This window comes from Haliotis cracherodii, unplaced genomic scaffold, assembly GCF_022045235.1.
Source record: "Haliotis cracherodii isolate W230 unplaced genomic scaffold, xgHalCrac1.p SCAF_7, whole genome shotgun sequence".
In the NCBI taxonomy this organism is placed as follows: Eukaryota; Metazoa; Mollusca; class Gastropoda; order Lepetellida; family Haliotidae; genus Haliotis; species Haliotis cracherodii.
Genome location: NW_027266330.1, coordinates 10095157 through 10150000, shown reverse-complemented (window position 1 = coordinate 10150000; position 54844 = coordinate 10095157). Strand labels below are relative to the sequence as shown.

General features: G+C 39.8%; 4 protein-coding genes across 4 annotated transcripts; 2 read left to right on the top strand and 2 right to left on the bottom strand.

The window, feature by feature from the left end:
• Positions 1-2550: 2550 nt before the first annotated feature.
• Positions 2551-5666, bottom strand: LOC139447631 (zinc finger protein 37-like). The gene has a single exon (XM_071229043.1). The coding sequence runs from the start codon at positions 5569-5571 to the stop codon at positions 2947-2949; it is 2625 nt and encodes an 874-aa protein (XP_071085144.1). The 5' UTR covers positions 5572-5666; the 3' UTR covers positions 2551-2946.
• Positions 5667-6193: 527 nt separating this feature from the next.
• Positions 6194-19177, top strand: LOC139447480 (integral membrane protein GPR180-like). The gene is made up of 9 exons (XM_071228876.1): positions 6194-6459; positions 9108-9245; positions 11172-11381; positions 12912-13092; positions 13882-13931; positions 15374-15528; positions 15936-16127; positions 17431-17508; positions 18131-19177. Exons 1-9 carry the CDS (start codon positions 6312-6314, stop codon positions 18284-18286), a joined length of 1308 nt encoding a protein of 435 aa, XP_071084977.1. The 5' UTR covers positions 6194-6311; the 3' UTR covers positions 18287-19177.
• An 8159-nt stretch (positions 19178-27336) lies between these two features.
• Positions 27337-33587, bottom strand: LOC139448656 (RNA-binding motif protein, X-linked 2-like). Its single transcript, XM_071230215.1, has 5 exons — positions 33502-33587; positions 31582-31740; positions 30788-30917; positions 29994-30168; positions 27337-28151 (listed from the first exon to the last, which is right to left on the bottom strand). The coding sequence occupies exons 1-5, from the start codon at positions 33513-33515 to the stop codon at positions 27337-27339; spliced, it is 1293 nt and encodes a 430-aa protein (XP_071086316.1). The 5' UTR covers positions 33516-33587.
• Positions 33588-33814: 227 nt separating this feature from the next.
• Positions 33815-52850, top strand: LOC139447671 (uncharacterized). The gene is made up of 13 exons (XM_071229099.1): positions 33815-33853; positions 37267-37428; positions 38009-38117; positions 38854-38944; positions 40437-40718; positions 44704-44901; positions 45305-45502; positions 46255-46356; positions 47154-47261; positions 48466-48586; positions 49383-49492; positions 51118-51216; positions 51867-52850. Exons 2-13 carry the CDS (start codon positions 37311-37313, stop codon positions 52074-52076), a joined length of 1746 nt encoding a protein of 581 aa, XP_071085200.1. The 5' UTR covers positions 33815-33853; positions 37267-37310; the 3' UTR covers positions 52077-52850.
• Positions 52851-54844: the final 1994 nt, after the last annotated feature.

Sequence of the window (54844 nt, the reverse complement as noted above, 5' to 3'; positions counted from 1 at the left end):
GTGTGTGTGTGTGTGTGTGTGTGTGTGTGTGTGCGTGCGTGTGTGTGCGCTCTGACTGCGAGCCGATCAGTCCTTGTTTAGCCCCTTAATGCCGAGCGCAACAGGGTAACAACAAGTACCATCTTGTAACGTCTTTTTGTATGACGTGGCCACGAGATCGAGCCACCCACCTTCCGCTCTCCGGGCAGATGCTCTATCCACTTGACCACGGAGGTGGTATAACATGTCAGCATCATAGCCATGCATGAAATGGTAATAGTATGAACGTAAATATATAATATATATAATATATAAACGTGAGTTTGGTTTTCAGCCTTTTTCACACAGAGTATTAGCTAAATGTGGTAGAAATCCCAAAGTGGCACACGTCGACGTTCTGAATGATCAGGGGTCTGGTGCAAACATGAATTATTATCAGTGCGAATTCGAACTGTTGACAAACTTGTGTTACAGTTGTCTCCTAGTTGGTTACACCATTTGACATTTATATCCAAGCTGGGCATACTTCGTGTGAGTTATATCCTAAAGTACTCACGGAAATGAAAAAAACAACTGTTTTTTCGACCTCAGATCTTAAATAAATGCAGTTAATATACAAATTATGTAAATATTCAAACAACTAAATTAGTACTAATTGGGTCGTGGCACAAATACAGCGTATCAAATGTTTTTATGCCTTTTTACACGTTAAAGTGTGTAAAAATGTGAATAAAACAGACTATTGTGAAACGGCATAACCAGGTGTAAGTAGATCAAGGTGACCTATGACACCTTGACGACAGGTGAGAACAGGTGCATAATGCCTATAGTCTGTTTCTGCCATGTCAATTTGGACTTAGTTTTATTTTTGAATGTTGAAAGTGCCGACAAATTACCTCCTGTAAAGTACATTTTGTATTGTTCACTGAGATCAAACTAGCAAATCCAGACTAGTACTTTTCGAGTTGTTTTGTCATTTCGTATTTACAGCTACGTAACACTTTGTGTCGATTTTTAAATTTAGAAAAACATTTTTTTTTCATTTCCGTGAGTACTTTAGTTGGTTACACTGTATGACAGTTATATTCTAGTTGGTTACACTGTATGACAGTCACATCCTAGTTGGTTACACTGAATGACAGTTATATCCTAGTTGGTTACACTGTATGACAGTCACATCTTAGTTGGTTACACTGTATGACAGTTATATCCTAGTTGGTTACACTGTATGAGTTATATCCTAGTTGGTTACACTGTATGAGAGTTATATCCTAGTTGGTTACACTGTATGAGAGTTATATCCTAGTTGGTTACACTGTATGAGAGTTATATCCTAGTTGGTTACACTGTATGACAGTTATATCCTAGTTGGTTACACTGTATAACAGTTATATCCACGTCAGTTACACTGTATGATGGTTACATTGTGTGTTATATCCAAATTGGTTACACCGTGTGAGTTATATCTAAGTTGGTTACATTGTGTGAAGTATATCCAAGTTGGTTACATCGTGTGAGTTATATCTAAGTTTGTTACATTGTGTGAGTTATATCCAAGTTGGTTACATTGTGTGAGTTATATCCAAGTTGGTTACATTGTGTGAGTTATATCCAAGTTGGTTACACTGTATGAGTTATATCCTAGTTGGTTAAACTGTATGACTGTTATATCCTAGTTGGTTACACTGTATAACAGTTATATCCTAGTTGGTTACACTGTATGACAGTTATATCCATGTTGGTTACACTGTATGACAGTCATATCCTAGTTGGTTACACTGTATAACTGTTATAACCTTGTTGGTTACACTGTATGACAGTCACATCCTAGTTGGTTACACTGTATGACTGTTATATACACCGCAGTTACACTGTATGATGGTTACATTGTGTGTTATATCCAAGTTGGCTTCATTGTGTGTTATATCTAAGTTTGTTACATTGTGTGAGTTATATCCAAGTTGGTTACATTGTGTGAGTTATATCCAAGTTGATTATACATGTGAGTTATACCAGTTGGTTACACAATGTAACAGTTATATGCCAGTTGGTAACACAATGTAACAGTTATATACCAGTTGGTAACACAATGTAACAGTTATATGCCAGTTGGTTACACAATGTAACAGTTATATGCCAGTTGGTAACACAATGTAACAGTTATATACCAGTTGGTAACACAATGTAACAGTTATATGCCAGTTGGTTACACAATGTAACAGTTATATGCCAGTTGGTTACACCATGTAACAGTTATACCAAATGGTCTGTACCCTTGCCAATACTGATGTACGGGTTCAACAGTTAAAACAGTAAGCAGGCACGGGGTAACAACTCAATTCGTACAGGATTATTGCAATGCACTGTGTTTATCATAAACATGATAAATCATAAGTTTAACCAATACAGGTATTAATATTTCAAAATGTTTCAATGTGTTGGAGCAGACTTGTTAACTGTTCAGTAAGGAGAAACTATCAGAAATGAACACAAAATGTTTGGTGATTTGTTAATGTTTAATGTTAAATAAAGTTGCATAAGTCTTCATACTTCAGGATAACACCTCATAGTATTGCACAGTCAAACGCAGTCAAACGCAGTCAAACTGACTCATTAATAAACATGGTATCTGAGCAACTCCAAAGTTTCCTGAATTATCCCATGCAGGTGAACAAAGTTTTAAATATTTAAATATGGTGACTAAGCAGTGTTTCCAATCAATACAGAATGGTAAACTAGTCAGAATAGAACTAAGAAATAGTCATGCACATATGGTTTTAAATATTATTAGACTTGACACCCTGAGACTAAATTTAATCTTAGTGACCTCTTTAGAATAAATACTACTTCTACTCTAGCATAAACAGAAATGTAGAAACATTTTACATAAATGAACTAACACTGTTCGTATGCAAGTCTTGACAATGTTGCGATCTGTTGCCATGACAACAGCCGCATTGGTTCCATTCACTCCTTCATAATAACAGTAATTTCGTCCATATTGCTGTCCACTGCCACTTGATTAGAAGCATGCTCTGCAGCATCCAATCCCATCTCCTCACTGGCTCTGTTTGTGATGGTAATAACACTCGGAGTTTCCGCATCCATAACTTCGCTTGTTTCCATAGCAACAGCATTAGACCCATCAACAGTTGTCAAGGTAACAGAGCCCGAGTTTTCTTGCAAGGACTGCTCAGCTGCCAACAGTAGACTGGCAATGTCGTGTACGACAGCGTTGGACGACTCCATGTCCATGTTCTCCCCGCCCTGGATCACATAATGTATTGTGTTGTCTTCATTTGAAATCTCCACCAGCACTGAGGCGGCTGTTGAAATGTCTTCCTCTTGAGACACGGCGTCCATTTCAGTGTGACCATGCTCAGATGGAACAACTGTCAGAACAGCATCCTGTAAATCGTTGTTGATATCGGAACTCTTGTCAATATCAATCATGTCAACTGCTTGATTGACAGGAACAACTGTCATGTGCTTGTCAGCCGAATGAACTTCTACAAGCTGCAGATCCCCCGTTTCCGGAACAATATCATGTGCCTTTGCCAAATGTCGAGCAAGAAATACCTTCTCAAAGAAACCATGTTTGCAATATTCACACTGGTAAGGAAAAATATTAGAATGAGATGTCTGCACATGCTCAACAAGCTGAGCTTTGTAACAAAAACAATCCTGACAATACGGGCAACTGAATAACTCCTCGTTCTGCTTGTTATATTTGCAAGACTTCTCTCGTGGATTTACAACCTTGAAATCGACATCGTTATGTACGTGGGCCATGTGTTCTTCTATCTGCTTCGAACGCATGAATTTCACTTTGCATATTGAACATGTAAATGGACACAAATTGAAATGTATCTTTAACACATGTGCATGCATTGTACCTTTCTGATTAAATCCTTTCCCGCAATAGGAACAGTGGAATTTCTCAGTCCTAGGGGCATGGACGACTCTAACATGTCTTTGAAAATTGCATTCGAAGTTGAATTGTCTCCCGCATACTTGACAAACTATCTTCTTTCCATCAGTATCATGTATTCGTGAGTGTCGGTTCAACTGTGCTTGCCGGTAGAACGTTTTCCCACATTCTTTACAAGTCACGTTACGTTTTTGTTCATGCACTTCTTCAATGTGCTGTTTGAGTGTGATCGCTTGCTTGAACACAGATGAACACAGATGACATAAATGAGTTTCATCATTCAGATGTATCATTCTGATGTGGTTCCGCAGAAACTGGAGATTCTTAAATACTTTACCACAAATTGTGCACCGCGACATTGTCTGAGAATGCTCCCTGTCCTCGTGAATCTGGAACTGAGATCGACTGGCAAATGTCATGTTGCAGGCAGAACAAGTAACTTGTTTCAGTGGCACCAGTTCTTGTAAATATTCCTCAATATCTTTTTCATTCATATGGAATTTTTTAACGTGAGTATCGACACCAGTGAAATCACAAAATCTTTTCTCACAGTACTTGCACACTGCTGTTTTTTGCACATTCCTTTTTCTGCGTTCCTTAGAATAAACATTTCCCATTGCAGCAAGGATTTTCTTTCTCTCAACACTTTTCTCTTTAGCTAAGCAGGAATCTTTGAATTTCTTCAGCATTTTCAAGGACCCTCGAAGATTTGACTTTTTCTTTTGTCTGTAGATACTGGGTCTCGAAGCTTGCCATTTCAGTTTACTATTTTCAACATCCGAGGCCGGTTCTGTTCCCTCATCAACAGTCTGGGACTCCCCATTACTCTTTTCTTTGGCATGCACCAGAGAATCACCCTCAAAATTTTCCATGACAACAGTTGGTTCGGAGTCATCTCCCTTGAAGGCAACGTAGTCTTCAGAATCGTCCTCTTCTTCCAGATCATCAGCATCTTCATCTTCAACATTTATCTTTCCACGGACAGCTTCCATAACAGCAGAAGAAAGTTTCACACCTCTTAAACTGTATCTTTTCTTTCCTTCCTGAGTTTCAAGAGTGTGCTGAGGACTTTGTAGGATACTGGAACTCCCTCTTTCTTCATTTGATTCTGAAATCTTTTTCTTAGGTTTCCTTCCTCTTTTCTTTGGCCTTGGTTTTTCTTCTTCTGTTCCTGGAAGGTCTGCAGCGGTAAGCTCCTTGCTGTTATGGCCTGAACTCAAAGGATGAAAATTATGTATGTTTTCAGTTGGAGAACGCGTCATGTCATCCGTGACCTGTTCAAATGAGACATTTTCACGTTTGAGTACATTCTCATTGTCAGGTTTATCATTATCAAATTCATGACAGTCTTCTATCAACTGTGTGCATTTTTTGTTCCCCTCCTCTCTTTTCTCCTGTCCTTCAAAAAAGCATTCCACCTTTTTTGCTTCACTAATGGCGAATCTGATGGAACGCTTGGCATAGATAACGCTCACGCCACTCATGACAAAAGTGACTGTGTTGTCTACTGTTCTCATGTTTGTTTTGATGTAAAGATTGTCCGTTCCATCGGTAGAAAGTCCCTCCCATGCCTCCATCACTCCTGGAGACTTTAAACATCCTCTCAGGAGCTCGCATGGAAGGGACATAGTTATAGAGTCTACAGCTAGCGCGTCTTCCATTGTTCATTTGTGAAAAGGAAACTTCTATACACGTCTTTTGAGTTACAAATAGCTAAAACTATTTAATACCATATCACTCTGTTGACTTTCCCTGCAAATCTATCAACCGGAAGAGGTTAATTTTACGTCTCTCTGGAAGAAGAGTTCTCACGGTCGTTTTTTTAAGAGGCTCTGTTAGGGATAGACTTTGTGCAATGTATATTGTGATCGGAAGCTCTTGATTCTAAATGTTTGCTTTGTTGCTAATTTTTGTGTCACATCTTGGATTTTTTAACATATGATGAATCTAATTACCTTAACGATAAATCACATGTTGATACAGACTGTTTTTTTTCTCTTTTGTTAATAAATCAAATATTTTCCTATTTAAACAACCTTTGACAAGCCTCAAAACAAATTGGACAGAGTTGTTTCCCTTCGTGTTGCCGCATATGGGCTTTGTTACGACCGGTTTTCAATATTTGTGACATATGGTTTTGAACAAATAAGAAGCTTTGTAACTACCCTGAGTATAAAAATTACAGAAACTTAACTTATTTATTAAAATTGTTAAGGCTGACGTTTACAATCCTCAATTAAGAAAATCGATGCACGTGTCATTTACGACATCTCACACGTAAGATGCAAGATGTCAACATCAAACTTGAACTCAAGAAGTAAACGTCACAGATGAAACGTTTTAGCCTGACTTTGGTGGAATTAACTAAGATAACAGGAACACGGAGCCGTAATCAAATTATATGATGAACTTTGATTATGTTTCATGCGTCTTGATTCTAACATGTGTGAAGATTCACGTGTTAACTGCCAAAACTGTCAACGGAGTTTTCAGCACCCTCGTAGCCAAATCAGAAATTGGACAATACATTACGACATTCTGTTTCCATGGTAATATCCTCCTTGAGATATCCAACTAATCAAGATTCGGGATTCAAGCAAACATATTGAAAAGGCTTCCAGATTTGTTGAATGAATTTAAATATCAGGATTCATGTTTTAACTGAAAAAAAGAGTAAACGTTAATTAGCGTTCATTTCGAGGGAAATTCGGCCCTTAAACTTATATATATGTATTTATTGGAGCTCAATCCTTTTAATTATATACTTTTTTGGGTGTGTGTGTGGGGGTGTGGGGTGTGGGTGGTACGTGCAGAAGTCTTCCCCCCAAAATATTGTTTGCTGTACATCTAACTTTCATTTTGTGAAACTAGGAGCCAATGGACTCATTTTGGTGATTGATTCGATTCCTACATAAGAAGGAATTAATTAGAACAGTTGACATGATCATGTCAAAGACATATGTCAATGATCCTGCCATGGATACTTGTAATATGTGATCATGCACATCTTTTCAGTTAAAGTTCATTCTATATTCCATCTGGGCTGGGATGGGTAACTCACGTTGGATGGGTTCTGAGTATGACCCGGGTACCGACAGGACTGCCCTGACCCGTGGTTAGTCACATGACATGTTGATTAATGACAGAAAATTTCTAGAACTCCATGTTTGCACTTCAAATGACAGAAAAGTTTTAGAACTCCATGTTTGCACTACAAGTCACTATATAATGTTCACATTTCTTTCTGACAATTCACACATTTCTTCTGATTTTCATGTGTTTGAATACAGATAAAACTTTGAACAGTATTTGCATGACCAGATCGTTTTATAGTGTATCAAAATACTTTTTGTTGGGGCTCAATCAATTAATTCAAAATTGGACATTTTGTATCTATCCCTTGAGATCTACAGTGTGTATCTGGGTAGGGTCATGTAATAGGGGTTTGGGTACCAGGGTAGTAAAGTTTGACTTGTCCCCCCTAATTCTATCATCCTCACCATGCCCCAACCTTCCTAAATATTCGCTGCATTATTGGATTGTTGCTGTCTCACTGTTCAACCTTGGACACAATTAGCTGTTCAAGGTGTCAAAGTCAACAGGCAGAAAAAGATGGTGGTTTTATGAAATCACAACTTGCTCTTACAAAATCACTTCAGTCAAACAATCTTTTGTTTTCACATAGAGTTTATATTAACCTTTTCATGTCTTGTTTCTAAATTTGAAGACAAAAATAGAAAGTGATGCAATCTCACTATTTGGTTTGTTCTTGGGAATTTGACACAACCTCAACTTCCGTATTCGACGTAATAAGCGCCCAGGGCGCTCTCAAAATTAGAAATAGGGGGCTCTTATTAGAATATAATTTTGGTGAAAGAGTTGAAAGATCATAAATTTCGTGGTTTATGCCGACAGCTTGAAATGATACAAAAGAAAAGTCTGTGCCTACCGTATTCGACGTAATAAGCGCCCCGCTCTAATAAGCGCCCACGGCGACATTTGCTAATATTTTGGCTGGCGAACAATCCCAATTAGCATCTCTTCCGATTGATCAATGTACACAAGACTTATTCATTCGCGTATAATATGCACACGTGTGTAATATGCACCCTTAGTTATGGGCTAATAAATTCTGGATTATATATATTATATCTGTCGTACATAAATACTTCAGACTGTAAAAACCACGAAATTTATCTTTCAACTCTGTTTTTCTCAACAAAATAATATTCTAATAAGAGCCCCCTATTTCTAATTTTGAGAGCGCCCTGGGCGCTTATTATGTCGAATACGGTATTATACGTGACAGATATATTTTTCCAGAATTTAATTGCCCGTAACTAATTGTGCATATAACACACGAGTGTGTATTATACATGAATAAATAAGTCTTGTGTACATTGATCAATTGAAAGGGGTGCTAATTTGGATGTTCTCTAGCCAATATATTTGCTAGAGCTGGGCGCTTATTACGGGGGGGCACGGGTGACCCAGTCGTCTAAGGGGCCGCGATTCGCTGTGCAGAGTTGCGTCCCTTGGCCACGCCAGAAACCTATGATTGTGGGTTCGAATCCCGGTTCGCCCCGATTATGTTTCTAGGTTTGTCAGCACCATACCCGTGCTCGTGGGTTTCACCGAAGTGGTAAACGTCTGAGACCTGCATCACTTAGGGCTTTCCTCCCACATTAACCTGACATGCCGCGATATAACTGGAATACTGTTAAAAGCGGCGTTAAGCTCAACTCACTCACTCACTCACATCGAGTACGGTATATATTAAAATTGTGAGAATAAAAAAGTGAAAGCAAGTTAATCTTTTTACCAGTTTACATAAAAAGTCTATACTTTGTTTCAGTCACAACAATTTGACTCGTGAAGATCCAGGGTAGAAAAGGTCTTCAGCAACCCATGCTTGCCGTAAGAGAAGACCAGCTTGTCGTAAGAGGCGACTAATGAAATCAGGTGGTCAGGCTCGCTGACTTGGTTGATGCATGTTATCATATCCCAGTTTTGTGGATCGATGCTCATGATGTCACTCACTGGATTGTCTGGTCCAGATTCGATTATTTACAGACCACCGTCATATAGCTGGAATATTGCTGAGTGCAGTGTTAAACAACAAACAAACAACAATTTAATGGTTTTGCTGAGTTGTATCAATATTTTCTGTCCTACATTGATTGGTTGTGTTTTTCAGGGAATGCGCTGGTCACATTCCAGACGAACACAACCGGCAATGCACCTCCCACACTGTACATGTACATCAGCGATGACTGGTACGATGCTGTGGAAGATCTTGACTGTGAACGGAGACTCGGCAAAGCTAGGATCTGGCGTGAGTTTAGTATAGATGCTGTTAAGCTTTCAAGTGCTTTGTACTGTTGAGTGAGTGAATTGGGTTTAACGCCACTGTGACCAATATTTCAGTTATTTCACGGCAAGTGATGCAGGTCTGACATGTTTACCTCTTTGGTGAACCCCACAAGCACAGGTATGGTGCTGACAAACGTAGAAACACAACCGGGATGAACCAGTATTCGAACCCACAATCATAGGTTTGTGATGTGCCCGAGGAACGAGGCTCTGCACAGGGAATCATGGCGCCATTGATGACTGGGCCCCACATGCCCTCGTTCATGGCGACTTTGCAGATTTTTTATCATTAGGGCATGCTTAATCACAATTGGTGGACCAAAATCAAATTTGAAAAAAGCAGATAGGCTAAAAACAGGTTCTTAGGACAGCAGTCGTTTTATTGTACCCAAACATGATGTCAGTCATAAAAAAGGCATTTGAAGACATTTCTCATTGTTTTAATGATTCACAGTGTCTGGATGAAAGGTCTTTTCACTCATTCAACAATGTATGCAATAATCTCAAAAATGTCTTTGGTCGCCAGATGAGTCATTTTACCAACACAATCTTGACCGACAGATCTGACTGAAACTGATCACAGTTAACATAACGAGTTCCTGTAGATGTAGACTTGGTACACTTTCTGGCAGCACACAGGTTTAACATTTCACCATTATTATCATGATTATCATACAGCATCAACAATCATCGTAAAATATAACAGATGCACAGCTGCTAAGCATCACTAAATGGATGCTTCAGCCTATCTACTTAACAGACAACGAAAACGTTTGTCACTCACTACTGTACCATTAACTTCAGGGCACGCCCTAGAATAGGTTTGTTATGGAAACTGACTACGAAGTGTATGACTTCCACATTTTCACATGGACATTTAAATACTCTCTACAAATGTTCTCATTTGTTTTCTCTTGGAAATTTACTTCATGTATCAAGGAAAATTGATATTCACAAGAAAACCGCATTCATACTTGCCGGAACAGGCGACTATCCTTTCCGTAGGAGGCGTCTGCCCGGAGTGTGGAAGGTCGGGGGTTCAGTCCCCAACCATGTTATGACAATATATGTTAAAAGATGGTATTTGTTATTACCCTGCCTACCGCTTGGCATTAAGGGGATAAAACAAGGACTCAGAATCAGTATACTGTCTCTGAGTGGGGTATACATGTTAAACTGTAACATGGTATCTCAGTGTGCTAGCACATTAAACCGGCAAGAGTCTAGTGTAGTGCAAACTACCACAGGCACACACATGCAAGCACATCCTCCCCAGGCAAGAGAGTTAACTTACATTAAAGGTCCAGTTTCCACCCTTGCCGAACTAGGCTCAAATGTCTTGGCTCGATTGTAGCGTCACCTGTGGCCATTACGAGTTATGTCTAATCATCTTCCACCTCTCGTATCACTTGCATTGGCTTCAAACAAAATGGCAGCACCCATTCAAGACGATCTGATCGATAATCAAAATCTATATCGCTATAAAACAGGTCTTACATCGCAAAGTGCATCAAATCACATGAGCACCTTGATTAAAAACATAAAAGATTTAGAAAACATCTTTTGACAACGAGTTGGCGGTGCACATGCTTTGCAAATCCAGCAATCGACCGAAATCTTCATGACAGTTTACGAATCGGATTTAGATTTCATTGAATGATTTTAATTTGACTATGCATAGACGCATTAGTCCAGCCAAAGTGTAACTCCATAATACCAGCCTAGTTCGGCATGAGTGGAAACTGGACTTTTGTATTCAGTTAACTCCCTTGCCTCGGGAAGATGATACATGCATGTCGCAACATAAGTGCAGTAATCTTGAACACAATGTTATACCCCATTTCACCTCTCTACACCTCCACACACGTTCCATCATGTTTCATTTCAGATGAGTTGAATACGACATCAGGCAACTTCACCGTCGCCCACTCCATCCGTCCACGCATCTGGCACATCATCTACGCCGACAGCTACACGTGCCACCCCGGGCGTCCAACCCCACTTGTGGAACAGCCCAACTTCATACAGTTTGAGATTCAGCTGCTGAATCCGGACTCCCTCGGCAACCCCACAGAACACTTTGGTGATGAAGAGACAGGTGAGTGAGGGAGCACCAAAATATCCCCCAAAACATGTTTCTGAAACCTATCAGCTCAAATATTTGTTGTATTTGATGTAGTTCCGCAGAAGTACTGGTGTGTCAGAACTACCAGTATCAATCACTTTAATTAATCTAAGAATGATAGATAATAGACAATGGGGTAGCCTAGTAATTAAAGTGTTCGCTTTTCACGCCAAAGGCCAGGGTTCCACTCCTCACATGGGTACAATGTGTAAAGCCTATATTTTGTGCCCCCTCTGTGATATTGCTGGAATATTGCTAAATGTGGCATAAACCACTCACTCACTCACTCACTCACTCACTCACTCACGGCACTCTCACTCACTCACTCACTCACTCACTCACTCACTCACTCACTCACTCACTCACTCACTCACTCACTCACTCACTCACTCACTCAAATTATAACAAGCCCACTGTTATTTCTGCTGGTCACTGGCTAGAGGACCAGCAGTTACGTCACCCTGTCTTCAGGTACCTGATGTGTCAAAGTAAGGGCTCAAGATAATGTTTTGAGCCATGAATGTATTCACTCCTGTGTTATCATTCCCTTTGGGTATTGATAGGTTTCTTTGGGTATTCACTATGTTTAATTCACTATGGGGTATTTTTATACCAAAGAGTGAATCATATAAAATAATTCCACTTGAAACAAGCTGTTGACTTCTAATTGCATCTGTCCATGTGATGCCCAAAGAGTGTCATATATTGCATAAGCTCACCGCAGCGATACATGTCTGAGTTACAATAAAGACACAAGGCACTTTTTTGCATTATTCACTGAAGTACACAATCTCATTAAAATCAGATCTTAGTTCTCGCTACAGCTAAACAAAGATCTGAGGTCATCCCATTTGGGTCACATCAGATCGGGATTTCATCCAACCAATCAGATCGGAAAAGCAACAGTTGGAATATGTTATCTTTTTATGTAATCTTGAAAAAGTTAACACGGTGTCCTCTGAACAACAGTTACAGACTTTCCATAGCCTGTGGGAAGAACTGCCATCAATGACACATTCCAGAAATTGTTTTGGCAAAGTTTTCAAATGTTGAATCAATAAATTTCAAACTGTAGCCGGGAACGGAAGTTGCCAGTTTAAAACAAGCGCCTCAAAGCTCGAGAAAGCTGCTTTCTGATTGGCTAATGTCGATTTCCAGAAAAGTTGTTCTGACGTTACCCCACAAACGGGATGTCCTCAGATCTTTGTTTAGCGGTAGTGATTTTAAGGAGATTGCCAAAGTAGAGTTCATGTATGCGAGATGCCTGCATTCGATAATGAAAAACCATCTGTATATAAGTAGTGGTATGCAATCTGAACGACTACATTGAGTAATTAAGCACATCATTAAGCTATTAATTTTTTTAATTTATGCATATTTATTCGCATGCAGCTCAAACTTAATTGGGTTGCATTGATTTGTGTTTGTTTACCTAGTTTACGCACACATGCAGCTTATCCGGAGCTCTGAGTGTTGCAGTTTATTGAGCTTCTATCTGTTCAGGTTTGCTGCGGTTTTACCAGCTGTTGACCCTAGCGTACTTTGTGCTGGCCTGTATTTTTGCACCCCGGCTGTGGTCCACGTTGAGTAAAGGTGGGCCGATGCAGCTAGTCATACAACTACTCACAGTGTCTATATGTCTTCAGACGGTCGGGTCATTTCTCATGACTCTGCATCTCTCCAAGTAAGTCATCAGCTGTGCTGCATTTAGTTTTCAAGCATATATGTAGTGGTTAAATCAGTAGCCATTTCTGCTTACATTTAATTCTGCCAAATTTTCTGAAGTGGACTGATGTTTTCATGAATTCTCTTTCACAATACTTTACACTTAGAACTTTTAGCCATCCAGGGATTTATCTAGACCCTGCTCAGAGGCCGATATTCGACCCCAGGTCTGCAGCAAATTGGAATTAAAATTTTCCCAATTATGTTGATATATATTATCAATTGCTAAGTTTATGGCTTTGTTGAGATAACCTGTATCTCACTGACAATCTGGAATTGCAAACTACATGCTCTTTGCAGGCAAATTGGGAAAAATGTTAATTTGTTCAAAATTGGGATTTATTTAAAAATTAGATTCAGAGGTATTTGTACATAGTATTCAATGCAATAATGTAAAACTAAGCATTAAACATGTGAAAGACCCTTTCATCTTTGTCATTTTGTTTATTGGTCCTGTTATCAGGGAAATAGAAGTCACCTTTGCATTGAACCTTCAAAAAGATTCATCTTCCAAAACTGAACATAATGGGCAGTTCCGAATGGACATAATAAAGACAGCACAATAATGTTGGGGTGGATATTTTATATGCCTTGTTGTTTCTGTATGCTTTGCTGTCAGTACCCAAGAGGGAGTTTTATTGAGGGAATATCTTGTTCTGTGTTGGTTTTCTTTTGTCAAGATCAAGATCAAGTAGTTTCCTTTAGAAGTAGTTTTGGTAATCCGTTGGTAATTTCTGTGTGTTGTCAGGTATCACCATGATGGGACTGGCTCGCCATTCAAGGAGCTTCTGTCTGAATGTGAGTTTACGAGGATCTGTGTTCCATTTCATTTTGTTCCTTCATTCAATATCAGGGTGATCCAGCTATCAATATATATCCCAACTGATAGCTATACACCAATGAAAATACCATAGTTATACCTGGGGCTGTGTATTGACCAAAATGTTGTTGGGAGTTGTTTATCATTAAAAAAAAACAATACAATACGACGACGGCAATGTCAAACAAGTCCATTTTATGTACATTGGTATTTCCCAGATATTCTCACAATTTTCAGGTCAATTATCTGTATCTTTTCACCCAATACCGATTGTTATATCTCTCCCACTTTTGAGTGCGATCACTTGGCCATTACATTTACCTGCGTTGCCCAGCTACATCTGTGGGGAACAACTCACTAGACACTCATCCTCATCCCATTTATGCCATCAAGTTGCGAGCATTTGTTTGAATCTCTAGAAATGACGTCGTGATAGAACAATGTTTTATCGTGAAATAAACCATGCTTCGATCTTCATTGTTCTTTGCAATTTATCACGTAGATATGTAGGTATCTTATAAATTGCAATATATATATATTGCGGTATACGTATGTGTATTGTGATACATATTGTGATATATTGGCGGAATAGTTTGACTGTCATTATACACGCAGATCCTATTTTCTGCGTCTAAAGTAAATATTACTCAACACGGTCAGTCAGTCACGGATGCAGGGGAGATAATAACATGAGAGAAAAATCACTCCTACATTTCTACTGTTTTGTTAATCAGTTTTGAAGGGAAACATCATTTGTGAATGAATCACAGTGTAGATTAAATGATTCAAATAATAATGGAATATTTTCTTTGCCCAATATACCAGAACACAGGAAATGTATATCTAATACACTTTGTAATCGAGGTTGAAACTAGACATGTTACCGAAAATACATCAATTTTTATCGGAAATGAAGAGCTACTTTACTGCCAATTTACCCAGTGAAATGGTCGAGAATCTTACAGGATACTATTGGACAAACAGGAGGCATGAGTGGCCCAGTTGTCTTAAGGCGCAGCCACTTGCTGTGCAGAGTTGCATCCCTTGGGCAAGCCAGAAACCTATAATCATGCGAATACTCTACGTCTATTACATCATTGCCATAACTCCTGTATTTTGGCTGCAATCACAACTGCACTTTCAGAGTTTCAACTGGGGTCCTCTTCACTGTCAGCTATTCAAAGTAGTTGTCCCCACTATAGCACTTTGTCCCCACTATAGCACTTTGTCCCCACTATAGCACTTTGCAGGTTTGTCAGCATCATACCAGGCTCGTGTTTCTGTAAACCAGATTGATGGGGATGCAATGATTCATTAACTGCAGCTTCAACCAGTGAATAACAATATGGAGGAAATAATGATATATGGTAAACAGGAAGACAGGATATGCCTGAAACGTTGAAGACACGTTTGTTTTCAGTTTTCGATGTGCTGTCTCAGTTCGCCATGCTGTACATGTTGTTGAGTTTGTCCCTGGGGTGGACGCTGGCCAGCACCCATTGCCGCTACTCCCATCTCAAGGCCATCAGCCGGAAACCTGCTGCCAAGGTCGTCGCTGTTCTGGCCGTCCTGCAGGTTGGTCGAGTCCCAGTCTCGCTAAAGTCAGATTTTATACTCCCTATATGATACCTCTTGGGGTGAAGTTCTCACAGACAAACTCAGCTAATAATATCTGTCATTATGATGACACTGAAACGTTACACTAAGATGCTACGAGATAGTTCAGGCAAATAGACTCAGCGCAGACTGTAACCATCAAGTTAAGATGAAAGATGTGGGGCTCCCTTCATTCAAATACTCAAGGAACAAACTCAAGTTCAAGAACCCCAACTGCCCTTATTTTCAAAAGTTTGATGTAATTTATGAATTCATCAGAATAGATTACAGCTGTGTCATCCACAACGACATGTCCTGTGTTGTGAGTGGGCCAGCACTGGATCACAAATGGAAGCATGTGTATGACAGTGCCCATGTTGTTTCAGGGCAGCTTGTTTCTGTGGGAGCAGTACAACGACAGCTACACGCGGACGTACCACGCCCACCGGAGCCGGGCCGGGACTGCCCTGGTGGTGCTGCGGATCCTGCTGGCCGGCTTGTTTGGCTGGAATCTCTACACAACGATTAAAGCTGAAAGAAGCACATTAAAGCGGGAATTTTATAGTACTTTTACAAAAGTAAGTCTTGTTCCAATTGCATACATGAGTAAACAGTAAATCCAACAGTAAAACAGCCATCTCAGACCATATCCCCAACTGTCCTTATCACAACATCAAGTGGGACAACGTCCAAATCCTCTCCAACAACCTCCATGATTTCACTAAAATAAAACTAACAGAAGCAGTCCACATTCGCCACCACAAGCCATCAATCAACACAGTTCAAGGCTATTTCATCCCACCCGCCTACTATGAACTCATCAAGCAATAATCACTTATCCTGTTCAATTGGCTTCATGTCCCTATTGGCTTCCACCTATGTGTTCTCTGTCCATCGTGTTGTGACAGTTTTATCCCCTTGTTGTCAACACCTACCTATGTTATCCCACTCATGTATGCAATTGTTGTTACTGCTAATCCTCTACTGTTAATCCCCCACCTACGATATATATTCTGTACTATGTCCCTCATTCAGTCTTGCTTGACAACGGTATAAGAATCTATTCTGAAACGGCGCTTTTTACAGTATTAAAGAAGTTGTTATCCATAAAATTGTGTCTACCTTGTCATCCGTCAACTTCTAAGTAATGCCTATCAATCAATTTATCTTCTTCCAATTGTTTACAAGAAACACAGTTTCAGTGCATGTGTAATTTTTCAGACTACTGCTTGTCATCATTTTTGGTATATCTCCACCAACTTTTAAACAATATTACTGTTTCAATATCAGCTTTATGGGCAGTGGGGTAGCCTTATGGTTAAAGTGTTCGCTGTCACGCCAAAGGCCTGGGTTTGATTCCCCAAGTAGGTACAATGAGGGAAGTCTATTGCAGGTGGCCTCTGATATTGCTTGAATATTGCTATATATTCGAAACCATACCCAATCACTTGCTTATTATCCAGTTATCATGTTGTGATGCGTATCGTATCATTCATGTATCACTTAGTGTATCACCCCTGTAGATAACATCGTTGATCTCTGTCATTACATAATGGAGAACAGAGAGCTACCACTGTTCTTTGGCTGCCATATTTATCCTGTAAAATCCAGTTGTCTTAGGTGCTACAATTTACTATACGGAGTTGTGTCCCTTAGGTATATCAGAAACGTATGATCATGGGTTCAAATCCCGGTTACCCTGATAATGTTTTTATGTATGTCAGCACTACAGCCGTGTTCGTTGTAAACGACGTAAGACCGGCTTAACTTGGGGCTTTCCTCCCACATTAAACTGACATGCTGTGATATAACTGGAATACTGTTAAGTAACATTAATTTCAACTCATTCGTTCACTCAGTAAACCCAACTGTTTACTTCAGGCCTGCATGTTGTGGTTCCTGTGCTATCCGGCCACTGTGACTATAACGTGGATATTTCCTGAATACCTCCGCTCAAAGGTAAGCTTGAAGTGCTTTCATTACCTCTTGACATTGTTTATACCGATGAATACTTTCCTTGCTACCCTGTTACACCAGGAATACAGCAATCATGTTGTTATTTTGAAAACAGAGTTTTTAAATATATTTTATACTCCTCACCTTAAAGTTATACCAAGGAATTCTGTCTCTCCTTCGTCAGAATTTGTACAGGACTCGCAAATATTACATATGTTACATTTAGGCTAAAAAAATAATAGTTTTGGTACTCAGGCACCGACCGCATCATCATAAAGTTCGCTGTACGTTTTCGTTTTTATTTCAATTTAAAAAAATAAATAAAATCCTATTCCAAGTTCGACGGTAGTCAAATACTGTATTCCAGGATTTTGCTCATCAAGGAATACATTTATGAAGGGAGGCATTTTCTCAGGTTAATGGTACACAATTGTTTATTGATTACACAACTGTTTATTGGTAACATACTAGTTTGAACATCCAAATTTTTTTAAAAAAAGACCCCGCAGGCCTGCACGTTATTTTCAAAAACTATTGCCTGAGAACCAACTCTTTTATTTTTTTAAGCCTTAACCACTTTCTAAAAGGCAGTGTGTATAGAAACGACTCCTCCCTTGTGTTGCAGCTGGTGCTGATGGGGGTGTTGCTGAGCCAGTCCCTGGCTGGGGCACTCCTGTACAAACTCTTCCTCTCCAGGAGCCTCTACTGGGAGGTGTCTGCACTCTCCAGCGCCCTGCCGCTCCGATTCGATAAAACCTTCAGCTTGAAGATGTATTCTTGACACCATGCGGTGTATGTGGTATTGTCAGTGTCAAACAACGCATATGAAACTTGGACATGTGATCTTTTCATTTTCTTAATGATGAAGTTATTGTTTAACATTCAGCGACAATTTGAAACCTCAGAATACCATGTGATAACTTTTCATGTTCTTGATAATCATGCTGGTTTTATGTTTTATGTTTTCATAAAAAAGGTCAAACCCAAATCCGTCTCCTTGAAACAATTGATAAAATGAATAATGCGACCATATGGAGTGAATGATATTTGTGATATTTTCACATTGATATTAGCAATTCTCAAAGTGGATTGTTAGAATACACATTCTTAAGAACAATGTAATATGGCAATATGTCAGCCCCTTCTGTATTCTGCGACTACGAGGTCGCTGAGTACTTTGCAGAAATGCGCACTCTGTGCAGAAATGTATCTGTCTTGCAGAAAATCACAATTTTTCTGCAAAACTTGTGCAGAATGTTGCATTTATCTGCTGCAGAATTAATCCAATACACTGCAGAATTTGAAAATGTGAGTGGAAAGCTGCTTTTAAATGTGTAAACGAATATTTATTTCTTTTTGAAGGGAAGTTGAATTTTGTGTTATTGCTTACCGAAAGTGCATGTCACTATGTTTACACTAGTGATCTCGAGATTCACTTCATTAAGCTGTACTAGCTGTGGATAAGTTTATCACAAAAATGCCTGCAAGAAATCAAACAGGTGCAAAACAAATTCACAAAAACTAAGCTAAAGATTTGCCAGAATTTTGTGCAGAATTTACAAAAAATTGTCTGCAGAATTTTGATATTATTTTGGCTGTGGAATACAGCGGGGACTAATATGTATTATTATATACTGCAAAGCTTTCCGTCATGTTTTGGGGCCTAGAAGAAAGAAATCCTTTCAAGGATGGATAATTTACGGTATTTACTCAAGTTACTCAAAATTACCCGGAAATGGTATTGCCGAAACCTGAGACAGTTCGATGTTTCTGTCTGTTAGAACCTCCTGATGTTATTGTAGCTTATACAGTTTGATAGGTTGACCTGCTTTTGTCTCTATATTATATGATAAAACAATTATAGACTTTATTTCATGTCAATACCTGCTTTTTTGGACCCCTCCAAAATATATCGACCTCAGATTTTGTGAGGTAATGACATTTGTCCTCGGACCATGAGACCATTTTTATTGGTCCATAAATAGGTATTGACCTCATATTAAGTCTATTTTTCTACACTGTAACATTATCAGAACTATAAGTTGACTTCAAGAAGTTTTTCTGGGGAGTTGACCTCTCATGTATTTTGATACAAGACATAACAATGGGTGATATATAGATATGTCTTCTAGGAAGTCAGACTTATCATTTACCTGTCTCTCAAAATGAATCTTGTAAGTCCATAAAACCTTCAGAAGCGATGCGACAGTGCGCTAGTGGTTAAAGCGTGTGCTTGTCACACAGGTCGGGTTTCAGATCTCCACATGTGTGCAATGTGTGAAGCCCGTTCCTTGCATCCCTGTCATGATATACACCCACTCACGACAATCCACAGTTCCAAGTTTCCTTGTTGTTTTCAAAATGCTAGAGCTTCACATGTCAATATTCATTGAGTCAAAACGTTTTCAATACAACAATTTCTGACTGTCCCAAACTCAACTCTTGTTAAATTTCTTTTAACCCTTCTACGGAGGCTGCCAACCCCCTTCTGGTATGCGGGGTCTACATAGAGGGTATTCTGGACACAAATATAATCTTTTTGGTACGCCGATTCAACATTTAAAAAACATTTTGGTGTACATACATTTTCTGACATGCTTTTGAGATTTGTGTGAAGTAGTTTTCAGGATTCAGGGGTGAAAATGTAGATGGTACTTGAGATTTAAGGGAGTGGGGTTACATCCTCCCTAAGTTTAGCTTGTGACAGCCCAAATGTACTGTGTAAGATCGATCGGTATGGAGGAACAGACTGTGCTATTGGACTCGGTAGCCTTGTGTATTGTCTACTGTCTACAGATGGTGCTACAGTATGTTATTGGACGACCCCTACAAATAGGAACAGTCATGGTATTATGATAAGCAGTAAGGAAAAGCTGGTCAGTCTTGTTATCGGGCAAATTTCGTATTCGAAAGACGACCAAGAAAGCTATGAGGAATAAATAAATAGTTTTTACTTGGTTATTGATATCATTGCGAGATCAGCATGGACAATCAATATGGGGTTGAATTTGAATCGATGCCAAATTAAGTGTATCAGGTATCGTATCGTGCAAAGTTTGCTGATGATGCACCAGAGTACCGGTGAATTGCGACATTTCTAATAATCACTTTAGTATGTTAATAGAATATTACACAACTTTTAAGTTAAAGTCAAGAACAAGTTGTCAGGATAGCAGTTTACTATCAAGATGCAAGTGGCTGATACCATATATCGGTGTATGGTCTCTGGCCAAGGTGTTCAGTTTAGTGCTACTGTGAATATACTTTCAGTAAGATCACAGAGTGTCTGCTTGATGTAGGAAACATCCTGAAATCACTTTGGTAAACCCACAAAATGACTTTGTTGCTGACAAACCAAAAAACATAATCGCAACAAACAACAGAGTTGAATTTCCTGGTCCTGGGACTGGTGACATCATTCAGCTCATGGGGGTCAGTTGTCTAAATTTCCTCAACTGTTGTACAGGGTCTGTTGACCCGGGGTTTGAATCCCATATTTGCCCCATCTTGGTCTTTGGTTTGTCAAGTAAACGTCTGTGACTTGCAACACTTCTGACATTTCCTCCCCCAATGAGTGAGTATGATTTTACACCACTTTTAGCAATATTCCAGTAATATCACGGCAGGGAACACCAGAAATAGGCTTCACACATTGTACCCATGTGAGGAATTGAATCAAGGCCCTCGGCGTGACAAGCAAACACTTCAACCACTAGACTACCCCACCACCCCTCCCGCATGAAACTGACATACAGTGTTATGACATTATACAGTGAAAAACCACTCACCCACTCACTCATTTTCAAGAGGGAGGGATCGAATCGAGAATTAAAAAATCTTATATAGATGAGATTGATCACTGACTGAACCCTAAAAACTTACTTATCGATGTTGCAGGCGAACCCAAAATGGCAAACTTACGGAGACTTATATCACTATGAATCCATGACCCAAGGGCAAGCTTCTTGATTGTAAATTGTCTGAGGATAATAATGCAGTGCTGATATCATTTTATCCTTGAGAGATGTGTTACAGTGTTATTCAACTTTAGAACTGTGCCTTAAATGATTAATAGACCTACCATTGTGAAGTGGACAGAGCATCTCATTGGTTGCGTCATACCGTAAGACGTTGAAAGATGGTTCTGATTGTTGGGATTTAGGGGATAATACAAGGACTGGTTGGCTCAGGGTATAGTGTATCTGAATCGGGTATCCATGTTAAACTGTAGCCTAAAATTTTATTTATATACAACTGTACCATGGGCCATGTGGCCTGAATTACGAAATAAACTTGACTTGTAGCATGGTATCTTAAGTGTGCTGGCTCAATAAAATCAGCATCAGTCCAAAGTGAAAAACATCAGTGATGAAGATGGTTTGTAATCTCATCATCGGTTGAGTACAGGGTATCCTTCCACACAGGTTATTTAGGGCCAAATAAGGGAACTGTCTTGATTCGCTCACCTCAAATTGCTGCTGCCCAATGATTCAAAATAGATTATATATCAGTTCTGAAATTATGCGTTTTACATCAAAACGTAGGTAAAATTCAGACAGCCTAGTGCCAAAAGCTATTTTGTTATTTTCAAGAAACCAAGTTAATTTTTCTTGTAATTAATAAGATCTGTGGACATATGAACATGATACAGTTAATTCCTTCTGCCCAACTAGTAAACATAAAGTTGATGTGAAACATATTTTGTTTACTTGGTTGCAGCCTACAATAGATTATCGGATTTGTTTGATGTTGATATGGATGGAATGTGCAATTTGAACAGTGAAGCATTTTGAGGTGTAAGCTCCGCTGCCTGCAATAGGAGTGAGTGAGTGAGTTTGGTGTTACGTCACTTTTAGCAATATTCCAGCAATATCACGACGGGGGACACCAGAAATGGGCTTCACACATTGTACCCATGTCGGGATTCAAACCCGGGTCTTCGGTGTGACGAGCAAACGCTTTAACCACTAGGCTACCCGACCGCCCCGTCCGCAATAGGATCTGAAGCCATTATTCATACACCACTGATGGCCACATCACTGCATCAAGGGGAATAATCTGCCTCAGCAGGAGTGGGAACATCTTAAAACAACATTCACTCGACCCAAGAGCATGTATACAGCTTACTCATGAAAATGTGGGAAAATAATGTTTCCCAACCACCCTCAATTATCCAGCATATTATTATATCCCATTTCTCCATTCTAATGGAGATGCTGGATAATCGAAGACGCACCCAAGATGAGCTGACAGATGAAATGGAATAACTGTTATTAGTAAAAGATTTCTCACAAAATGTGTTAAAAAATTCAAAAATATGTTGTCAGGAACAACAATATAGTTTCCCACAAGTGGTGCGATGCTTTCTTCCATGTGTGTTAGCAGATATATGTCCTTATCTCCCACATTATTTATCATATTATTGTCATATCAGTTAATATTGGTTGTTAATTATTTACTTTGCATGTTTTCAAACTTTGCAGCATGTGTTTATGATATTTGTGTTTGATATTTAAGATTTTTATACAAACAGGTAATCTAGGTTGTGTTTGCTGGAAATATTGAAGCTGTCCAAAATATAGTGCATGGAGGTTCTAATGTAAGCCTAGACCAGATATGGTGTTTGTGTTATATTTGTGTTTGTTTGTTGTATGGACAAGTCTTCAATATTTTTGCCGAACTGACAAAAATGTGTATTATTAATGTCTACCTGTATCTCAAAGCCTGACAAGTTGATTATTTATTTGTAAGTGATGTAGTTACCTTCTTGCTTGACTGTGTTTAGCTGAAGACAAAGCATCCTCATGAAGATTCTATTCACCTGTAATCACCTGTGTTATCATTAAATCATTTATTGTCAAAATATTCTGAGGCTGTTGGTAGACAATGAGTCCCATGTTGAGATTCAAAACAAGGACCAAATAAAATTAATTACATTTTATTTTTATGATGAAATTGTCATTTCAGTTAAATGAAACTCCATTGGGATAAAACAAGGCTCACTAACAAATAATCAGTCATGTTCTTGTATGGGCTATGTCATGTTTTGATGGTTGCCATGGCAAGGTCGTAACAGTACCCCTTCACAGACATGACTGATTCTTGCATGACTAGACTGCCTGAAATATTAGTGCTCTTTAAATAATTGGTTGGTAGATGTTTCAAAACTCAGTCACAGTGCCTTGGGGTTTCAATAAAAATGTATTTGATAAATATTTCATGCTGTTTGCTTAATATTTTTGTTTCCCATCTGCCAAACCAGTAACACCTGCATGGTGATGGATGGTCAGTTACAGCCAAAGGTGTGGAGTTGTGTCCCCTTCGCTTCCAGGATCTGCTGTTTGTTGGACTTAAACTGTGATCCTTTGTGGTTCACCTACAATCTCATCCTTGATTTTCCAGTGTATCATACCTTCATTCTATTTTGATAAATAACCTGGACCTGTTTGCTGTCATTGATTTGTTTGGGTAGTGTCACCGTCATCTCCATCTCTCATGTCTGGAACATCTCTCAGATTGTTAAAAATCAATCACCAATATTAAGAATGTGCTCCTGTGTATTAAGATGGGAGAAAAGTCCTCCACTGTCTGAACTTGGAGGTTTGGAAGGCTATTCATTGCGTGTTATTCGGATCATACTCAAAAGGAATCTATGGGTCAGGGTGTTAAAAGCTTTTACACATTATTCAGCAACTTAAGTACTTGCCCGAAGCCCGAGTCTAGTAACTTTATGTTTGGTCTAGTAAATTCAGCTATAATAGTTTATATAACTCATAAATCTTCTGAAAATCATGCCTTGAGCCCCAACATATTTAGCACGGAACATGCCTACGAGGTGGTCCTGCAATTGTACTTCTAAGCCAAGGAACATGTTTCAGTTAATAGCTGGTTGTATATTCTTTGGGATGTGTCTAGTGTTGTACCTTATTGTGTTGCTGTTGATTGTAAGATATTGGTACACTGAACTTTAATGACATAGGAGCTGTAGGTGACATCAAATCCTGGCTGTATTCCTATGCTGATGGCCTCCTATGTATACATACTGATCCACTTTAACAGGCCACCTCCAGGTCCCCAGGGGACATCAAGTTGAGAACATGTCCCATGGATGTGTCCTCTTGTGCAGGTCCTTGTGAACCTGTCCCCATGTAACCATCCTAGTATCTTGGTCCCCATGTCAAGGTCCTAGTGTCATGCACATGTCCATTAATGTCCCCATGTCAACATCCTAGTATCTTGCACATGTCCATTAATGTCCCCATGTCAACATCCTAGTATCATGCACATGTCCATTAATGTCCCCATGTCAACATCCTAGTATCTTGGTCCCCATGTCAACATCCTAGTATCATGCACATGTCCATTAATGTCCCCATGTCAACATCCTAGTATCTTGCACATGTCCATTAATGTCCCCATGTCAACATCCTAGTATCATGCACATGTCCATTAATGTCCCCATGTCAACATCCTAGTATCATGCACATGTCCATTAATGTCCCCATGTCAGCATCCTAGTATCTTGCACATGTCCATTAATGTCCCCATGTCAAGGTCCTAGTATCATGCACATGTCCATTAATGTCCCCATGTCAACATCCTAGTATCTTGGTCCCCATGTCAACATCCTAGTATCTTGGTCCCCATGTCAACATCCTAGTGTCTTGCACATGTCCATTAATGTCCCCATGTCAACATCCTAGTATCTTGCACATGTCCATTAATGTCCCCATGTCAACATCCTAGTATCATGCACATGTCCATTAATGTCCCCATGTCAACATCCTAGTATCTTGGTCCCTATGTCTAGGTCCTCATGAAATTGTCCTCATGTACTTGTCCTCACATCCACGTCCTCATGACCACTTCCCAGTGTGAATGTCCTCACTATGTGTCCATGTACATGTCTTCACACCCCCATGTACACATTGTCTGACATGACTGACTGCTGTACTGCAGGACTGTTTCCTATGGTTGTTGCCTGTCTATATTTAAATAGAAATAAATATCTATTTTACATGAGCAGAGGTCAGTTGTCATTTGTCTTTGACTTGAACAATCACCTACAGTAGCATCTTGGGATAAGGAGGGTTAAATAGTGCCCCCTGAAAATAACATAGTGATAGAAGAGTTATCTCCCTTGAACACAGCCTGTTGATCCACAGATAAAAGTATTAAAACAATTTCCCATATTCAACTTCCAAGAGTGCAGTTCATTTGCAGCTGGAATGAACCATTTCATACCCACAATGACTAAAACTTATGTATTGCACATGTAAGGTTGTTGTTGGTTTGTTGTTAAATGCCGCACTCAGCAATATTCCAGCTATATAATGGCAGTCTGTAAATAAACGAGTCTGGACCAGACAATCCATTGATTGACATCATGAGCATCGATCCACACAATTGGGATACAATGACTTGCATCAACCAAGTCAGTGAGCCTGAACACCTGATCCTGTTAGTCGCCTATTTCGACAAGCATAGTCGCTTCTTACAACAAACTTGGGTTGTTGAAGACCTATTCTCACCCGGATCACTCAGTTCTAAAAGCATTGTTCACAGCAGTGTTGTCATCTTGTTATCACACAGTACCTGGTTATTTACAGAATGTGCAGACCACCATCATATAGCTGGACTACTGCTGAGATAGATCTGTCAATGTCAACATGGATATGGAAAGAGTGAGTGAGTGAGGTTTTATGTCACTTTTAGCATAATTCCAGCAATATCACGACAGAGGATTCCAGAAATGGGCTTTAAAAATTGTACCCATGTAGGGAATCAAACCCAGGTCTTCAGAGTGACGAGTGAACGCTTTAACCATTAGGCCACCCCACCGTCCCTTGATGTTGAAACAGGCAAGAAGCATAGTGACAATCAGTACAGGATTCCAGATGCCTCATTTGAAGTATTTTATTAATAAATTGATGATTGCTGGATTATGTACAATGAAGTATCTGAGACAAGCAGTCACTCAAACAACAGAAAATTCCAATCTCATTAAAATCAGATCTTAGTTCTCGCAACCCATTACGGGTCACGTCAGAACGACCTTTAATTCGACCAATCAGAGCGTCGCTAACCAGATCATTAAAGTGACAGTCGGAATGTGATTTCTAATAATGCATCCTCGAAAACTTTAACATGGTGTATTCCGGACGATAGTTACGGGCTTAACGAGTGAATCCACACAATCTCGACGATTTATTAGCCATTCCAGAATGTTCTTTTGTTCAGGTTTCAAATTTTTAATCGAGAATTTGTCAAAATATGTTTCGAAGCGTAGTCGTGAATTTGAAATTAGTGCCGTAAAGCACAAGAAAACTGCCTTCTGATTGGCTAATGTCGACTTCTTGACAGTCATTCCATTGGTCGCTTAAAGTTCGTGCATGGTCAGTCTGACGTGACCCCCAATGGGATGTCCTCAGATCTTTGTTTAGCGATAGCGAGAACTAGGATCTGATTTTAATGAGATTGGAAAATGTCTGAATACTTTATATTTGATCATGATGTAGTTTTGAGGAACCAAATTTCACTGACAAGAGATATTTCTGGTGCTGTTGGCTGAAATTATAATTCTGTTATCACCTGGATGCACACATGACACAACTTACATTGAGCACAGTTTGACATGAACACAGATCTCGCTGACACACACAGCAGGACATCTCAAGTCTCTCTGCTTCTTTCTGATTTTATCCTCGTCTACATGCTCATGTAGCACTCGACATAGTCCACATGAATAGCATGTACCAGCTACTGCAACCGGCCAAGAGAGTGTGAGCGAGGGATAGAAATGTGTTTTTCCCTTGAGGTAAATACAGATTATCACCTCCGTCGATCATCATATCCAGCTCTGTCGTCATGACTCCTGTCATCACGTCGGTATCTGTCACGGTCTCTAAATTCACCTCGGAATCGATCCTCAGAGTTATCTCCCCTTCTTTGCCTGAAATCCTCCCTCTCTCTGTCTCTCCATACATTATCTCTTCTGTCTTCCCTCCCTCTGTCAAATCTCTCATTTCTCCTATCTTGTGATCTGACCATTCCATTTCTGTACCCAGAATCCCTATTAAAGTCCCCATCTCTCTCAAAGGCCCCGCCCATATCTCGTCTGTCTCTCTCATAGCCCCCAGCCATATCTCGTCTGTCTCTCTCATAGCCTCCAACCCCTTCTCGCCGGTCTCTCTCAAAGGCTCCGCCTCCTTCTCGCCTGTCTCTCTCAAAGGCTCCGCCTCCTTCTCGTCTGTCTCTCTCAAAGCCCCCACCCCCATCTCTCCGGTCTCTCTCAAAGCCCCCACCCCCATCTCTCCCAAAGCCCCCACCCCCCTCTCTCCTGTCTCTCTCAAAGCCCTCACCCCCATCTCTCCTGTCTCTATCAAAGCCCCCACCCCCATCTCTCCTGTCTCTCTCAAAGCCCCCACCCCCATCTCTTCTGTCCCTCTCAAATCTATCTCCAGGTGAAACCCCTTGTCTTTCCTGTTGGTCAAACCAAGGATCAATCTTTTCTTTCTTTGTCCTGATTGGCTGACTCTTGTCATGTGACCTCTCATCCTCACTACTTGAAGCTGATGCTGATTCCACCTTTTTCTTTTTCTTTTCTTTCTTTTTCTTCTTCTTTGATTTCTTATCTGGATCTTTTACTGGAAAAAAATAGCAGATTATAGCAGATTTTGTGGATGATCGAAAATGAATTTTATTCAAATACGTATTTTTTGTGATATGATGCAATACAATACAAAATGGATGACACCAGATGTGTCATGACTTACCGATGTATAGACAGATGTGCAACTGAGGATGCGACATATATAGGTTTTAATTCATTATTGGTTTCAGTTTTTTAATCACCCAACCTGATACCTTCTAAATGCTAGCACTACCTATCAAAGAAAGGGAAAGAATCTATCAGGTGGGATTCCTCCTTAAACCAACTACACAATATATTGGTGTCAAGACTTTCTTGACATGTGATGTTTTATAAGTACTTTGCAAAAAGATTTATCATCCAAAACTAGCTTCAACAGGGGATATATCACTGCAATGAAATAGCATCCTGTTAAGCCAGCCATGTGGTCCTGCAGTGTCTTTTGTAAAATAACGGCACCTAATGTGAAATAAACTAAAAAAAACAACAACAAAAACCCATCCCTGTGCTTAGCAGACTACTATGATGTCACAATGCAATGACATCATTGTTCTCTCTGCCACTGAAACTCTAGCTGCATTTACACACAAACCACTGGCTACTGCTGTTTACAAACTCAGAAAGTTGACACACTAAGATGGAACATCACCTCAGAGTTTTAAACTTTTATCGACTCGTGCCAGAGCTCCAGATAACTTTTTGAGCAATTGAGTTTTTACTCGAAGGTTTCTATCTTAATTGGGTTATTACATTTTTCATTGGATAACCAATATTTTTTCACTCATCTATTCATCACTCTATTGGGTTTTTAAACAATTGAGTTTTTAGTTTGATGCATGCTTTTCTGTGTGCAAGTTTATTGAAAGTAATTGGGTTTGGAATAGTTTGGGGGGTATTTTACGCAAATATGCAGCTTATCTGTAGCTCTGTATGTTGATATATTTGATATCGAATTCACTCCAGGGATTTATCTAGACCTGCTAAGAGGACAACATAACAGGACCAGTAAATAGGTCAAGGTTGTTGGTTGGTTGGTTTGTTGTTTAACGCTGCACTCAGCAATATTCCAGCTTTATGATGGCGGTCTGTAAATAATCGAGTCTGGACCAGACAATCCAGTGATTGACGTCGTGAGCATCGATCCACGCAATTGGGATCAATGACATTCATCAACCAAGTCAGCGAGTCTGACCACCCGATCCCGTTAGTCGCCTTTTATGACAAGCATGGGTTGCTGAAGACCTATTATACCCCTGATTCTTCACGGGTCAAATAGGACAAGGGGTTGCTGCTTAGTTTTAGTCTTGAATAGGTTTTACTTTGATTTTCAAAAGTGGGGGTTCAGGGGACCCTCAATAATCAATTATTCAAGGATCCTTGAAGGCAATATAAGGGTGTCTTGTACTGTACATTTTGATCATTACTTTAGAGCCTGGAATGAATCAATGATTATGTGGACAATGGACATGATTGATGGACAAAATAACAGACACTCATAACTGCTGTTGATGGGCTGTAGGTACAATTAATATAATTGTGCATCCCTTGCACACTAAACAACTGGTTCAAACTCAGAATATAATGTTAAACATGTTAAAATACCTCAGAATTTAAGAAAATAAGAACTTTAAACTAAAACATAAATAAAAAAAAATTTTCCCCATTTGCCTGGGGCACAACGTATTGAGTCTTGGACAAATCTCTGCATCCAGGTGAGCTTCTCTGTAAATGCCATACAGTCCAAAAAATTATTATCATCATAATTTATAAAAGTCATCAATCAAGGATATTTCATATCATCACAGATAATTTCTTGTCAAGAATAACTACAGGCTACCTTTCTTGGCTTTCTTTACGGTAACAACAAACGATTCCTCATCTTCGGATGACGACTTGATCTTGGGGGCACATCCCTCTTCCCTCAGCTTCTTTGTGACATCATCCTCATCTCCATGCTCCTTGGGAATCTTGTAGCTCTCCACGTGGTCCACACGGATAATACGGCCCAGCAACTGCAACAGAACGAGAGTAAGTAAGCAGGATTACAAATATTTGTTTTTTAATATCATTTATACTTATCCTGACTCATACTAATTGCTTATCTCTACTCATTTCCGAAATGTAGTGGAAACTTCCTGAACTGTGTTCCCAGAGAACAGAAAAATAGCTCACCTCAACGCACCCGTGAGCCGTGCAGGCACACCGGAACCACGTGACAAAACCCATAGACTCCTCACTCTCTCATTTCTCTTACCTAACAGGGGCGGTCGGGTAGCCTTGTGGTTAAAGCGTTCGCTCGTCACGCCGAAGACCCGGGTTCGATTCCCGACATGGGTACGATGTGTGAAGCCCATTTCTGGTGTCCCCCGTCGTGATATTGCTGGAATATTGCTAAAAGCGGCGTAAAACCATACTCACTCACTCACTCACTCTTACCTAACAGTCAAAACACAGGCTGGGTGGGCACAATAGCGCATAGATCAATGCTCATGATGTCAATCACAGGATTGTCTGGTCCACAGATGATTAATCACAGATGGATATCACATAGCTGGAATAGTGCTGAGTGCACATTAAACAACAAACTAAACATTCTTCATTTTGTTCTAAGCAGTGACATTTGACCTTTACCTTAATACTGTTGAGGTTGTCCACAGCTAGCACCGTGCTGCGCTGATCCTCGTAGCAGAGGAAGCCGTAGCCCTTGGACTTCCCGGTCCCTTTGTCTCGCACCAGGTTTATGTTGACAATTTCCCCATACCTGGAATATAAACATATGCTGACTACACATACCTCAGTACTTAATGCTGATATCAGTGTGGTCTTGTCTTATCATTTTCATTGCCTGCTCAAACATTGCTCACCATTTGATCAGAGCTCCAAGGGAGGTAACCTGCATAATATTCAAACTATATAACCACAACCGAGTTCATTTGGGTTTGCTGGCATGAGTGAGTGAGTGAGTGAGTAGGGTTAAACTCCGCTTTTAACAGTATTACAGTTATATCGCGGCATGTCAGCTTAATGTGGGAGGAAAGGCCAGAGTGATGCAGGTCTCAGACATTTACCACTTCGGTGAAACCCACGAGCACGAGTATGTCGCTGACAACCTAGAAACATAATCGGGGCAAACCCGGATTCGAACCCACAATCATAGGTTTCTGGCATGCCCAAGTAATGCAACTCTGCACAGCGAATAGCGGCGCATTAGACGACTGGGCCATTCATGCCCCCGTACGAAGTTGACAGCGATTGTGATCAACCATCTATTCAGCCTGGTTAAACATTGCTTACTATTTGATGCTGAAGATGATTGAGATTTGTTTAGTTTCAATGTTGAAGCCGTCAGTTCCAAATGACATGTCCTGGCCAAATATACACATTACCATCTTTCATAATGATCTTGCAATGATCTATTGACTCACTGGGAGAAGACACAGAGTATGTCTCCCTCTGTCAGGTCATAGGGGAGTCCGCCTATAAAGAGCCATGCGCTGTCCTTATACTGGTCGTGCCACGACTTCTTGCCAATACTACCGAGTTGTAGCTCAGTCTGGTTCAACTTCTGGATGTTGCGAACATTTCTGCAAACAATCAAATACTGTAAATCGTGAAATTAATGCGTCTCCAAAGCATGCGACCACTGGACCCTAGCTAAAAATGTGACTCAATATGAATGCGACATCCCCTCCCCCCAAGCATCAGTGGATTGATATCTTAAGATGTCCTCAGTCAGGTTTAGAATCCTCACCTTAATCCAACCTTACATTAATCCTATCACACACCAACTGAGTAAAGTACGTCCGCAAAAACAATACATGCGCGCTGGCTTGTGTCGGCCTTTGACGCAGTCGCAAAGAACAAAGGGTGGCGTCTGTCTGGACTTGCAGGTATGATGAGTGATGACATATGTGAGTATTGTCTTGACCCAAGCAGTGACAATTCACAGGACGCAATTAGTGTTTGAATGACATCGTTTATATACTTTATATACAAGTGCTGCTCAATAAACAGTGGTGTGGAATACATCAGCGTATGTCTAAGTTGGTATCCAAAATGTCTTATTGTTGATATAAATGTGATGTTTTAAAATGCGAGCAAAGACTGCTCGCATTTTTCACATTTAATTCATGCTCGCGTTAATTTCAAGATTTACAGTAGATGTCACAAGTCATAATACAATCATTACATTCTCATCACGGCCAGCCTCCCTACCAATCTCCCTGCCTCACACTATGTTATTGTCCCTATGTGCCTACAGATGAAGAAAATCACTAAATGCCTTCTTATTTTATAATGACTACATTGTCCTTGCCAACGAATAACAAACATCAAGATGTAAGGTACACAGATACTGAGTAGTTTGTTTAAATGTAACAAAAATAAAATGCCTCCCGCCTCAGTTTTGAAAGAAATGTAAATAAAAATCAGATTTTTTATTCAAGATTACTGCACTTATGTTGCGACATGCATGTATCATCTTCCCAAGGCAAGGGAGTTAACTTACAAAAGTCCCGTTTCCACCCTTGCCGAACTAGACTGGAATTATGGATGTATATTTTGCTGGACTAATGCGTCTATGCATAGTTCAATCAAAATCGTATAACGAAATCGACATATGGTTTGTAAACTGACATGCAGGTATCGTTGATAGCAGGATTTGCAAAGCATGTGCACCACCAACTCAGCATCAACAGATATTTTCCTAACCTTCTCATATGTTTAAACAAGATGCTCACCTGATTTGATGCACTTCGTAAAGCAAGACCTGCTTTACGACACTTATAGATTTTTATTATCGATCAGATCTTCTTGACTGGGAGCTGCCGTTTTGTTTGAAGCAAATGCATGTGATATGAGAGGTGGAATCTGATTAGGCATTCTTTTTAGGAGGGACATGACTCGTAATAGCTAACAGTGGCCAAACTTTGGCCTCGTCTATGATTTTTATGGCGACTTTTTTTATTATTTGGCGTCGTCTATGATTTTTTTGGCTACTTTTTATATTTTTATTGTTACATGGTCCTGTGCTGAAACCCACGAGCGCGGCTATCATGCTTACAAACCTAGATACAAGCTCGTGACGAACCGAGATTCGAACCCACGATCAAAGGTTTCTGGCGCCCTGAAGTTTTGCAAGCATCAGATGGTCACCACTTCGGTGAAACACATCAACACTGGTGTGCTGCTTACAACCCAAGAAGCGTGACCCTGTGCTCCATCAAACGAAAGACAAAGTGGTGATCGAAAACCGCACCGCAATCCCTCCTTGAATGATGTACGTATCACAAAACAAAGAGAACCGGGTGTTCTTATGTCATAGGATGTGTCTAAACCAAACTCACGTTAATGGATTCATTTCTTAACCAAGAAAGTAACTAAAACACTCTGCAACGTTGACCAGACAAAACGTCAAATTCGGGATGAAGTCTTTTGCCGCAAAAGGAATATTTCCGGAATTAATGCAGCAAAAAATAGAATATGATCACCATTTATGTATACAATATAAATTCATATTGTGAATACTGAGAATTGCCCCAGTTTCCAAATTCAATGTTTTTCTTCGACTACATATGTCAACGTGCTGGGGAAACTAAAAGTCGTAATATTATTTCGCGGTCAATTCACTAACAGTTTGTAGCAAGTTACCTCCCCTGGAAAATTGAACCCAAGAGACACTTGGTTCCAAAATAAAAGGTAAGGATTTCACTGAAACGGTGCCAATGATCATTGTTATGACATGACACACAGCCAATGGCATATAGAGGTTCAGACAGATAACGAACAGTGACTGACATCTTTTGTATGTTGTTCCGTGTGCTGGATAGTTTCAAATCTGACATTTGGGCGCCGTCACATGATCATGATGCCGATAACATAATATGATGATAATAAACACTTTACCTACAGTGAGGATGGTTGGAAATATAACTATAATATTTTGTCTCCTAAGGAAAAACCCAATAACTGAATAAAGTGGTTTGTAAGATACGGCTATCTGGATTGTTTCGGTAATGTGAGAAATAATTTGTTTTGATTTCACTCCCAAATCTAGCCTAAGTAACCGAGTCTTTATGCTGAAGCATTCATTATAAACGATTTTGATAAAAACTTGTCGCTACTGTAAACAACAGAGGTACGGTTACCATAGCAGCTATAGAGGTGAATTCGTAACAAAACTAATTCGTATCCATGACTAATTCTTAGACACTCACAACTTGTAGGAAATAATCATGGTTAATTCGTAGACAAAACAAATAATATTTGGGAAATTTGATTTATTACTGATTGAATTATGTGGCAGAAGTATCTTCAAATCTTAGATTTTAAATATTTAATACATAGTGATCTGATGTGATGGTCAAACGATATGTTTCTAATGTTTTACTTGCATTTCACGGTATTACAACAAAATGGTAATCCCAAACTCCACTTAGCTTTTACCGAATGATCCTCTTGTCCTTCTCAGGTTGGATATATTTACTGGATTATTAAGTTATAATTGTGTTTACAAAGGATCCGGCAAAAGAAATACTAATACTTACTTGAAGTGGGATGCGTAGGTGAATCGTGATTTTTTGCTTCTCATACGAGTATCAATCACAATTGGACACTGAGTAATAAGTTTCAATTATTACCTTAAACATGTTAAAATGTATTCTTTAATATATGTTACACCAAAAACTTATTACAAGTGAAAAGGAGTTGTGAAAACATACATATTTTCATCCTTTACGCAATGCTTGACACTGCCAACAGCCAATCGTCAGTTTGCAAGGTATTTGGCCATACTGTCTGTGAAAAAGATGGCTTATGCGCAACAGATAAGAGCACATGCAGGTATGGTAATACGATATCGTAAGCAAGATATCGTGTTACCTATCGGATGGCACAGTAAGTGTATCATCCCAGCCCTAATACATGGTACTTACTTATTTGTACTTACCAAATATTTATTTAACATAAACACGAATGAAGTTTGCAACTAATGAAAATGTGTCTTTCATTTAAGAAGTGACGAAACTAATCTTGTACAAAAAAACTGTTGTTGAGATAAATCAAAAACACATCAGTTCTCTGATGAGTATGTATATCATTATTCAATTAATAAGGATGATTTGAAGAAGATGTAATAGCAATGTTGATTTGAATAAAATTGTGAAAGATGAAAGAAATGGGTTTTACAGCAGACTGTATCAGTCTGTGCCTGAAATATTTTTGTCTACTAACCTGAATTTGTATTTCAGCAATTACTTAATGCCTGTGTGTCTGTGTGACACAGATGGTGACTTCTCCATCGTGTTGGTTTAAGTTGGGTACTCATCTAAACTGTAGGGGACCTGTGGATGCATGTAACACAAACAGGGCCAGTCGGGTAGCCCAGTGGTTAAAGTGTTCGCTCATCACGCCGAAGACCGTGGTTCGATTCCCAACATGGGTACAATGTGTGAAGCCCATTTCTGGTGTCCTCCGACGTGATTTTGCTGGAATATTGCTAAAAGCGGCGTAAAACCACACTTACTCACTCACTGTAACACAAACAACAATTTACACAAAAATAAACATTTTCCTTTACATCTTAAGTTCACATTATTCACAGTACAACTGGATGTGTGACATCATCGTGATAATCGTTCAATGGTTTCTGATTGGCAAGAAATTGTCTCTTCTCCATCTCAAGGGCATGGTCTAGGATTTGATACTTTTTCTTGAATGGCATCATACCACCTGATTGTGATCACAGGATTGTCTTGCTCAGCCTTTGTACTGACTTGGATGGCAGGACAACTCTCTGGAAAGCTGCACTTGCCACTGTCGTCATGACAGCACTTGACGTGTCTTTTACAATAAGAAAAAAGATTTAATAAGACTGTTTTCACCAAAGTTGTGTATAGAATATTAGAATATGACAATATATATAGCCATGGCATTGGTATGTGATGCCATTCTTTCTTTTGTTGTGAGTCTTGTAACATCTCTCACAGCTCTGTGTGATCCGTTATCCTCAAGTAACATGTTTTCAAGCCTCACCTCTTCGAGCCCCTAAACATTAAGTAACCATGACCTTAATGACATAATCAAGGTAGACACTTCAAAGTTCACTGAAGACATCAAAATGTTTTCCACTTGTCGCTGAAGTTATGTTACAAATTAAGCTACACGAGATAAGATATTCAATAAGTTATATCTCAATACTTACTTTTCGACTGATGTCAATTTTAATCAAACTTGATCTTTTGCATCACAACAATCGTGTGCACGAATGATGTATCAGTTGCTGATTGTAAACTTCTGTGTATAATGTCATGAGACTTATCATGTTGTGCATCTATTCTTAACTTGACTGTCATGGAGGGGCTCGAAATCAGGTGACGGTGCCAGATTGACTCGTCTCACTTTAATTGACGAGATGTCATTTGACTTTCCAATTTGAACAGAAATAATTTTTCTCAATTGTAAGACTTAATTTTAGTGTATTGAGATTGTTATGAGCCATGTAATCAAAAATACTTCTTACGGGCTCTAATACACAGTACGCGGGTATAGTTTTTTTTATGCCATTAAGATGCTTGTTGAAGGCATGTGTGCATTCATGCATGCATGTAATCTGTAGAGAGAATGTATAATATTACTTTTTCCACAACACTATTCAAATACAGAATCTGACCCGTGAAGATCCGGGGTAGAATAGGTCTTCAGCAACCCATGCTGCAAAAGGAGACTATGCTTGTCGTAAAAGGCGACTAACGAGATCGGATGGTCAGCCTCGCTGTCTTGGTTGATGCATGTCATCGATCCCAATTACGTGGATCGATGCTCATGATATCAATCACTGGATTGTCTGGTCCAGACTTGATTATGTACTGACCGCCATCATATAGCTGGAATATTGCCGAGTGCGACGTTAAACAACAAACCAACCAACCAACCATCAGAATCTTTTTCTGGGTCTTTATGATCTGTTTCAAAGAGTTAATGCACACCACTATTTAGGTAACCGCAAACATTGGTTGTCCTCATGTGGACCCTTTCATGCGAGTCTGCTCATGCCTATTTGTCCATCTTAAATTACCATGTGTTGCCTTTTCATTTAATATTCTTTGTTACAGGATTTAGAGACAGGAGAAGGGGTCAAGATCAAAGCTTTGCAGCCATGGGGACCTTTGACAGGCAGATGTCGGAATCATCCAATCAGAAGTCACTGGCTGTTTATATGCATGGAATCGACAGACTTACCGAACCTCAAGCAGTTCAGGAATATAGCATCCAAGGTATAGCAAGCATTATAGCACAGTTCTTTTTTTTAAAAAGAAAGTATAAATTTGAATATATTTAGGGACTGGTCGTTTATTATAGGGAGGGGGTGTCTGCAACATATATGACAGTCTTAAAACCAATCTCTCTGGGAGAACTAAGGTCTGATTTTAATTAGATTGAGCAAGTAGAAAATGTGAACTTAGAACATTTCCTTTGTTTGTGGAGTCATTATCTATGAGAAGAATCTTTTCAGGGCAACATAATGACATTGAATGAAAATGTGATTGAATGAACACCAGGAAAACATGTAGTTAGAGACATATTTCAATTTTACATAAGAGGCGGTGGGGTAGCCTTGTGGTTAAAGTGGTTGTTAATGATGACGAAGACCTGGGTTTGATTCCCCACATAGTTAAAATTTTTGAAGACCATATCTGGTTACCCCGCCGTGATATTGCTGGAATATTGCTAAAAGAGGCGTAAAACTATACTCACTCACTATTTTACATAAAAGTTCATGCGTAGCTCTGTTGAACACTCTGATGATGTAGATGCTTTGGTTAGCGCCATCCTGACAGTGTGCTTCTCCTGCAGACATCACCCGGCGCCACTGGAAGCAGTGGGATGGCAAGACAGTGTGCAGCAACAGAAGCTGCCGCAAGCCCTTCTCCATCCTGCTGGATAGAGTCCATCACTGCAGAAGGTGCAGCTGATTTTGGAGGGGTCTTTGATAAGCATTTAGAAGTTGGGAGAACATGAATACATGACACTTTTTATGGATGTCAACTTCTTTTATTCTTTTCAACATTTCAGAGCTGCTCCTTGCCTGGTCATGAGGTGAATGAAGGGAAAAAGTAGCTTTTAAATGTCGTTGAAAAAGAATAAAAGAAGTTGTTATCAGTAAAAAGTGTCATGTTTTGATTTTTGGAAGGTAAAAAAAAACAATTGAAATGTTTTTAGGAAATCACGTCCTTTAGGGAGCCCTTCCCTACACCATCGGTAACATTTTCTATCGCTGCAGATATCAGTCTTTAAACATCTTTCATTTTCCTATTATTACCGGATTATAACTGGTTCCCGAAACCTATGCTTGATGGAAGAGGCAGCTCAGTTGATCGAGTGATCTGTGATTTGGTCGATTGTGTGAATACATACCTTGATGGCATGAATCATTGCTCACAATAGTAATACTGGATTGTTGGGTTAAGACTCAATCATTTAATGATAACTGTCATATGGCTGGAATATTGCTGTAAGTCATTAGAAGAATGCATGTCTCAATTCTGTGTCTGAATCTAGAAAGTTGAAGCAGGTAATTTATGCAAGAATTTTGGTAACAATCAACCTTTACTCGCCCAAATAAATTATTACCAAGTGAGTCGCTTCATGTTAGCTTGACTTGTGTCCACATTTTGAAATATGATGTCTTCATCTTGCAGATGTGGAAATATTTTTTGTGCCAACTGTCTGAAGTTCCATCGTAAGTTGAATAAACTGGCCAACCCTGACCCAGATGGCCGATCATATAAGGTAAATATGGAACTGAACTTCTTTGAGTATAAATTATGACACAGTTTCTTATGTGTTGAGTTGGGTTATTAACGCCGCTTTTAACAGTATTCCAGTTATATTGCAGCGTGTCTGCTTAATATGGGAGGAAAGCCCGAAGTGATGGAGGTTTTAGACGTTTACCACTTCTGTGAAACCCATGAGCACGGGTATGGTGCTGACAAACCTAGAAACATAATTGGGGCGAATCAGGATTCGAACCCACAATCATAGGTTTCTGGCGTGCCCAAGGGACGCAACTCTGCACAGCAAATCGCGGCGCCTTAGACGACTGAGACACCTGTGCCGATCACTTGTGGCTTTCCTCCCACATTAAGCTGACACGCCGAGATATAACTGTAATACTGTTAAAAGCGGTGTTAAACCCAACTCACTCACTCACTATCATTGAAAACAAGAAACTGCTAATCCAATAATGACATTGTCTGGTACAGTAACAGCAGATGTGGCTATGCTCAGTTAGCAGCCACTTTATTTACTTTTAAAAGATCATTTCAATTTGTGAAACAACACATGAAAGTGCAGAAGTCTGGATTGGTTTCAGTCGATGAAGAATGAATGTAGTGAAATCCGGGCCTCTAAATATGATCTGATTTTGACATGTATCCAGATTAGTCAGAGGCTACAGATTTGCCATATTCGTTTTTCATACAGATAGTTGAAATATGAGCGAGTGAGTATGGTTTTAAGCCGCTTTTAGCAATATTCCAGCAATACCATGGCTGGGTACACCAGAAATATGCTTCACACATGTGGGGAATCGAACCTGGGGTTTTGGCGTGACGAGTGAACGCTTTAACCTCTAGGCTACCCTACCGCTCATTAAAATATGAGGCATTTATTTCAAATTTGTTTTAAAAAACCTGTTCAAAGTGTCTGTGTACATTAACTGTGGATTTATTTGACTCCAAACACAAACTGTGACAAGAAAGAGGCATCCAATTGGATGGGGTTGTCAGGCTTGGTGATATGGTTGATTGTGTGTCATTGTACCTGGACAGCATTGAATTATGTGATAATGTCAATCACTGCATTGTCCGGTTCAGACCTGATTATTTACTACCGTCATATAGCTGGAAAATGTCACATGCAGCAATATTCCAGTTATATGACAACATGATATGACCAGACAATCCAGTGATTGACATCATGAGCATCAATCTACGCAATTGGGATACAATGACGTTCATTAACCAAGTTAGTGAACCTAACCACCTGATCCTCATAGTCGCCTTTTACCAATTCTAACCTGGAGGGGCAGTAGGGTAGCCTGGTGGTTAAAGCGTTTGCTGGTCACACCGAAGACCCGGGTTCGATTCCTGACATAGGTACAATGTTTGAAGCCCATTTCTGGTGTCCCCTGCTGTGATATTGCTGGAATATTGCTAAAAGCGGCGTAAAACCAAACTCACTCACTCACTCTAACCTGGATGTAATGGTGTATATTTGCCAGGTGTGTCAAACCTGCTATGCTGAGGGCCAGGAGACGGAGGGAAGGATGGTGAGTCTGACGGTGGAGTTCCGATCACTCAGAATGTGTAAGTATAAGAATTCATCGTCAGTGAGAGGTCATATGTCGTCATCACGGAGAGACAAGTTGGACATTGAAAAGGAGTGCAAACGGCTCATCGAAGGGTTCAAGGGGTCAATGGGGTCATCAGAGGTCAAGCGGACATTGCACGAGCTGAGGAACATGGTGTTGATTCCAGAATGGCAGAAGGCAAGCATGTGGATGGTAGGTTTAGTGTGATGCTTAATGGAGGATTTCTCAACATATATTTGTGCCAGACCTTTTTGTTGTACATATACCAATTTAAATTGATCGCCTGGATATTTTGGGGGTTATATGTGTTTGACCTGTAAAGTGCCCCATACCTTATAAACACTCCCAATTAATAATATTTAAGCTGAAACTGTTTGAGAAATGTTCAGGTTTTCAAAGTCCATGTGTTAGGGCGCCAGTGATAAGATTAGAATAATGAGACAGTTAAAGTAGGCAGCTGGTACCTGGTCACTTAGAAATCATTCTTTTGGTAACAAAAATACCTTTTGATGATGAGGAAAATGCAATAAGTGCCCCAAGGATAACCAACTATTTTGCTGTTATGGCGGTAGGAAGGCTGGCTCACCTGCGAGCAAACAAACTATCTATTGACAGTGTCTACTATCTGTGTACTTCGTACACCCTTCAAGGCAGGGACCCCCCTACCAGGTTGAAGGCTCATTCTGTTAGAGCAGTGGCTACGTCACAAGCGTACGCCGCTGCTCTGCCCATTGAGGAGATCTGCTCTGCGGCTATTTGGAGCCAGCCGAGCACGTTCATCAAACATTACCAACTCGACAAACACTCAAGCGAGCATGCTCGGTTTGGTCAGTCAGTTCTCCGAACTGGGCAAAGTTCTAATCTCTAGCCGATTGAGCCTTTGAGGTTTTAGATCGCCCGGACCGGTTATACAACTGCTCAGTAACGGTCCGGATTCTATCTTCAACGGTCGATAAATTATCCGTCCATATTACTCGATAATACTCGTATTGCACAGCACTCCTCAGATCCTCTGAATTCTCTGATGAAATCCTCCTTGGGGCACGGCCACCCACCTCCCCACATTCCGTCAGCATTAGACATATGGAAAGTGATTTGGGTGAGAGTTGCTTCCCTTGGCGTGACGCGCCGTGGAGTGTGAGGCACCGTAAGGGTGGTCGTATATCATACAGAACGAAGTTTTTGTGTGGTAACATTTTTATTAAGGAAAATGGTTACAACTATGTCATGTAGATTTTCTTGAGCCAGGAAAATGCAATAAGGATTTCATCAGAGAATTCATAACCTCTACAGGTTTGTTAAAATTTTCCTCCACCTGCCCACCTGTCTTACATATTCAGTGTTGTCATAACATCTCATAGATTTTCAAGTAATTGTTTGCATTATTTCAACTGAATCAAGTCATGATTTGTCTCTTGGTTTATGTGATTGTTCCATATTTATGTCTGAATGCAGCGAGGTAACATTGAAGATGGGCCGATATTTATGTCTGAATGCAGGCAGGTAACATTGAAGATGGGCCGATATTTATGTCTGAATGCAGGGAGGTAACATTGAAGATGAGCAGATATTTATGTCTGAATGCAGGGAGGTAACATTGAAGATGGGCCGATATTTATGTCTGAATGCAGGGAGGTAACATTGAAGATGGGCCGATATTTATGTCTGAATGCAGGGAGGTAACATTGAAGATGGGCCGATATTTATGTCTGAATGCAGGGAGGTAACATTGAAGATGGGCCGATATTTATGTCTGAATGCAGGGAGGTAACATTGAAGATGGGCCGATATTTATGTCTGAATGCAGGGAGGTAACATTGAAGATGGGCCGATATTTATGTCTGAATGCAGGGAGGTAACATTGAAGATGGGCCGATATTTATGTCTGAATGCAGGGAGGTAACATTGAAGATGAGCCGATATTTATGTCTGAATGCAGGGAGGTAACATTGAAGATGAGCCGATATTTATGTCTGAATGCAGGGAGGTAACATTGAAGATGAGCAGATATTTATGTCTGAATGCAGGGAGGTAACATTGAAGATGGGCCGATATTTATGTCTGAATGCAGGGAGGTAACATTGAAGATGGGCCGATATTTATGTCTGAATGCAGGGAGGTAACATTGAAGATGAGCCGATATTTATGTCTGAATGCAGGGAGGTAACATTGAAGATGGGCCGATATTTATGTCTGAATGCAGGCAGGTAACATTGAAGATGGGCCGATATTTATGTCTGAATGCAGGGAGGTAACATTGAAGATGGGCCGATATTTATGTCTGAATGCAGGCAGGTAACATTGAAGATGGGCCGATATTTATGTCTGAATGCAGGGAGGTAACATTGAAGATGGGCCGATATTTATGTCTGAATGCAGGGAGGTAACATTGAAGATGAGCCGATATTTATGTCTGAATGCAGGGAGGTAACATTGAAGATGAGCAGATATTTATGTCTGAATGCAGGGAGGTAACATTGAAGATGGGCAGATATTTATGTCTGAATGCAGGGAGGTAACATTGAAGATGAGCCGATATTTATGTCTGAATGCAGGGAGGTAACATTGAAGATGGGCCGATATTTATGTCTGAATGCAGGGAGGTAACATTGAAGATGAGCCGATATTTATGTCTGAATGCAGGGAGGTAACATTGAAGATGGGCCGATATTTATGTCTGAATGCAGGCAGGTAACATTGAAGATGAGCAGATATTTATGTCTGAATGCAGGGAGGTAACATTGAAGATGGGCCGATATTTATGTCTGAATGCAGGGAGGTAACAGATATTTATGTCTGAATGCAGGGAGGTAACAGATATTTATGTCTGAATGCAGGGAGGTAACAGATATTTATGTCTGAATGCAGGGAGGTAACATTGAAGATGAGCAGATATTTATGTCTGAATGCAGGGAGGTAACATTGAAGATGGGCAGATATTTATGGGTTACCTGCCCGACTGTCTTGTTAGGGTTTATAAAAGTTTCAAACACTTCCAGAGATTCAGAAGTTGAAAGAGTATTTCCAATTTAAATGAAATGGAAAGGGGCATACTGACAATTGCAACTGCTAGTTGTCATGGTGACTTGAGAATCACCTGTTGCAAACATGGTGAAAAATATTTTCATTGGCACTCTTAAATTTGTGAGGGTGCTCGTTATGATGTCTTTGATGTGTCTGTAGGCATTATGAACTTTGAACATGATCATTATTTGTCCTCCAAATCTGACTTCCACAGGAGATACCGCTTGGGTGAGATTAAGTGATGTTTCCTTGACGTGTCGCTACAATCAGATTGCCCCACAATGCTTTGAAGACCATTGTGATGTCACAATCAAATGACACATCTTTGATCGCTCTGCTACTGAAGCTGAGCTGTACCATTTTAAATATCTTGCAATCTCGAACTAATTTGAAGAAACAAAATGTAAATTCATCTTGGATATGATAAGTCAGTCATAAACCTTTTCACAATTCAATTTTTGGGCATTCCCAAAGACTTTCACCAAAATATAAATGTCACTACATTTGGGGTTAGGTTGCAGATTGCAAGATTCATGTTGTGTCACACTTGGGAAGGAAACCCTTTCTTGGGAGAACAAGTCAGAGTGGCAAATGTATGCCCTGAAGCTTGATAAAGAGTATTATCATAATTCCATGTCGGAATGATTACATCTGATTGGTTCACGTGATCTTGATAAAATACCATGTATCCTGCCTTGGAGGGAAATAAATTTCTCAACGGGAAATAAATCTCTTGTATACCCTGACACAAGCAAGTCAGGCTGCATGTGGATTTCTTAGAGACAGAATAAATCCCTATACCCCCCTTTTCTGTAAAAAGACGCATGCTTTTTCCGAGTCGATGGAAGTCAACGAACATAGGGCAAGCTAACCTCAGCTCAATCAAACAGCTGTTTTCTATCAATTTTGAATTTGCTTTAATTCTTTTACAATGTCATATTAAAACGTGTCGGTAAGATAAATTTGTTGTAGGATCATTGGGGTAACATGAGTTTTTATGTGTCCCTCGTTTGGTTTTATATAACACCATGCATAAAACCCCATGTACACAACATGATCCTGCTACAACTGAGAATTGTAACGCTTTGATATCTTGAAAGAACAAGTGTCAAATATATGCCTTGACGCTTGATGTCTTGTATTTTGTCCCCAGCAAGAGAACATGAGTGACTGCTGTCACATGTGTCGCAGCACGTTTGGGTTCCTGCGTAAGAAGCTCTTCTGTCGTTTGTGCGGGCTGGCGCTGTGTAAGGGCTGCTCGGCCAAGGACCTGTTGGTGTACTACCCGGATGTGGAGCCGGGTGAGGCGAGGGCCACCGACCCCAGACTCGCCATCATCAAGATCATCGGGGTAAGACCAGCCGTAGAACCAGGGGGGGATGGGTTGAGGGTTCTCACAGGCCGATATTGAGAAATAGCTTCCATATCTAATACTATTTGTATTTGTATACTTACCAATAGACCCAGCAGGATGAGATGTATACTCACCAATAGACCCAGCAGGATGTGATGTATACTCACCAATAGACCCAGCAGGATGTGATGTATGTGATGTTAAACAACAAATTAACAAACAAACAAAATTCACCTTTAGACCCAGCAGCTTGAATTCTGTTTTGTTGACTTGGATGATAACATGTAAAGTTTTTTTAACATGACCCCGTGACAAACCAGGTGAAATATAAGTTGGCAGTTATTTTGACCCTGATTATTGTAATGTTTTCCTGTGAACTAATGCCCACTACATCCCCCAGTGTCCAGAGGTGGAGCCTGAATTGAGCCTGTACCTGCGAGCCTGTCCGTCGTGTCGGGAGCAGATCATTGAGCGGCAGATCTCCCAGATGGAGCTTGCTACAGTAGATGACCCGAGTTCAGAACTAATGCCCCAGCTAAACAACATCAACGTCAGCTTCCAGAAGACTGAGATCAAGGTCAAAAAGCATCTCCCAGAGGTCAGTGTTTGTCAGGCTAAGATAATATTTACTGTAGTATTTACTATACTATATCTTTAAGAACCTCCAAATATGTGTTGTAGTACCAGAAGATAGTGGACTCCCTGGAAGATAACAGTTGGTGTAGTTATAAGTATGTTATCATTGTGTTGTAGTACCAGGAGATAGTGGACTCCCTGGAAGATAACAGTTAGGGGTGTAGTTATATGTATGTTATCATTGTGTTGTAGTACCAGGAGATAGTGGACTCCCTGGAAGATAACAGTTAGGGGTGTAGTTATATGTATGTTATCATTGTGTTGTAGTACCAGGAGATAGTGGACTCCCTGGAAGATAACAGTTAGGGGTGTAGTTATATGTATGTTATCATTGTGTTGTAGTACCAGGAGATAGTGGACTCCCTGGAAGATAACAGTTAGGGGTGTAGTTATATGCATGTTATCATTGTGTTGTAGTACCAGAAGATAGTGGACTCCCTGGAAGATAACAGTTGGTGTAGTTATATGTATGTTATCATTGTGTTGTAGTACCAGGAGATAGTGGACTCCCTGGAAGATAACAGTTAGGGGTGTAGTTATATGTATGTTATCATTGTGTTGTAGTACCAGGAGATAGTGGACTCCCTGGAAGATAACAGTTAGGGGTGTAGTTATATGTATGTTATCATTGTGTTGTAGTACCAGGAGATAGTGGACTCCCTGGAAGATAACAGTTAGGGGTGTAGTTATATGTATGTTATTATTGTGTTGTAGTACCAGGAGATAGTGGACTCCCTGGAAGATAACAGTCGGGGGTCGTCAGGGTCCGGATCTGGGCTTCCGAAGAGCAACATGAAGACACTGGCCAAGGCACAGGTTGGAGTGAATGCGTTTTGAAACTATGATAATAATTATAATGATACTATAAATAATATTCATACATTTGGAAACGTGCATCCCACTTTTTCCAGTGTCATTCTTGGATTATTGAGAAGTATACAATCAAAGCTGATTTTTTGTGCTTGAAATAATTATGCCAAAATTGTTAGAAAGATGACAAACCAAAGAATTACCTCCCCTTCCATTTCTAAAGCATATATTTACACTTAAATCTTATTTACATAATTTTGTCTTCTCTCAGTTAAATGTTGTGTTGTTTCATCTGTAAATCAATGCATACCAAACTATGCTAAGAATGTGAAGGTAAAAGTATGAATGTAAAATGTCGTCAGTGTTGACTTGAGGTTTAGTTTCCTGTACTTTACCTCTTTGAATATTGGTGTGGTAAAGTGAAATGGGGTTTAAGATTGCTTTCAAGATAATTGCACTTATTTTGCGAAATGGATGCATGTGTGTGGCTAATGGTAGTCAAGACCTTGCTGACTTCCTGTCCAAGCATGTCCTCCTTGTCCAACAGTCTAAACTTCCTGTTCCTGTTCCTGTTCCAGGGGGACCTTGCTGACTTCCTGTCCAAGCATGTCCTCCTTGTCCAACAGTCTAAACTTCCTGTTCCTGTTCCAGGGGGACCTTGCTGACTTCCTGTCCAAGCATGTCCTCCTTGTCCAACAGTCTAAACTTCCTGTTCCTGTTCCAGGGGGACCTTGCTGACTTCCTGTCCAAGCATGTCCTCCTTGCCCAACATTCTAAACTTCCTGTTCCTGTTCATGTTCCAGGGGGACCTTGCTGACTTCTTGGCCAAGCATGTCCTCATTGTCCAACAACTCAAGAGGCTCAAGCCACAGACAGAAACGCAAAACAAACTCCTTAAAAACTACATCAAGGTGAGACATAAGTTGTCTTCATGGAAAGACTGAGTTTTACTGCAAGACTCAGATCTTTGTAGAACTCAGATTCCTGGTAGAAGTAAGGTCCTGGTAGAACTCGGATTCCTGGTAGAAGTAAGGTCCTGGTAGAACTCGGATCCCTGGTAGAACTAAGGTCCTGGTAGAACTCAGATCCTGATGGAACTCAGGTCCTGATAGATCTCAGATCCTGGTCAAACTTGGATCCTGATAGAACTCAGATCCTGGTAGAACTCAGATCCTGATGGAACTCAGGTCCTGATAGATCTCAGATCCTGGTCACAATTGGATCCTGGAAGAACTCAGATCCTGGTAGAACTCAGATACTGATATAATTCAGATCCTGGTAGAACACAGATCCTGGTCGAACTAAGATCCTGGTAGAACTCAGATCCTGGTCAAACGTGGATCCTGGTAGAACTCAGGTCCTGGTAGAACTCAGATCCTGAGGACTCAGGTCCTGGAAGAACTCAGATCCTGGTAGAACTCATATACATGATAAAACTCTGATCCATGGTGGATGTTAAAAGGGTAACAAGATAGAAACACAACAACAAAATGATACAAGAGGTAACATTTCTTGATAATATTGCATCAGTGTGCCATGACTAGATAATCGGCAGTTGCAATATTTGATACTAATAATATCCTATTCAGATTTGAATTCCCATTTTTTTTCTATAAATATACTGTGCGTAAAGTGGGATCGTATGTTATTTTTACACTTTTGTGGGGATTACTTTTGTGAAAGAACAGTCATCAGTGTCTTCATTTGACACATATCATCACGAGGTACAAATTACTTCTGAGTGTGCCCAACGTATCATTACAAGTATGCTCTGTATCACTTCCTACGTGGGTATACTACAGCTGCATCTTTGGCATCTCCGTGTTCGTCACTCTCTCCTCGCTGGGACCCGGGTTACAACTGGCCCTCAGCAACCCCTGCCAGTTGTAAGAGGTGACTTCATGAACCTGGATGTCGGGCTCGACGACTTGGCTGATGCATCGGATGTCATGGGTCATTGCTCATAATATTAGTCACTGGATTGTCTGGTCCAGACTCATTTTCTTACAGGCTGGAACATTGCATAATATTTCTGCTCCAAACATACATATATACAAAAATCATTAATATCAGATATTTTTCTCCAATGATTTCTCCACTCTTCGTCACTTCCAGAGCAAATGTGAGTTCTACCTAGAGAACATGTCCACATTCCGATCAGCCCGGAACCGACTCAGCGACTCGACGCCACCTGAAGTACTGGAGTTTATACAGAAAGTCATGGACAAAAACGCAAGTCATGCTAGTTGTGATTTTATCATAATAAAATGGTTATGGGCAAGATGAGAGTGTAGATTCTTCATTATTACATGATAAAACATTATTACATCATAAAACTTGAATCATTGCTCATAATATCAGTCACTGGATTGTCTGGTACAGACTTGAATATTTATGGTCATATATGCCATCATATAGCTAGAATACTGCTGAGTGGCGTTCAGCAACAAACACACATCAGAACAGAAATACTTGATAGCTGAATCCTTCAATGATCCTAAAATGAACACTTACTCAATTACACAACAAATTGGAGATGGGCCAAACCTTTTTCCTCAGAGGGTGCACGGGTGGCCCAGTTGTCTAAGGCGCCGCAATTCTCTGTGCAGAGTTGGGTCCCTGGACGCTCGTGGGTTTCACTAAAGTGGTAAACGTCTAAAACCTGCATCACTTTGGGCTTTCCTCCAAAATTAGGCTGAAATGCCTTAATATAACTGGAATACTGTTAAAAGCATCGTTAAACTCAACTCACTCACTATTTCTTCAGAAAATCACGTTTTGGTTGCCAATGTTTAAATATTGAATTGGTTCATGAAAATATAATGAAACAACTTATTGTGGTGATTGATGAAATAAGTCATCATTGAAACTGTACCTTCGTAGAGTTCAAGGTGTTTTGGAATTTTCATCAGCCATTACTGCCATTGCTCACCTTCTTCATGACTGGTTAATTAATTATGTAATGAGGTCATCATGACACAGTATCGAGTCAGTGTGAATATGTGCATGTGACTTGTGTTTTCAACAGGCAGTTATCAGTGCACACCTCTACCTCCGTCAGCTGGTATTTGAAACAATTGCATTGTGTGCCAAATTTCACCTGGATGAAGAAATACCTCGGCATCTGACCCCATTAGAGGAGGTGAGTCCAATCTTGTGGAGATGCAAATAGTTTTCTTGTAGTAACTGTAGCTAAATTAAAAGTTTAAAAATTCAATGTGTAGCCATGTCCTTGACCAAGAAGACATAATTTTTGGATAGCCACATTTTTATTTTACTGTAATGGTGACGTTTCGGTACAGATCCTTATACCACTGTGAAGCAGCATATAAGAGCCTTTACCGGTATATCCTTATATCGTTGTCAAGTAACATATAAGGACCTGTACCGAAATGTCACCACTGCATAAAAATAAAGAAGTTGTTATCCATAAGTTGTGTGTACTTTGTCATCCGTCAGCTTCTAAGAAATGCCTGTCAAACAATGAATATCCTTGACCTACATACTGCTGACCTTGACCTCTGTGTAAACATGCCTGTTACCTTGACTTGCGTGTGCTGGCTACTTTATTTGTTACGTTATGTACCTCTACTAAGAATTTTTGAATTTCATTGGTTAATCCATATCACATGATGAAACTATTAATTTCACTGCTGACCTAACAATAGAAAATTGACGAAAATAGCTATTGGTCAAATCACGTGACTGACACTGACCTCGAATATTGAGGTGACACATGATCACTACTGACCTGTTCTGGTGGCTAGAGCATCTGGCTGAAGAGCGTAAGATTGGTGGTTATATCTCCGGCTGTGTCATTCTGAAAGGTGTTAAATGATGGTTCTTGTTGTTACCCTGCCTGGTGCACGGTATTCCGAGAATAAAACAAGTACTTTTTGGCATGGATTCAGTATGATGTATCTGAGATGAGTATCCATTTTAGAGGCACACACATCACTGTACAAGTGCAATGATTGTGATCAGGACTCCAAACCCCGTTTTACCTCACCTCAGTATTGACCTGTCTATGATCCGTACCTTGTGATGAAACAATACCATTCAATGTAGACCCCAAATCATGTGACTGACACTGACCTCAAATATTGACTGATCACATGATCAGTATTGCCCTGTCATGTGAATTTTGACTCGTCTGCAAGAAAACAAGATGGCGTCTGGTACGAACATTTCATGGTTCGCAGTTAATTTGCTGTAATCAAAGACATACATTGATATATAAACATCTTTGTTGTAATGAAACAGATAATGGTTTTAAGGCTTCATAAAGTTTAAAGTGAATTTCGGTATTACAAAACGAATGATAAATCTGTCAAAATGCGAAAACAATGACCTGAAGACCCCTGGCACGGTCGGGTAGCCTAGTGAGTAAGCATGCGCTCATCACGCCAAAGACCCTGGTTCGATTCCTGAAATAGGTACAATGTGTGAAGCCCATTTCTGGTGTCACCCGGCGTGATATTGCTGGAATATTTGTTAAAGCGGCATAAAACCGTATTCACTCACTCATCTGAAGACCCGACCTCTTCGGTGGTCTGACCGGACCTGAGGTCGGCAGCCTTGGTCTTGACAGGCCACATCAGGGGTCGGGTCTTCGGTGATTATTTGTTTATTATTATTTTCCATAATGTTGTCTCATTAACCATGACCTCTGTGTGTTTCATCACCTTCTTGATCTTATGCGCCACCTATGACCACTGTGTGTGAGTTGACCTTGATGGTGACACTCTAGCCTTGACCTTTGCGCAGGCCCTGGAGCTGGATGTCCGGTCGAGTGTCGAGAAAGACGGAGAGGACTGGGAACAGCATAATGAGGTTACACAGCAGCTCATCAAGGAACAAATGCGGGTAAGCTTATTGTTTACAGTGTCTGAAGCGTGAGGGTCAAGGGTCTGTATCTGATAGGAATGGTGTCTCTAGATTCAAATATGACAGAAGCAGTGTTCAATTACCACAGGACACTGCTAAATTACTAACACTTACTACGTTTTATTAGGCCATAAAGGAACTATGTTATGGTTCAAATTACATTTATTTCAAAATAGGGACTTTTTAGTTGGTCTTTTTTGCTTAAAACCCTAAAACTGTGTTTGAAAACTACTGTTTAGCTTGTGCTATTTTTGGTAAAAATTGTTTTTATTTTTTTCTTCACATTTGTATTGCATTTTTGGTAAAAAATTAATGTCTGCTTTGTTTTGTGTTGTGAGTACCATTAGAGGTGAGTGTGTATCATTTTCCCCGGTGAAGATCCAGGTTAGAATTGATCTTCAGCAACCCATGCTTGTTGTAAGGCGACTAATAAGATTGGGTGGTGATGCTCGCTGACTTGGTTGATGCATGTCATCGTATCCTAATGGAATAGATCGATGCTCATGATGTCAATCACTAGTTTATCTGGTCCAGACTTGATTGTTTACAGACTGCCATCATATAGCAGGAATATTGCCAACTGCAGCATTGGATAAAAATATAATAACTATTGTTGTTTTCCTATCCAGGACCACAAGCTTATTCGACCGTCCCGGCGCCAGTTGAAGAAAAACGGAGCCTTGCACGCGGAACACATCATGCGACAGAGAAGCCGTGACGTTCTGGCCAGCATCACCGTACAGCTCCAGCTCAAGTCTGCCAACCGGCGCTTCCCACAAACCAAGAAGTGTCTAGAGGAAGCCATCAACACCTTCCCCAGGGCGGCTACAGACTCCTAGTACCCAACCATCTACATGGTTCAAGACAAGCAAGTTGATAACAATCCATATGCAACACACATGTAATAATGACAACGCGCTTTACAGCATTGGTGACTGCTAGAAGGTATTGCTGGAATAATGGTTAATGAGGACACAATAGTAAGGCATTGATTTGTTTTAAGATGGTTAACAGAATTTTGTTTTGTTTATTATTAATGTAAACGTTTCTGTGGCAGTCAGTTATTTATTTTGGTGGGAAAGGCATGTTTTTGTGTAGGTACAATATCAACATTAAAAAACTTGTCGATACCCACGATATCGCAATATATGATGAGACCCTGTTTGGATCATGTGGAGAATATTATGTTTGCGTGTACTGTTTGTCCAAAGTGTACCAATACAGTGTACGATTTTATGAATTCCGAATTCAGGTTTATGATTATTATACCTTGAAATGGGGCGGTCGGGTAGGCTAGTGGTTAAAGCGTTCGCTCGTCACGCCGAAGACCTAGGTTCGATTTCCGACATGGGTACAATGTGTGAAGCCCATTTCTGGTGTCCCCCGCCATGATATTGCTGGAATATTGCTAAAAACGGCGTAAAACCATACTCACTCGCTTTTCCTTGAAATTGTATGTTAAACTAAGGTCAACTTACGTATATATATTTTGTATTTTGTAGAAATTCTTTGCAGACTTAATTCTAAGGAATAATGTTTTGCAGATCAACACAGAAGAAAAAAGAAATATATTGGGGCTGAGTCAATTTTAGGTGATGGGTGGGACAAAAGTAGAGTATCTGAGAATGAGAATGTGCTTCTTCGTGCCAAAAATGTGATTGTGTGCTATTTGAAAACAAATGTTATTGAAGATTAAGTCATATTTAAGTTTCTCATTGACATATCAATATGATATGGTGTTGATATGATATGTTTTCGTTGTTGTATCACATTAATGACAAATCAGTGTTTTTTAATCCTATTTCATATTTTCACCTTTTTAAATCACCTTCACAAATGTTGGATTTTTTGGCTGATTAATTATGGGAGAGGAGAGGAGAGGTGAGGTGTAACAGTGGTAACCTGGGCATGTCACCAGAGTCAGGTAAACTGGAGATCAGTTGGTCAGTGGAATACAGGTGGAAAAAGTAATATGTTGATAAACATTGTTGATGAAATGTTTGATAGGCTTTGTGTAGAAGTTGACGGATGACAAAGTGAACAACAAAGTTATGGATAACATCTATCACAGTAGAAAAAAGAAGTTGCTGTCCATAAGTTTGTTGTCCACTTTGAACATCATTGATGGTCATGTTATGGAGTGACGTCACTTCTATATGGAAGGTTTTTGAAGTTTTATCTTTTATTTGAATCCACATTTGTAAAACTTAAGGTCCACTGGTTCTAAAAGCCAGCATGCCCATCACATATCTATTGTGTGTCGTGGTTTCTTGTTTTTCACTGCACTCAGCAATATTCCAGCTACATGACAGTGGCACATATCTATTGAATGTCATGTAGACTTTATCAGTATCTAGATGTTGACATTTTAGAGTATTTCTCTACTCTTTTTACAGATATAAATATTGTCTTGTTACAAATCACTTGTAAGAGATTCATAAACTTTAATCCAATTTTTTCATTTTATCAAAGAATATACATGTTTATCATTATGCATGTATATTCACATTTGTTTATATACAATAAACTGTTATTAACTCAATCTTCCAAAGCATGATATTGCTTAAGACAGTTTTGTGGCAGACAGTGATGCTTGTATGCTTTTGTGATTCCGGTCGTAAATCTGGATAGTTAGGATGGTCTGCTTTGAATTCATGGCAGCTCACCATGCAGAGTTGTGTCCCTTGCTCAGTTCGTGAAATAATTTTTCAGCAGTATAGTGTGGAAGGTAATTTAAGGTACCGACGTTTACTACAATATCTGAAAAACTATCGGAACTACTCCAGTCAAAGTTGGAATGAGATTATTAAACAGTCATGCATAACTGGATATTACATTTAAAGACAATCGTTGTCTGAATAAAAATCTGTCTATTTAGCTATCACTATATTTCATCAACAACCAGGCCTGTTCGTCACGGGTGGAACGAGCATTCATTGAAACAGCCATCTGCATAATGCTACCCCTGAGTCACAAGGCCAATGTGTCAATGAATGCTTGTTCCACCCGTGATGAACAGGTCTGGTTGTTGATGAAATATAGTGATAGCTAAATGTTGTTTTGTGTTTTTACTGTACAAAAAGGTGGGTTTACAATTCAGATTGTTGCAATCTCTGTTAATGTTAACTGAATGCCAATGTTAACTGAGTGACCGTAACCCACCAGGTCTTGAAAGACAGCCATCTTGTTATACATATGCTTTGAGATGAGAAGTTTTACAATATCGAGTATCAGTGTGGAGACAGTCTTTTTACATCAGTGAATCAAACAGGCAACTGGGTATCACGATTTAGTGATTTTAATATACTGTGTTAATGAGGATCCATGTAATGGTTTACCTCGTTATAACACCTCTCCCATAATACTGTCATACAGTGTGAAAACATTGGTGTTCATATGGTAGCCTGGTTTACCTCGTTATAACACCTCTCCCATGATACTGTCATACAGTGTGAAGACAGTGGTGTTCATATGGTAGACTGGTTTACCTCGTTATAACACCTCTCCCATAATACTGTCATACAGTGTGAAGACATTGGTGTTCATATGGTAGCCTGGTTTTCCTCGTTATAACACCTCTCCCATAATACTGTCATACAGTGTGAAG

Coding starts and splice junctions, on each gene's coding strand:
- LOC139447671 (XM_071229099.1), top strand. CDS start 37,311: ATGGGGACCTTTGACAGGCAGATGTCGGAATCATCCAATCAGAAGTCA. Junction 37,429..38,008: donor TCAGGAATATAGCATCCAAG/GTATAGCAAGCA, acceptor CTTCTCCTGCAG/ACATCACCCGGCGCCACTGG. Junction 38,945..40,436: donor CAGATGGCCGATCATATAAG/GTAAATATGGAA, acceptor TATATTTGCCAG/GTGTGTCAAACCTGCTATGC.
- LOC139448656 (XM_071230215.1), bottom strand. Junction 30,918..31,581: donor ATACTCTGTGTCTTCTCCCA/GTGAGTCAATAG, acceptor TTTATATTCCAG/GTATGGGGAAATTGTCAACA. Junction 30,169..30,787: donor ACAACCTCAACAGTATTAAG/GTAAAGGTCAAA, acceptor GTTCTGTTGCAG/TTGCTGGGCCGTATTATCCG.
- LOC139447631 (XM_071229043.1), bottom strand. CDS start 5,571: ATGGAAGACGCGCTAGCTGTAGACTCTATAACTATGTCCCTTCCATGC.
- LOC139447480 (XM_071228876.1), top strand. CDS start 6,312: ATGATGAACTTTGATTATGTTTCATGCGTCTTGATTCTAACATGTGTG. Junction 6,460..9,107: donor TACGACATTCTGTTTCCATG/GTAATATCCTCC, acceptor TGTGTTTTTCAG/GGAATGCGCTGGTCACATTC. Junction 17,509..18,130: donor CTGAATACCTCCGCTCAAAG/GTAAGCTTGAAG, acceptor CTTGTGTTGCAG/CTGGTGCTGATGGGGGTGTT.